This window comes from Somniosus microcephalus, unplaced genomic scaffold (genome assembly GCF_052327205.1).
Source record: "Somniosus microcephalus isolate GS21.2 unplaced genomic scaffold, FLI_Smic_1.0 unresolved_chr6, whole genome shotgun sequence".
Lineage (NCBI taxonomy): Eukaryota > Metazoa > Chordata > Chondrichthyes > Squaliformes > Somniosidae > Somniosus > Somniosus microcephalus.
Genome location: NW_028225184.1, coordinates 20,537,543 through 20,609,631, shown reverse-complemented (window position 1 = coordinate 20,609,631; position 72,089 = coordinate 20,537,543). Strand labels below are relative to the sequence as shown.

Below are 72,089 nucleotides of genomic sequence, written 5' to 3'. Positions count from 1 at the left end.
GTATCTATGTATCTATGACCTCACCGGACTTGCTGCGATTCAATTAGAAGGCCACCCGTCACATTCTGAATGGGAAGCTAGGGATGGACAGTAGTTGCCGGATATGCCAGCGACTATTCCAGCGGTAACGATAACAATAATATCGGGCCCACCAAAACAATTCAGTTATTTGAAATGTGTGACGGTCTCAGCCTCACTGAGGCTGGCGGAGGTTTCATACTTGAACTGGTAGCGCTCGCAGTGTGAGTATAATGGAGCCTTTTAATCTTTCTGATCGCATCTTCATCTGGGCTAAATTAGATGCACTGGGCATTTGAAAGCAACCTGTTACGTGTTCCGCTCGTATCCCAGAGTAAAATCTCTGGATTAAAACCGGGCATTGTACAGAGAACTGGAGCATATTTAGGTTATTTTGCTCCGCCATTCAATATCCTATGTTACAACAGCGGCTACAGTTCAAAAGTACTAAATTGGCTGTAACTTGCTTTGGGACGTCACAAGGTCATGAAAGGCACTATAGAAATGCAAGTCTTTCCTTCTGTGTAATCAAATTCCGAACTCCCCTTTTGTGGAATCTCTCTATCTGATATGAAACTGCGCTTCAAAACCACACATTCATCAGTGAGTTCCCAACCTTGCACTGCACATGAAAATCTGCAGATCCATTTCACATTGTACTTTCTATTTATTTTAGCACAGGTCCACTAACAATACCACTGATATTGCTTGATCAACCGACTGGGGCATATGTAGTAGGAGAGACGGTCACCATTACCTGCAACGTGACTGGAGATAGTCGTGATAATAACTTCTACTTTTACAAAGATGATCAATATCTGCAATCCGAACAATTTGTCACAAAGAACAACATTGGAACAATCCCGGTTACCAGTACAGACCAAGCAGGGCGGTACCAGTGCCAATGTAGGACCTCCGTCAATGGAAGGCAGTTTGACTCCCTACGAAGCACGTACGTGACGGTTATTGTAGCAGGTGAGTGACAGGGAGCAGAGATTTTTGATATGTTTTATCATCACTCGTGATATGTTTATTAATTTCTGCTTTAATCACTGTAACAGAATTAATGGTTTAATATTAGGAGAGAGGAATATAACAGAATTGGTTTTACGAATATAAGAACTTAAGAAATAGGAGCAGGAGTAGGCTATTTGGACCTTCAAGTCTGCTCCGCCATTCAATAAGACCATTGCTAATGTTCTACATCATCTGTACTTTCCTGCACTATCCCCATATCCCTTGATTCATTAAATATTAAAAAACATATCTACCTGTCTTGAATATACTAAACGACTGAGCCTTCACAACCCTCTGGGGTAGTGATTTACAAAGATTCTTGACCCTCACAGAGGAGAAATTTCTCCTCATCTCATTCCTAAATGGCCGACCCCTTAATCTGAGACTGCGCACCTTGGAGGTAGCCTCACATTTCTCCACATTATGTTCAAGTTGCCGTGTTCTTGCCCAATTACATAGCCTGTCTGTATCCCCTTGAAGCCTCATTGCATCCTGCTCACAACTTATGTTCCAACCCAGCTATGTATCATCAGAAAACATAGATATAATAAATTCGGTCCCCTCATCCAAATCATTGCTATAGATTGTGAATAGCTGAGGCCCAAGCACTGATCTTGCGGTATCCCACCAGTTACAGCCTGCCAACCCGCAAATGACCCGTTTATTCCTACTCTCTGCTTTCTGTCCGTTAACTGATCCTCTATACATGCTAGTATATTACCACCAATCGAATGAGCATTAATTTTGTTTAATAACCTATTGTGTGGCAACTTATACAATGCCTTCTGCAAATCCAAAAACACCATATCCACTGGTTCCCCCTTATCCATTCTGCTAGTTACAACCTCAAAAACCTCCAACAAATTTGGCAAACACGTTTACCATTTCATAAATCCATGTTGACTCTGCCAATCCTATTATTATTTTCGAAGTGCCCTTTTACTAAGTCCTTAATAATAGATTCTAGCTTTTTCTCGAATACTGATGTCAGGTCAACTGGTCTGTAGTTCACCATTTTCTCTCGCCCTCCTTTCTTAAATAGTAGGGTTACGTTTTGTTTTTATTGCTCAAATCTTGACAGGATCCCTGTAACACTGACCCTGCATTCAGACCCTATGAACCTATTAGCGGCAAGGGGCGTTACTGGAGATAATGGGATGAAAATCGTCACGGGCGGAAGCGCAAAACGAGCGAAAGCAAATCAGCCTCCCGTTTCACACCCCATGAATTCAGATTCCATTGTAGGCAATTGGAACGAAAGTCCGGTGATGTGTAAAACGGGCTGATGATGGGCTATCGCTTGTTTTAGGCTACTGTACAGGACTAATGATTACCTCATTGTGTCAGAATTTTGTTAATTCAACCCGGCCAAAGAATCATGACAGCGCAGCCCGTGGCCAAACTTGGAGAGTAACTGTAACCACATTCTCCAGGCGGGAAAGAGGCGGAGAGTGATCGGCCTCCCGTTTTATTCTCCGCCCAATTATAACCTGTATTGACTTGAATTGATTGTAATATCGTGCTAGTTTACAATTGCCCCTGTGACTGAGTACTGAGGGAATGCTGTGTGATGGAGCTGAGAGACCCGATAATTAGCGATGTGAAGACAAGCCATTCTGACAGGGGAACTGCAGGCTGGCTATTATAATTACACAATCAAAGTCCCTGATTTCAAATTTTACTCCCTAAATCTCTGGGACTACCACAGCGAAATGTTTAATGCCAAATGTCATCATCCTGATATTTTTTTATTCCACTGAATGTATGGTCAATTCACGAGACACCGCCAGATTGGCTGGCCATGTCAGATTACAGATTCTCAGTCAGAAAACCGGAACTGCAGAATGAGATTTTCAAAATCATCCTGATATGTGAAATATTTAACTTAAGCACATTGTAGCATTCCATATCACTCAATGGGTTGCATTTTGATGGCACTCCGCACACCCACGACCTCCATCATCAGAAAGGACGATGGCAACAGCTGCATGGGAACAGCATCATCTCCCAGTTCCACATCCAAGTCAGACACCATCCTGACTGGGAACTGTATCTGGCGTTCCTTCTGTGTCGCTCGCTCAAAGGCCTGAAAGTCCGTACCAAACAGCATTGTGGGAACACAAGTGGATTCAAGAAGTGGGCTGACAATCATCTCAAGGGCAACTGGGGTTGGGCAGTAAATGTCGGCCTTGCCAACGACGCCCACGTCCTAAATTCCAGCAAAAATGAATTCCTTCATATGAAATGCACATCCCCACGTTTCATGGGAGTTGTTCACTCTGATTAATCAGGTTATGTCTCCACAAAGTTAGTAGAAATGTGAATTTCAATCCAACCCTTCTCTTGGTATCAAAGAGGGACATTGCATCGATGAGCCCACGTTATTGAACTGGATCCCCAGCTGGTTTATTTTATGTCCCACTTCTGTTTGAAACCGTCAGTTCCCCTTTTATAGAATCTCAACCACTGATGCGGACCTTTCAATTTTTCACGTCACAATGGTAATTGAGTTACCAACATTTGACGGCACAAGAAAATGCAGCAATCCATTTCTGTTGTTCTTTTCATTTACTTTACCACAGATTCGCTAACAGCAGCAAATATATTAATGCAGAAGAGTGTGAGGTGATACATTTTGGCAAGAAGAATGAGGAGAGGCAATAAATGGTAAAATTCAAAATGAGTGCATGAACATAGACATCTGGGGTTATATGTCGACAGATCGTTGAAGGTGTCAGGGTAGGTAGAGAAAGCGGTTAAAAAATCATACAGGATCCTGAACTTCATAAATAGAAGCATAGAGTACAAAAGCAAGGAAGTTATGATGAAACTTTACAAAACACTGGTTCGGCCTCAAAGCGATTATGTCTAATTCTTGGCACCACAGTATAGAAACGATGTGAAGGCAGTAGAGAGGGTGCATAAAAGATTTACGAGAATGATTCAAAGGGTGAATGACATCAGTTACGTGGATTCAGCAGAGAAGTTGGAGTTGTTCAGCTGAGAGCAGTGATGGTTGAGAGGAGATTTACTTTAAATAGGATTACATAGGACTAAGTCGGATATACGACACAGAAACAGGCCATTCAGCCCAACCAGGCCATGCCAACGTTAATGCTCCACTCGGGATTCCTCCCGGTTTACCTCATCTAAATCTATCAGCATAAACCTCTCTTCCCTTTTCCCTCAAATGCTAATCTCGCCTCCCCTTAAATTCATCGATACTTTTCCCTTCAACCAATCCCTGTGATAACGAGTTCCACATCATCACCATTCTCTGGGTAAAGACGTTTCTTATGAATTCGCTATTGCATTTCTTGGTGACTATCTTATATTAATGGCCTCTATTTATGAACTTCCCCACAATTATAAACATTCTCTCTTTATCGAATCTATCAAAACCTTTCATAATTTTAAAGACCTCTTTCAGGTCACCCCTCCACCTCCTCTTTTCAAGAGAAAGGAGACCCAGCCTGTTCATCCTTTCCTGATATGCATACCCTCGCATTTCTGGCATCAGCCTTGGAAATATTCTCTGCACCATCTCCAGTTCCTCTATATTATTTTAAAAGATGGCGACCAGAACTGAGCGCAGTTAGTGTGGCCTATCCACGTTTCGATTCAAGTTTAGCAAAACTTCCCTACTTTTCAACTCTAAACCTCTAGAAATAAACCCTAATTCTTGGTTTGCTTTTTGATGGCTTTGCTAATCTGTGTCGCAACTTTTAGTGAATTGTGTAGTTGTACTACGAGATCACTTTGCTCTTCTACCCAAACTAGACTCGCACCATCCAATTAATATTTGACTTCCCTGTTCTTCCTACCAAAACGTAATACATCACATTTATATGTGTTTATGTTCATTTGCCAATTATATGCCCATTCTGCAAGTTTATTCATGTCAGCCTGTAATTTGTTGTAGTCCTCCTCAGGATTGACTATACCCCAACCAATTTGGTGTCATCCACAAATTTAAAAATTGTGTTTTTGATTTCAAATCTAATTCGAAAATATAAATTGTGAACATCAGTTGTCCCAGCACTGATCCTTGTGGAAAACCACTACACACTTCTGCCACTGTGATAAGCTACCCTTTACTCCCACTCAATGCTTTCTGTCTTGAAGCCAGCTAACTATCCATTCTGCTACTTGTTCCCTGACTGCACATTATCTGATATTGTATATCAGTCTATTATGGGTTACCTTATGGATGGCCTTTTGAAAATCTAGGAAAATTAAACCTACTGCATTATCATTGTCGACACTTTTTGTTAACTCTTCAAAAAATTCAATGATAATGGTCAAGCAAGACTTTCCCTTTTGAAATCCATGCTGACTAATCATTTCTATGTCTTTTGTTTCGGGATGTTCTTCTATTTTATCCTTTAGTAAGTGCTCCATTTTTTTCTACTATCGATGTTAAGCTGACTGGTCTATAATTCCCTGGACATGTTCTATGCCCCTTCTTAACTATAGGTATTACATTCACTATCCGCCAAATCTCTGGCACAACACTTTTTTAAACGAATTATTAAATGTTTGTTGTAATACCTCTGCTATCGCTTCGCTAGATTCTACTAAAATGTGTGGACGCAATCCATCCAGATCAGGGGTTTTATTCTCTTTGAGTTTGATTAGTTTAGTTAATAAATCCATTTTATTTTAAATGCACTTATCTCGTTACTAATCTCATCATCAAATGAGATGCCCACCTGTTCTATCTCCCTGGTAAATACTGAAGCAAAATAATTATTTAATGTTTCTGGCATCTCTCTATCGTAACCTGTGGTATAATCCTATCTACCCGTTAATGGCACTATTCCCATCCCAATTCTCTTACTTATTGAGGTGCCTGTAAAATATTTTACTGTTGTGTTTTAAAGATGGTTCTAGATGAAATGTAAAAGCCAATTGCTGAATTAAAGACAGCTGCCATGTGAGGGAAAGAAACCAATTGATACAGGCAGAGGTTATGATCTGAAATTGGTGAAGTCGATGTTGAGTCCAGACAGTTGTAATGTGATTAATCGAAGAGGAGGCAATGTTCCTCGAGCTTACGTTAAGCTTCACTGCAACAGTGTAAGAGGCCGAGGATGGAGATTTCAGAGTGGGAGTGAAGTGGAGAATTATAGTGACAGGTGACCGGGAGCTCAGGTCGCACTCACGGACTGAATGGGGGAGTTCCACAAAGCAGTCACACAATCTGCGTTTTGTATCCCCAATGTGGAGAAGACCACATTGTGAATACGAATAAAATATACTAATTTGCAAAAGATACAAGTAAATCGTTGTTTCAGCTGGAAGTAGTGTTTGGGGCTCTCGACAGTGGGAAGGGAGGAGGTAAAAGGGCAGTTGTTGCATCTCTTGCCCTTGCACGGGAAGGTGCTGGGCGAAGGGGGAGGGGTGTTGTGGGGCGGGGAGCTGTGGGCCAGGGTGTCGACGAGGGAGCAGTGCCTTTGGATTGCACAAAGCAGAGGTGAGAGGAAGATGTGTTTGGTTGATGAGATCACGCTGGTGATTTCGTAAATCCTGGAGGATGATCCATCGAAGGTGCAGGCTGGTGGGATGAAAGTTGAGGACAAGGCGAAACCTACTGTCGTTCTGGGAGGGTTGGGATGGAATGAAAGCAGAAGTGCGGGAACTGGAATGAACACAGCAGTGGGCCATGTGAACCATGGTAGAGGGGAATCCTCGGCTGAGGGAAACGAATTACAAATCAGAAGCACTAGTAGGGAAGGTGGCATCGTCAGAGCAAGTTTGAAGGAGACACCGGGAGAATGGAATAGTGGTTGCATTGGTTGTCATCTTCCAAAATTCTATAGGTTATGCAATAGTTCCTGTAGATTGGAGGGCGACAAATGTAATACCACTACTTAAAAAAGGAGGGAGTGTGAAAACCGGAAACTACAGGCTGGTTAGCCTAACATCAGTAGTATGGAAAATGCTAGAGTCAATTATAAAGGATGTGATATCAAGACACTTTGGGCTGTGCAGGGAGACAGAGGAAAGGGAAGCAATGATAGAAACAAAAGACAGAAAGGAGAAAAGCAAAAGTGCAAGGCAGAGAAATCAAGGCTATAAATCAAACCGGGCCATAGTAAATAAGAATTCTAAAAGTACTAAGAGTGATGAAAAATCAAGCCTGAAGGGTTTGTCTCTTAATGTGAGGAGCTTTCCTAATAAGGTGGATGTATTAGCTGTGCAAATAGATGTAAAGGGATATGATATAATTGGGATTACGGAGACATGGCTCCAGTGTGACGATGACTGGGAATTCGACATCCAGGGGTATTCAATATTCAGGAAGGACAGGAAAAAATGAAAATGAGGTGGGGTAGCAGTGCTGGTTAAAGATGAGACTAAAACAATAGTAAGGAAGTTTATTAGCTCTGATGATGTGGAATCTGTAGGTGCAGAGCTGAGAAATGCCAACGGGCAGGAAACGATAGTGGGAGTTGACTACAAACCCCCAAAGAGTAATGCGGAGGTTGGCGATGGAATTACACCGGGAATTAGAGATGCGTTCAATAAGGGCACAGCAGTTATTATGGGTGACTTTATTCTACATGTAGATTGGGCTAACCAAATTAGTAACAATACTGTGGAGGAGGAACTCCTAGAGTTTATACGGGATGGTTTCCTGGAGCAATATTCGAGGAACCAACTAGAGATCAGATCATCTTAGACTGGGTATTATTTAATGAGAAAGGATTAATTAGTAATCTTGTTGTGTGACGCCCCTTGTGGAGGAGCGATCATAATATGATAAAATTCTTCGGTAAAATGGAGAGTGAAGTAGTTGACTCAGAGACAAGGGTACTGAATTAAAAAACTGGAAACTACGATGGTATGAGGCAAGAGTTTGCTAGGATGGATTGGGGAACGTTACTTAAAGGGTTGACGGTGAATAGGCAATGTCAAATATTTAAAGATCGCATGTATGAACTATTGAATTTTTTCAGCCCTGCTTGCATAAAAATAAAACAAAATGTGACTCAACCGTAGCTAACAAGGGAAATTAGGGATTGCATAAGATCCAAGGAGAGGACATACAATTTGGCCAAAAAAGCAGCAACCCTGAGGATTCGGAGCCCTTAATATTCAGCAAAGGAAGAGAAAGGGATTAATTAAGAATAGGAAAATAGTTCATAAGTGTAAGCTTGTAGAGAACATAAAAACAGACTGTAAAAGCTTCTATACGTTAGTTAAGAGAAAGAGATTGGTGAAGTCAAGCGTCGGGTAACATAGGTCTAATGAGAGGGAGGAATTGAATGAAATCAGTATTTGTTGGGAAATGGTGTTAGGGAAATTGATGGGATTGAAGGCCGATAAATCCCCAGGGCCTGATAATCTACATCCAAGAGTAACGAAGGAAGTGGCCCTAGAAATAGTAGATACATTGCTGGTCATCTTCCAAAATTCTAAATATTCTGGAACAGTTCCCATGTTTGGAGGATAGCTAATGTAACCCCAAAATTTAAAAAGAGTGGTAGAGAGTAAACGGGGAATTAAGAAACGGTAAGCCTGACATCAGTAGTGAGGAAAATTCTAGAGTCCATTATAAAAGTTGTAATAGCAGAGTACTTGGAAAACAGTGACAGGATCGGACAAAGTCAACATGGATTTACAAAAGGTAAATCTTGTTCAGTAATCTACTGTAATTTTTTGAGGATGTAACTCGTAAAATAGATAAGGTATAACCAGTGGATGTGCTGTATTTGGACTTTCAGAATGCTTTCGATAAGGTCCCACGTAAGAGATTAGTGTGTAAAGTTAATGCACATTGGATTGGGGTAAGGTACTGTCTTGGGTAGTGAAGTGGTTGGCAGACAGGAAGCAAAGAGTTGGCATAAATGTGTCTTTTTCCGAGTGGCAGGCAGTGACGAGTGGGGTACAGCAGGGATCGGTGCTAGGACCCCAGCTATTGACAATATATATAAATGATCCAGAGGAGGGAACTAGATATAATATCTCCAAGTTTGCAGATGACACAAAGCTGGGTGGGCGTGTGTGCTGTGAGGAGGATGTAGAACAACATCAGTACGATTTGTATAGGATGGGTGATTGGGCAGATGCATGGCAAATGCAGCATAATGTGAATACATGCGAGATTATCTACGTCCCTGGCAAAAACAGGAAGGCAGATTATTACCTGAAAGGCAATAGATTGGGAAAAGGGGAAGTGCAAATAGACCTGGGTGTCCATGTGCACCAGTCGCTGAAGGTAAGCATGCAGGTGCAGCAGGCTTTTAAGAAGGCAAATGGTATGTTGCCCCTCTTAGCGAGAGGATTCGAGTACAGGGACAACGATGTCTTGCTGCAGTTGTACATTCCTTGATGAGACCACACCTTGAGTGTTGTGTGCAGTTTTGGTCGCCTTATCTGAGGAAGGATATTCTTGCCATAAGGAGAGATTCGGTCGATTTGGCTTACATTCGCTAGAGTTTAGAAGAATGAGTGGGGATCTCATTGAAACTTGTACTATTCTAACAGGACTAGACAGACTAGATGCAGGAAGGATGTTCCCCATGGCGGGGAGTTCAGAAGCAGGGTTCACAGTCTAAGGATAAAGGGTAAACCATTTAGGACAGAGATGAAGAGGAATTTCCTCACCCAGAGAGTGGTGAAACTGTGGAATTCTCTGCCACATAGGGCAGCTGAGGCCAAAATCATTAGATATATTCATGTAGGAGTTAGATATATTTCTTGAGGCTAAAGGGATCAAGTGATATGGGGAGAAAGCAGGACAGGTACTGCATTTGGATGATCAGCCATGATCTCATTAAATGGCGGAGTAGGCTGGAGGGGCCGAATGACCTACGCCTGCCCCCATCTTCTATCTTTCTATGGTTCTATACTGTTCTAGGAAACCATCCCAGATACACACTATGAACTCCTCCTCAAGGCTACCTTGGCGAATTTGATTTGTCCAATCAATAGACTACCGAATAAGGTCAGAGTATGCGGAGTCAGGAGATAAGTAGCAGAATAGGTTGCTAGCTGGCTTCAAGACAGAAAGCAGAGAGTGGGAGTAAAGGTTAGCTATTCACAGTGGCAGAAGGTGCGTTGTGGTGTTCCACAACGATCAGTGCTGAGATCACTGCTGTTCACAATTTTCATTAACGATTTAAACTATTCAATCAAAACACAATTTCTGAATTTGCAGATGATAACAAATTGGGGCAATAGTCAATAATCTGGAGGAGTGCAATCCATTATAGGGGGATGTTAATAAACTCGAAGAATGAGCAAATAATTGGCAAATTAAGTTCAACATAGATACATACGAGGTAATACCTTTAGGCAGGAAGAATATGGAGGTCACTTATCACTTGGTAGGTTCGAATCTAGGTGGGGTGGAGGAACAACATTTCCACTGATTTCAAATACATACATTCACTTAAATTTGCGACATAGGTTAGCAAGGCCACTTAGAAACAAATCAAGCACTAGGCTTTATTCTAGAAGGACACAACAGAAAAGTAGGGAAGTTATGCTGAGCCTGCATCGAACCTTTGTTGGACTGCATTTAGAGTACTGCATGCCATATGTTAAAAAGGATTTAGATTCAAGGGAGAAAGGGCAGATGAGATTTACAAGAATGATACAAAAATGTGATGGTATACATATAGAAAAGATAAAATTGCTGGGTCTCATTCCTCTTGAAAAAGGAAGGATGAGGAGTGAGCTTATAGGGGTCTTTAATATTATGAAAGGTTTTAATAGATTGGATACGGAGAGAATGTTTCCACTTGTGGGGAGGAGCATAACTGGAGGCCATCACTAGAAGAGTGACACCAAGAAATCCAATAGATAATTGAGAAGAAACTTATTTTCCCAAACAGTTGTGAGAATTTGGAACTCGCTTCCAAAGTGAGTGGTTGAACCGAATAGTATAGATGCATTTCAGGGAGGCAGGACATGAAGATGAGAGAGAAGGGAACAGAGTGTTACGCTGACAGATTTAGATTTAGACAGGAGGAGGCTCGAGTGTAGCATAAACGCCGGTATGGACTGATTGGGCCGAATGGCCTGTTTCTGTGCCGTATATCTGATGAAATCCTATGTAATCCTATCGAGTCATCATCTTCCAAAAGTCTCTCGATTGAAGAATTGAACGATTGGATTGGAAAATAGCAAGACACAGAGCATTATTTAAGAGGGAACGAGAGATCAACTAGGAAATTATGGGCTCATTAGACTGCTCTCAGTTGTGGGGAATATACAACAATCTATTATTAGGACAGAGTGACAGAGCATTCGGAAATAAATGAGCTGATCAGCGAGATCCAGCATGAATTTGTAAAGGTTAAGTCACCTCTGTCGAAGCTAGTTCATCGTTTTGAGGAGATACCTAAAGTGGTAGGGAAAGGACTGTCTATGGATGTTATTTAAATGGATTCTCAGAAGGCATTCGACTAGCTTGTGCATGGAATTGGAGGAAACTTATAGACTTCAAGGACAGGAAATTTACTATATTGCTGGAGACAGATAGTAGGAATAATGGCTCTGTAATCACACTGGCAGGATGTGATTAGTGGTGTCCACCGGGGATCTGAACTGAATCTCAGATTTTCAGTAAATTTAACAATGACTTGAAAGAAGGAATAGGGAGTCGTATATTTAAGTGTGCTGGTGAAATTAATTTAACTGACGCTGTAAATAATGCACTCTTGAGCAGAAAGTTGTAAAGGGACATTGATGGATTGGGTGAGTGGGAAAAATGTAGCAGATGGAATGTAAAGTGAAAAAGTGTGAGATCTTCCACTTTGGACGTAAAACAAGATTCCTGTATTTCCTATTTGGTGAAAAACTGGGGGAAATGGAGGATCAGATAGATTTAGGAATCAAAGTACAGAAATTAGTAAATTCTAGTGGAAAGGTAGGAACATAATTACAAAGACTAGTGGAATGTTAGCCTTTATCTCAAGATGTGGAGATGCCGGAGTTGGACTGGGGTGGACATGTGTAAGAAGTCACACATCAACAGGTTATAGTCCAACAGTTTTATTTGAAATCACAAGCTTTCGGAGCGCTGCTCCTTCGTCAGGTGAAGTGGAGAAATGCATAAAGACACAGCTTATATCTCAATATATAGTTTTATCTCAAGATATAGTTTTATCTCAAGATAGCTGGGATTCGAAGTGGAGGAAGAAAGTTGTAGCTGTACAGAGCACTTGATTACGGAGACATGGTTGCAGCGTGACCAAGACTGGGTGCTGAATATCCAGGGGTATTTGATATTCAGGAAGGAAAGTCAAGAAGGAAAAGGAGGTGGGGTGGCACTGTTAGTAAAGGATGACATCAGAGCAATAGTGAGCAAGGATATTTGCTCAGAAAATCAAGATGTAGAATCAGTTTGGGTGGAGCTAAGAAGCACCAAGGGGCAGACAACATTGGTGGGAGTTGTCTGTAGGCCTCCAAACAATAGTGGATCTGTAGGGGATGGCATCAAACCGAAAAATAGAGATGAGTGCAACAAGGGTTGTACAGTAATCATGGGTGGTTTTAATCTACAAATAGGCTGGCCAAACCAAATTAGCATTATTAGAGTGGAGGATGAATTACTGGAGCGTGCACAAGATTGTAATTTAGGCCAGTACGTTAAGGAGCCAACCAGGGAACATGCTATCCTAGATTGGGTATTGTGCAATGAGAAGGGGTTAATTCATAATTTAGTTGTTATGGATACTTTAGGAAGAGTTACCATAATATGATGCAATTCTTCATTACGATGGAAAGTGAACAATTCCAATCAACCAAATTTTTAACATTACTGTGGAGTACGAATTCCTGGAGTGTTTACAGGATGGTTTCCTGGACCAATATGTCGAGGAACCAAACAGAGATCAGGCCATATTAGAATGGGTATTTTGTAACGAGAAAGGATTAATTAGCAATAACAACAGAAAATGCTGGAAAAACTCAGCAAGTCAGGCAACATCCGTGGAGAGAAATTTGAGTTGACGTTTCGGGTTTGACCCTTCTTCAAAATTAGCAATCTTGTTGTACGAGGCCCCTTGAGTCAGACGATCATAATATGATCGAATTCATCATTCAGATGGAGAATGACGTTGTCGACTCACAGGCTTGGTACCTAAATTTAAATAAAGGAAACTACGACGGTCTGAGGCGCAAGTTGGGTAGGATTGCTTGGGGAATGTCACTCAAAGGGTTGATGGTGGATATGCAATGGCAAACATTCAAAGATCGCATGGATCAACTACAGTATTTGTTCATCCCAGTTTGGCATAAATATAAAACGAAAAACGTGACTCAACCGTGGCTACCAAGGGAAATTAGGGATAGCATAAGATCTAAGGAGAGGACATATAAATTGGCCAGAAAAAGCAGTAAACGTGAGGAGTGAGAACAGTTTAGGATTCAACAAAGCAGCACAAAGGGATTAATTAAGAAAGGGAATATAGAAATAAGAGTAAGCTTGTAGGGAACATAAAAACCGACTGTGAAAGCTGTTATAGATATGCGAAGAGAAAAACATAGGTGAAGTCAATCGTAGGTCCCTTGCAGTCAGAATCAGGGGAATTTATAATGGGGAACAAAGAAATGGCCGACCAATTAAATACATATTTTGGTTCTGTCTTCACAAAGGAGGACACAAATTACCTCCAAGAGATGTCGGGGAACATAGGGTCTGATGAAAGGGAGGAACTGGAAGAAATCAGTATTTGTACGGAAATGGTGTTAGGGAAATTGATGGGATTGAAGGCGGATAAATCCCCAGGGCCTGATAATCTACATCCTAGTGTACTTAAGGAAGTGGCCCTAGAAAAAGTAGATGCATTGCTGATCATCTTCCAAAATTCGATGGAATCTGGAACAGTAACCATGGTTTCGAGTGTAGCTAATATTACCCCACTATTGAAAAAAGGTGGTAGAGAGAAAATGTGGAATTACAGACGGGTAAGCCTGACATCGGTAATGGGGAAAATGCTAGAGTCCATTATAAATGATGTAATAGCAGAGCACTTGGGAAACAGTGACAGGATCGGACAAAATCAACATGGATTTACAAAATGTAAATCGTGCTTGACTAACCTACTGGAATTTTTTGAGGATGTAACTGGTAAAATAGATAAGGGAGAACCAGTGGTTGTGTTGTATTTGGACTTTCAGAAGGCTTTCGATAAGGTCCCGCTGAAGAGACTAGCGTGTTAATTTAACCAACATGGAATTGTGGGCAAGGTATTGAATTGGATAGAGAACTGATTGGCAGAGAGAAAGCAAAGAGTTGGAATAAGTGGGTCTTTTTCCGAGTGGCAGGCAGTGACTAGTGAGGTACCGCAGGGATCGGACCTTGGACCCCAGCTATTCACAATATATAATAATGATCTAGACAAGGCAACTAGATGTCATATCTCCAAATTTGCAGATGACACAAAGCTGGGTGGTCGTGTGTGCTGTGAGGAGGATGCTGAGAAACTCCAGGATGATTTGGACAGGTTGGCTCATTGGGCAAAAGCATAGAAGATGCAATATAATGTGGATATATTTGAGGTTATCCATTTTGGTGGCAAAAACAGGAAGGCAGATTATTATCTGAATGGCAATAGATTGGGAGAAGGGGAAGTGCAACCAGACCTGGGTGCCCTTGTGCGCCAGTCGCTGACGGTAAGCCTGCAGATGCAGCAGGCATTTAAGAAGGCAAATGGTATGTTGGCCTTCTAAGTGAGAGGGTTTGTGTTCAGGAAGAGTGATGTCTTGCTGCAGTTATACAGGGCCTTGGTGAGGCCACATCTTTAGTAGTGTGTGCAGTTTTGGTCGCCTTATCTGAGGAAGGATGTTCTTGCCATGGAAAGAGTTCAGCGAAGATTCACCAGGCTGATACTTGGGATGGCAGGAATGACGGGTGAGGAAAGATTGGGTCGATTGTGCTTGTACTCGCTGGAGTTTAGAAGAATGAAAGGGTATCTAATTGAAAGTTATAAAATTCTGACAGGTCTGGACAGACTAGATGCAGGGAGGATGTTCCCGATGGTCTGGGAGTCCAGAACCAGGGGTCACAGTCTAAGGATAAGGGGTAGGCTATTTACGACAGAAATTAGGAGGAATTTCTTCACCCAGAGAGTGGTGAACATGTGGAATTCTCTATCACAGAAGGCAGTAGAGGCCAATTCATTAAATATATTCAAGAAGGAGTTGGATATATTTCTTAAGGCTAAAGGGATCAAGGGGTATGGGGAGAAAGCAGGGGCCGGGTTCTGAATTTGGATGATCAGCCATGATCGCATTGGATGGCGGAGCAGGCTCGAGTGGCCGAATGGCCTACTCCTGCTCCTATCTACTATGTTTCTATGTTTCTAATCCGAAAGTAGGGTCCTTAATCTAAACAAAGGAAAGCACGAAATATGAGGAGGGAGTTGGATATAATAGATTTGGGAGCTTAATTTAATTGCATGACAGTGGATTGCAATGATTAACGTTTAAGGAACGAAAGCAAGAATTGCAAAAGTTATAAAATCCTTTCTGGTGCAAAAACCGAAAAGGAAAAGCGGCCCAACAATGGATAAGCAAATAAATTTAGGATTGAATTAGCTCCAAAGAGAATCCATATAGAGTTGCCAGAAGTAGCAAGCCTGAGGATTGGGAGCAGCTTAGTGTTCAGTAGAAAAGGACCAAGAGTTTGATAAAGAGGGGAAAATAGAGTATGAGAGTAAACTTGGAAGGAACATAAAAGCGAATTGCAAAAGCTTCCACAAGTATCTAAAAAGAAAACGATTAGTGTAGAAAAATGTAGGTCCCTTACAGCCAGAAACGGGCGAGTTTATAATGGGGAACAAGGAAATGGCTGGGCAATCAAACAATACTTTTTTCTGTCATCACGTAAGAGGGCATTAATAACATCCCAGAAATTGTAGGGTACCTGAGGTCTAGGCAGAACGAGGAATTAAATAATTTAGTATAAGTAAAAAAATAATGCTGGAGAAATTAAAGGGACTGAAAGCCGATAAATCCCTAGCATCTGATAATCTGCATCCCAGAGTACCATAATAGGTAGCCATGGAAATTGTGGATGCATCGGTTGTCATCTTCCATAATTCTATAGATTATAGAACAATTTCTGCAGATTGGAGGGTGGCAAATGTAACCCCACTATTTAAAAATAGAGGGAGAGAGAAAACCAGGAACTACAGACCGGTTAGCCTAACATCAGCAGTAGGTAAAATACTGGAGTCTATTATAAAGGATGTGGTAATCGGACACTTAGAAAATATGAACGGGATTAGAAAATGTCAACATGGATTTATGAAAGGGAAATTGTGTTTGACAAACCTACTGGAGTTTTTTAAGGATGTAATTGGTAGAATGGATAAGGGAAACCTAGTGGATGTGTCGCATTTGGCTTTTCTGGTGGCCTTTGATAAAGTCTCATATAACAGTTTTGTGTGCAAAAGTAAGTATATGTGATTGGGGGTAATATACTGGCATGGATTGTTAATTGGTTATACACAGGAAACAGAGAGTAGGAATAAATAGGTCCTTTTCGGGGTGGCAGGCAGAGACTATTGGGGTACCGCAGAGATCAGTGCTGCGGCCCCAACAATTCATAAAATATACCAATGATTTGGATGAGGGACAAAATGTATTATTGTGAAGTTTTCTGATGACACAAAGCCAGGTTGGATTGTGATTTGTCAGGAGAATGCAAAGAGGCTTCAAGGCGATTTAGAAAAGTTGAGTGAGTGGGCAAATATATGGCAGATGCAGTATAACGTGGATAAATGTGAAGTTATCCACTTAGGTATGAAAAACAGAACGGCAGAGTACTACTTTAAAGGTAATAGATTGGAAAATGTTGATGTACAAAGGGACCTGGGTGTCCTTGTACACCAGTCGCTGAAAGTAAACATGCAGGTCCAGCAACGGTTAGGAAGGAAAATGGCATGTTGGCCTTCATTGCAAGAGGTTTGAGCACAGGATCAAGGATGTCTTACTACAGTTATACGGGGCCGTGGTGTGACCTCACCTTGAGTACTGTGTGCAGTTTTTGTCTCCTTACCTAAGAAAGGATTTATTTGCCCTAGCGGGAGTGCAGCGAAGGTTCACCAGACAGATTCCTGTGATGGTAGAACTGCCGTATGAGGAGAGATTGGGTCGACTAGGCCTGTAGTCGCTAGAGTTTAGAAGAATGAGAGGGAATCTCACTGAAACGTATAACATTCTGACAGGGTTTGACTGGGTGCAGGGAGGATGTTTCCCCTGACTGTGGGGAATTGAACGAGGGGTCGCAGTCTGAGTATACGGGGTAGGACATTTAGAACTGAGATGAGGAAAAACTTCTTCATCAGAGGGTGTTGAACCTCTGGAAATCTCCACCAGAGAAGGCTGTGGAGGCCATAGCACATAATATATATAAGAAGGAGAGAGATAGATTTCTAGACACAAAAGGCACCAAGGGATATGACGAGAGAGTGGGAATATGGTATTGAGATAGAGGAACAGCCATGATCATATTGAATGGTGGAGCAGGCTCGATGGAACGAATGGCCTACTCCTGCTTATATTCTCTATGATAGACCCCGTCTGGTGGAACTGCATTCAGTTCTGGGCAGTGGACCATATGAATGATATGAAGGCCCAAAAATTGCGGTCAGTCTCGATGGAGCTGCAGAGAACTGAGACTTGCTCTTCGGCACTGCTCAGTTGTGGGCAGCATATGACATCACTAAGGCCAGGCGTGCAGCCGACAGCCAATGAGTAAGTGAAGACACGCCCACAAAAGCAGTGAAAACTAAGCCACGCCCACATTAACCTCTTTCAGTCTCTTCCATTTTAATTACATTTTAAAAAACTTTCCAAACGTCTAAGAACTTCTAAAAATATTTAACTAACTGGTGCTTGTACTTCTTTATATATCCGCCGTTTGTTTTATTTGTTTTCATCAAAACCACAATCTATTGGTCCCTCGCTATACAACGTCTTCTTTTGACACCCAGAAAAAGTCTAACAATGTTTTATATCTCCTACAGGTAATGCTGTTGAACTTCAGAAATACATTCCCAGCCATATTTTCAATGTTAATTTCCAGTTTCAAAATATATTTTTCAGACAGGGGGGAGGGCTTTAGTTTCCTGGATCACTGGGTCTGCTTCTGGGAAAGGTGGGACTTGTACAAGTCGGACAGTTTACACCTGAACCAGAGGGGAACAAATATCCTTGCGGGGAGGTTTGCTAGCACTGCTGGGGGGGGTTTAAACTAACTTGGCAGGGGGATGGGGTACAGAGTGGAGCTATAGTGGGGGGTGATTTACAGCCAAATACAGAGGAAAAAACAAGTCAGCTGGGAAGGCAGAGCAAATATGTGAAGGCAGAAGGGAATATGGCAGGGCTGGAAGGCATTTATTTTAATGCAAGGAGTCTTGCAAATAAGGTGGATGAACTGAAGTTGTTGTTGAACACATGGGAGTACGATATTGTTGCTATCACGGAGACATGGTTGAGGGAGGGTCAGGACTGGCAGCTCAGTATTCCGGGGTATAGAATCTTCAGGCGAGACAGAGGGGGGTGTAAAAGGGGAGGGGGTGTTGCAATATTAATTAAGGAGTCAATTACTGCTGTAAGGAGGGACGATATATTAGCGGGTTCCTCTAATGAGGCCATATGGGTAGCACTTAAAAACAAAAAGGGGGCAAGCACTTTGCTGGGAGTGTACTATAGGCCCCCAAACAGTCAGGGGGAGATAGAGGAACAGATATGTAGGCAAATCTCAGAGAAGTGCGAAAATAATAGGGTAATAATAGTGGGGGATTTCAACTTCCCCAATATAAATTGGGATAGTCAGAGTGTGAAAGGCTTAGAGGGTGCAGAATTCTTAAAGTGCATCCAGGAGAGCTTTTTGAGCCAACATGTAGAAAGTCCTACAAGAGAGGGGGCGGTGCTGGACCTAATCCTGGGGAATGTAGCAGGGCAAGTGGTGGAAGTATCAGTAGGAGAGCATTTTGGCGACAGTGACCATAATTCGGTGAGATTTAAGGTGGTCATGGAAAAAGACAAAGACGGCCCGGAAATAAGGGTTCTAAATTGGGGGAAGGCCGATTTTAATATGATAAGGCAGGATCTGGCCAAAGTGGACTGGGAGCAGCTACTTATAGGAATATCCACATCAAAACAGTGGGAGGCTTTCAGAAGGGAAATAGAGAGAGTACAGCGCCAACATGTTCCTGTAAAGGTCAAGGGTGGGACCAACAAGCAAAGGGAACCTTGGATCACAAGGGATATACAAAAATGCATTTGAAATAAAAGGGGGGCTTTTGGCAGTTACAAAAGACTAAAGACGGAAGAAGCCCTAGAGGAGTATAAAAAGTGCAGGGGCATGCTTAAAAAAGAAATGAGGAGGGCGAGGAGGGGCCATGAAATAACACTGGCGAGCAAAATAAAGGAAAATCCTAAGATGTTTTATAAGTATATTAAGGGCAAGAGGATAACCAGGGAAAGGGTAGGGCCCATTAGGGACCAAAGTGGCAATCTGTGTGTAGAGCCAGATGATGTAGGTGGGGATTTAAATGAATTTTTTGCATCTGTGTTCACTATGGAGAAAGACGATGCAGACATAGAAATCGGGCAAGGGGACTGTGACATACTTGAACATATCAGCATCGAGAGGGAGGAGGTGCTAGCGGTTTTAGCAGGCCAAAAAGTGGATAAATCCCCAGGCCCGGACGAGATGTATCCCAGGCTGCTGTGGGAGGCAAAGGAGGAGATTGCAGGGGCTCTGACACAAATTTTCAGAACCTCGCTGGCCACTGGGGATGTACCAGAGGACTGGAGAACAGCTAATGTAGTACCATCATTCAAGAAGGGTAGCAGGGATAAACAGGCCAGTGAGCCTAACATCTGTGGTAGGGAAATTATTGGAAAAAATTCTGAGGGACAAAATTAGTCTCCACTTGGAGAGGCAAGGATTAATCGGGGATAGTCAGCATGGCTTTGTCAAGGGTAAATCATGTCTGACAAATCTGATTGAATTTTTCGAGGGGGTGACTAGGTGTGTGGATGAGGGAAATGCTGTGAATGTGGTTTACATGGACTTCAGTAAAGCCTTTGACAAAGTCCCGCATAGGAGACTGGTCAAGAAGGTAAGAGCCCATGGGATCCAGGGTGCCTTGGCGCGTTGGATCCTAAACTGGCTGAGTGGCAGGAGGCAGAGGGTGATGGTCGAAGATTGCTTTTGTGACTGGAAGCCTGTGTCCAGTGGGGTACCTCAGGGATCGGTGCTGGGTCCCTTGTTGTTTGTGATCTACATAAATGATTTGGATGAGAATGTAAAAGGTATGATCAGCAAGTTCGCAGATGACACGAAAATTGGTGGGGTGGTCGATTGCGAGGAGGAAAGCCTCAGGCTACAGGACGATATAAACGGGTTGGTCAGATGGGCGGAAAATTGGCAAATGGAATTTAACCCTGAAAAGTGCGAGGTGATGCATTTTGGACGGACAAATAAGGCAAGGGAATACACAATGAGTGGTAGGACCCTAGTAAGTACAGAGGATCAGAGGGACCTTGGTGTACATGTACATGGATCCCTGAAGGCAGCGGAACAGGTAGATAAGGTGGTTAAAAAGGCATATGGGATACTTGCCTTCATTAGCCGAGGCATAGAATATAAGAGCAGGGAGGTTATGATGGAGCTGTACAAAACGCTGGTGAGGCCACAGCTGGAGTACTGTGTGCAGTTCTGGTCGCCTCACTATAGGAAGGATGTGATTGCTTTGGAGAGGGTGCAGAGAAGATTCACCAGGATGTTACCTGGGATGGAGCGCCTCAGCGATGAAAAAAGACTAAACAGGCTGGGGTTGTTTTCCTTGGAGCAAAGAAGGCTGAGGTGGGACCTGATTGAGGTATACAAAATGATGAGGGGCATAGATAGGGTAGACAAAGAGGAACTTTTCCCCTTAGTAGGGGGGTCAATAACAAGGGGGCATAGATTCAGGGTAAGGGGCAGGAGATTTAGAGGGGATTTGAGGAGGAACTTTTTCACCCAGAGGGTGGTTGGAATGTGGAACTCAATGCCCAAAAGGGTGGTAGAGGCAGGAACCCTCACAACATTCAAGAAGCATTTGGATGAGCACTTGGAATGCCAATGCATACAAGGCTATGGACCAAATGCTGGAAAATGGGATTAGACTGGACAGGGATGGATGGGCGGCGCAGACACGATGGGCCGAAGGGCCTCTTTCTGTGCTGTAAAACTCTATGACTCTATGACTCTATGAGACATCATTTAGACTGTTAATAAATAAATCTGCTCTCCACGTTATAGAGGGATTATGTTGTTTGTGATAGAAACATAGAAGATAGGAGCAGGCCATTCGGCCCTGCTCTGCCATTCAACGAGATCATGGCTGATTATCCAAACCCTAGCACCCGGTCCCTACAGCGACAGCCATCCCACACAAGCTCTATCCCCGTAACCCCGCATATTTAATGCCCCCTAACACTAAGGGCCACTTTTTTATCATGGTCAATCAACCTCACCCGCACATCTTTGGACTGTGGGAGGAAACCAGAGCACCCGGAGTAAAACCCACACAAACACAGGGAGAAAGTGCAAACTCCACACAGGCAGTCACCCAAGGCCGGATTTGAACCTGGGTCCCTGGCACTGTGAGGCAACAGTGCTAACCACTATGCCACCGTGCTTCCTTTATGTTGAAAGTACAGAATTGCTCACTGAAATCTGCTAGAAGTTAGAAGGAGTAAGGATACCGATCAGCAATGATCGAATTGAATGGCAGAAACAGGCTCGAGGGACTGAATGGCCTAGTTCGATTCCTATGTTCCTATATGCTAATTATGGTGTGGTTTGCTGAAGGGCTCACAGTATTCCAGGTGTAATATATATCTTGCTTAGGTCGAAATTGGTTGACCAAACAGCCCCCGACACTGAACTAAATTGCCCAGAGTTTTGCCCACTCATTAAGGTAGCAATGTCCCATTACAACGGTCTGCTGCTATCGCCAGAATATACAGCTTAGTGCCGTCAGTGGAGTTGGATATCTGGAACTTTATTCGTTCCTGTAACTCATAGATCAATGCAGTTAAAACACGAGGCCGCATTACAGAATCCTGGGGACACCACTTGTCACTTTTTGCCAGTTAGATTACAGACACATTATCGCTGCTCTATGATTCGTAACTGCTAATCAATTCAGTACCAATGTCACTAATTTGTCTTCAATTCCATGTGCTTTACCGGACAAATGCTCGACTTAATATTACGATAACTTATTTTGATCTAACCTGTGTATAATTTTGTTAACAACTCAAGTCCCTTTTTATCCAGCTTCCCTGGCATTCCACTCTCCTTAATTTGCATGAATGATTTATTGGTGAACAATCCACAGCGGCATTCTGTGCCTCTCCTGGCATTCTCTGAAAGGTCCATCGAGATTTCTGTCAATCTTTTCATACGAGCAGCAACGCCCACTCCCGCTCCTGCTCTGTTGTTGATCACGACACCCATCACTCTTGCTGAAGCCTAATCACACAATCAATTTATCCATCCCAGTCAAGTAATTCACCACTAACCCCTTGGGTTGTTCAATGTGTCAACCAGCACCGCTACCAATTTCCATCCGGATTAATTGTTCACTATTATTATAATATGTACAAAGTGTGAAGTGGAAGGATATACGTGGATCAACATATGTAAGTGAAATCAGGATAACACTTACTACGTAGAAACTAATTTCCGAAATGGGGTTTAAGAGCAGAGGAATCTGGGGGAACAGGGCACAAATCACTAAAATTTGAGACACAATTTAATTAACACATAACAAAACAAAGAACGCCCTGGGATTCATTTCTTAAGGCAGACCACATTGGAGCACTCTCAACAGTTCTGGTCTTAATATTATAAACTGGATATAGAGGCACTGGAGAAGGTGCAATGTATATTTACTACGATGATACCAGGCCTGAAATAATGTAACTATCAGAAGAGATTGAAAAGGCTCGGGCACTTTTCTCTAGGTATATAAAGACGAAGGGGTGATGTGAAAAAGCTCTTTAGGATTATGAACGGGTTTGATAGGGCAGTTGTAGAGAACATTTTTCCACTTCCGTGGGAGACCAGATCTAAGGTCCATCAACATAAGATCGTCATTGATGAATCTAATAGGGAATCCAGGAAAAACCTCTTTATCCAGAGAGTAGTTAGAATATGGAACTCGTTAGTTGAGGAGAAGGATATGTTGATGGGGTCAGAAGGAGAGGGTGGGAGGAGGGTCGTGTAGAGCATAACAGCAGACATGGAATTAATGGGTCGAATGACCTGTTTCTGTGCTGCCGTATAATGTAATGCAAACAAACAAGGCAGTTGCAATCCATGTGGGTGATTGCTGAATTGCTTTGATCTATTGGCTTTGCCTGAGACTTGACTCACAATGGCAACATCATGAACCTCGCTGAAGCCTCCCGACGTGCTTCCGCATTCTCGCACCTGTGGTAGCACAGTGGCCCTAATCACCAAATCTCAGCGCAGACTCTACTCTTGCTCATCTGTTACCTACACTTACATTCACCCCCTCAACATGATCCACGCTCCTGGTCTCTCCACAAGACATCGTTGCCTTAAAAACTCCAGTCCCATCCGAGTCTCTTACTAAGATATGCTTTCTCCCTTTCATCCCAGGACCTGTTCATTGAGCGACTCCTTATCCTCAGTGTTTTCAGTTCCCATGTCAGTTTCTCTCCCCACCCCGTGTGTTCGGAGCTTGGCTGTGTTCCTAAACATCTCCCTCCTCTAATACCCAAACCCACCATCACCTCCCCTAGAAATTTTCATCTCAGTACACTCCTCTATTCCTAAGGTCATCCACTCAGCTGCCTCTGATCCTTCAACTCCTTCCCTTGCCCTGCAAAAGAAACCATCCCCTTATCCCGCTCACCCTGCCCTGAACTTGAATTGCATTTTATTTCCTATTATCTCCCATCTCCCCATATGCCCTCTCTGAACTCGTTCTGAGCACGAACACCACCTCCTACTCCCTTGACACAAGAGAGCACAAGTACCTCCCTGCTCTGCAGAAAGTGCCAGGGAATATTTATCATTCACCTGTGAGGAAGGTAAGGATCTCGGGTTAAAGTTTCATCCAAGGTTTGGTATCTCCACAGTGCATCACTCCCTCAGAACTGCAGTGGGCGTGTCGGCCCAGATTATGAGCTCCAGTGTTTGGAAAGGGGCTCGAACCCACAATCATCTGACTCAGAGACGAGAGAGTGATAAACACTTACTGCACTGAACTTCGCACATCACAAAGACGGAGAATTCTAAGATGTTTCTCCACTCGCTTTGATGGGTTATCCCACCATTTGCTTGCAACTTTAGATGCCCTGAAAAGTGCATTAGCGCCTTCTGTCGGCGAACAACGCCATCACAAAAGCAGGTCACTAACATCAATCCCTTTCTATTTCGGTAGAGCATAAATTCATAGCATGATACCGTCTCTCAGGAACAGAAGTAGTCCACTGCACCCATCATGTCTGTGAAAGCTGTGTGAAAGAGCTGTACAATTGTGTCCCACACCCCAGGTTTTAAATTAAAGCTGGACATTAGCGCCCTTCAATACATGTCCAATTGAATCATAAGTGTTCCGGTGGAATCTGTATCCAGCACCTTTTCACTTATTGCTTTACCAATCTTAAAATCATCTGAGTGAAGAAATTCTCCGCCGATCCCTTCTTGTTCCTTTCTCAATTATTTTAAGTCACTGAGCTCTATTTATGGACCCAGTTTCCAGAGGATACAGATTCTCCCTATTTGCTCAAACTTACCCCTCTTAATTTAGAATACACCAATAAGGTTCTCCCTTAACCTTCTCTGCACAATCGCAGATTCTGCAATCTCTCCACGTAACTGAAGTCCCTCACCCCCGGATCATCCTGGTAAACCTTCACTTTACCCTACACAAGTCCTTGACATCGTTCTTAAAGTTTGGTGCCCAGAACACTACACTATACTCCAGCTGCCAGCAAGTCAATGCTTTATAAATGTTTAGCATGATTTTTACCGTAGAACTTCAGCTGAAACCTGAAATTACCCTGAATGAAGAATCTGGCGTGTATTTACCCGGAGAGAACATCACAATTACCTGCAATGGCGACATAAATTCCCCGGGTAGCGATTATACATTTTATAAAGATGGGGGCAAACTTCCATTTCCCACTACCAGCAGAGTGTCTTACATTACGTCAACCAGCAGATATCAGCAAGGAGATTACCAGTGCAAGTATGGATACCTTGTCAACGAGCAATGGACCTGGTCCTCACTTAGTGCCTCGGTGTGAGTAACAGTAACAGGTGAGTGAGACGGGCAGCGTTTTTGCAATATCACAACTGGTAAGTTTTTTATTTATCTGGAGAGACTAGATGAGATGGTTTTGTACCTTAAAGCTGAAAAGAATAAGGGGCGGCTCAATAGAGATGTTCAAAATTATAAGGGTTATCGACAGAGTAAATAAAATAGAAACTGAACCAAAGGCACAGATTTAAGATCATTGGCAAAAGATCCAGAGAGGAACTAAAGAGCACTGTGTTACACGGCGAGATGTTGTGATCTGGAATGCCAAGCCTGGAAGGGTGCTGGAGACATATTCAATAGCAACATTCAAGAGGGAATACATTTTTGATGCATAGTAATGACCTGGACTTGGTTATACAGATCATAAGTCTCAAAGTTGGCAGACGAGAGGAAACTCGGAAATATAGTGAGCAATGAGGAGGAAAGTAATAGACCTCCGGAGGACAATTACACAATCCCAAACCAGCGACCTCCACCAACCAGAAGACAAGAGCTTCAGGAGTATGGGAACACCATCACCACCAGGCACCCCTCCCACTCTCAGACCATCCTGACTTGGAAATATATTGTAATTCCTTCATTTTTCATTGCATTAAACCGTGGAACTCCCTGCGGGAGCACTGTGTGAGCACCTTCCCCACACAGATTGCGTCGGATCAAGAAGAATACCCACCCCCATCTTCTCAAGGCCAACTTGATATAGGGAACAAATGACGGCCTTACCATCAGCGGCCTCATCTGGAATGATACAAAAATATTTTGGGACCACCGAAATAACTCCATTATTTGAAATGCGAATCCGCAGAGTTAACGTGGAGGTTCAGTAATCTTACCACATGTTCATCTTCGCTAAATTAGCAGAAATAGCGATGCCCAATTAAGCATTTTCCTTGTTCCGCCTGTATTCCAGAGTAAATTTTCTGGCCTAATATCTGATTTTGGAAAGAGAATCGAAGCTGATTTATTTTCTTTGACTCTGCCATTTGATTTCCTACATTTCAGCTGTGACTTGAGCTCCAAAGTATTACATTGTCTGTGAAGCGATTTAGGAGTTGCTGAGTTCCTGAAAGGTGCTATATAAATGCAAGTTTTCTCTTGCTTTTAATCAGGTCCCGAACTCCACTTTTGTGGAATCTCAGTCCCCAATGAAAGGACTTCCCTCCAACGTAGCACAATCACTTTTGAGTGAACAAATGACATGAACAACCGCAGATCTATTTCTAATTGTGCTTTCCGTCAATTTTACCTCAGATCCGCTAACAAAGCCAGTGATGTCTCTTGAACAACTGAGTGGGGTGTATGTAGTAGGAGAGAGGATCACCATTACCTGCACTGTGACCGGAGATTATCGCAATAAAGCCTTCTACTTTGACAGAGATGGCCCAATGCTGTCCTCTAGCCCAATCGTAACAAAGGGCAACATTGCAACATTCCTGATTACACAGCGTAACCAAAGAGGGCGGTACCAATGCCAATATGGAATCTCCTTCAATGGAAGGCAATTATTTTCCCCGCTGAGTGAGGCTATTACGCTGACAATAGTAGGTGAGTAACAGGGGGCAGACTTTATTAATATGTCTATGCAACATGCTTGGTATTTTCAAAAATCCATGTGTTATTCACAATACCAAAATGAAATGTTTAACGTTAGGAGAAAGGAATAAAAGCGAATGGCCTTTGATCTCATTGCTCAAAGCTTGACAGGATCCGTGTAACAATGGCCCTGAATACACCGCTGTGCATCTACTGTTATTAACAGCAATACTGAGATATTGCACCTGAAATTTGTCTCGGGTGGAGGAGCAAAAAAGACGAAAGTGAATCGGCTGCACGTTTTTACGCTATCCGATTCCATTGTGTGTGATATTAAACCTACTCGCTCAGCAGAAAACTGGCCGGTGGTCATTTACATTGTCCTGGCTATATCCAGCTCACAGCTTACAGCTCATGGTGGGCAATTGTGAGCAAATCCACCAAGCGGGAAAGAGCTTGTTTCGGGCCGGTTTCACGATTTACACTCCGCCCGATTTTACCATTAATTTACTTCAGTACAACGTAAAATCGGGTCGGCTGATTGGGTCACAACCTTTCGGAAATTACTTTCATTTGTCTTCAAGGAGAGTATAATAGTCTGGGGTGAAAAGCGGATTGCAGAACCGTTCACGCCCGGCGGGATATTGATTTCTTGTTATCCTCACAGCTCATCCTCACAAACCATTAATATCACTTAACCTTCTGGATCAAATATTTGTGAGAGGGGAGATGGTCAGAGTTACCTGTAGAGCCCGATCTCCATATTCAGGGAGCATGTTCTATTTGTACAGAGGAGGGCAAAATAATCCAATCAAAATGGTCAAAGCCAATTCATGGGAATCCGCGATCATCTTTGACATCACGGACAGCATGGGGACTGAGTCAGAAGATTACTCCTGTGTGTATAAGGGAACAATGTCAGAGCAGCAGATAACCTCAGACCGAAGTGATACCGTGGAGGTAACGGTAATGGGTAGGAATCAATTTTTTCACTGTAATACAATCGGATATCACTGCTTGTCTCTCACATAATGACAATATAGGAGAATGAAACATATGGCCTGCAGTAGCATTACATGGGCGATAGCGATTTGCCGCTCATTTTATGACCCACCTCATTATGTTTTCCATTTAATTATGTGTACAAAATCAAATTGCGGCCGCCTGATTCAAGGATTCGCCTAAGAAAATGTTTATCACTAAAGGTTCGTACAATCAACGATTAGTGCCACAATGACAGCACGGCGCCAGGGATTTAACCCCACTGAGAGTACTGTCATCTCAAGAAGCTCTGCAAGCTGACAGGAGAATCTGCGTGATGAGATTTTCAATAAAATCTTGATATGCACGATATTTTAATCTAATTATCTCGTGGGTTTCCATCTCTCTCCCTGCATTGCATTTCGATAGTATTTCAATTCCACGGGACCTTCACCAGCCAGAACGACAAGGGCAGCAGACTCATGGGAGCAACATCCACTCCAAATTCACCTCCACATAAACACTGTGACTACTAGAGCTGGTCGGAGGCAGGGATTTCTGTGGCGAGTGTCTCACCTCCTGACTCCACAAAGCCTTTCCACCATCTCTTTGCACAAGTCAAGAGTGGGATTGAATACTCTCCACATCTCTGGATGAGAGCAGCTGCAACTCAGGAAGCGTGACACAATCCAAGACAAAGCAGGTCACTTGATTGGCAAATTATGCAGCACTTTAAACAGTCACTCTATCCACCACCGGCACAAAGTGGCTGCAGTGTTTACCATCTACAAGTTGCACTGCAGCAAGTCACCAAGACTTCTTCGGCAGCACCTCCCAAACCTGCAACCTCTCCCACCTAGAAGGATAAGTGCAGGAGGCGCATGGGAACACCACCACCTCCAAGTTCACCTCCAAGTCACAAATCAGCCTGACTTGGATATATATCATCATTGAGATCCCAACCTTGCGCTTTACATGAAAATCCCCAGATGCATTTCTAATTGTACTTTCTATTTATTTCACCACAGCTCCGCTAACAACACCAGTGATAACTCTTGATCAACCGAGTGGGGTGTATGTAGTAGGAGAGACGGTCACCATTTCCTGCACCTTGACTGAAGATTATCGAGATAAATTGTTCTACTTTTACAAAGATAATCAATATCTGCAATCCTATCAAAATATCAGAAAGGACAACATTGGAAAAATCCCAGTTACCAGTAAAGGCCAGGGAGGGCGGTACCAGTGCCACTATAAAACCTCTGTCAAGGGAAGACGGTTAGAATCTCATCGTAGCGAGTCTGTGACGGTCACTGTAGCAGGTGAGTGACAGGGATCAATGGATTTTGTATGATTTTATCAAGCTCTTGGAATTTTTATAAAATCAGGAAGCGTGACACATTCCAAGACAACGCAGCTCACTTGATTGGCAAATCATGCAGCACATTAAACATTCACTCTGTCCACCACCGGCGCAAAGTCGCTGCAGTGTTTCCCATCTACAATATGCACTGCAGCAAGTCACCAAGGCTTCTGCGGCTGCTCCTCCCAAACCAGCGTTCTATTCCTCCTAGAAGGACAAGGGCAGCAGGCACATGGGAACATCACCGCCTCAAAGTTCCCCTCCAAGTCACACACCATCCTGACTTGGACATATATTGCTGTTCCTTCATCGTTGGTACGTCCAACCATTACAATTCATTACATTGTTGTGCACTTTGACCACACTGGCCTCACTAAGGTTCAATTAGAAGGCCACCCACACCTTCTGGAGGGGAAACTAGGGATTGACAGTAGTTGCTGGACATGCCAGCGACAACCACAATGGTAATTATAAAAATAATTGTGTGCTCGCAAAAGCGGCTAAATTATTTCAAAAGTGTGACACTCAAAGCCTCGCTTAGATTGGTTGCTCACTGCCTTCTGTTGGCGGGGGTATCATACTTGCAGTGGTACCAGTCGCTGCTATGGGAATAATGAAGACTTTCACTCTCTCTAATCTCATCTTCACCTTGTTAAAGTAACAGCACTGGGCATTTCAAAGCAACCATTTCCTTGTTCCGCTCGCATCCCCGAGTAAAATCTCTGGCCTGAAACCGGACTTTGGACCGAGAACTTGAGCGGATTTTGGTTCTTTTGCACCACCATCTGATTTCCCACATAACAACAGCGAATACACTTCAAGATTACTAAATTGGCTGTAAACTGCTTTGGGACGTCCCATGGTTATGCATGGCGCTAGAGAAATGCAAGTCAATCTTTTTTTATAATCAATTCCCGAACTCCCCTATTGCGGAATCTCTGTATCCGATGGGAAACTGTGCTTCAACACCGCACAATCATCAATGAGTTCCCAACCTTGCACTGCACGTGGAAATCCGCAGATCCATTTCTAATTGTACTTTATATTTATTTTACCACAGATCCGCTAACTACACCAATGATATCACTTGATCAACCGAGTGGGGTGTATGTAGTAGGAGAGGCGATCACCATTACCTGCAATGTGACCGGAGATTATCGAGGCAAATCGCTCCACTCATACAAAGATAATCAATACCTGCAATCTGATCAAATGGTCAGAAAGGACAACATTTTAACAATCCCGGTTAACAGTACTGACCAAGGAGGGCGGTACCAGTGCAAATATGGGACCTTCGTCAATGGAAGGTGGTTAGAAACTCAGCGCAGTGAGTCTGTGATGGTCACTGTAGCAGGTGAGTGACAGGGAGCAGAGGATTTTAGTATTTTTCCAGCACTCTTGGTATGTTTATAAAATCATGCTTCTATCACTGTAACTGAATTAATGGTTTAATATTTGGAGAGAGGAATAAAACGATGTAGGTAAAAAGAGGGAGGAGGTCCTACAAGCTGAATTTAGGGAGTTAGGAGCTAAATTGAAAAGTAGGACCTCAAAGGTAGTAATCTCTGGATTGCTACCAGTGCCACGAGCTAATAAGTTTAGAGAGAGTAAGATAGATAAGCTAAATACGTGGCTTGAGCAGTGGTGCAAGGGAGAGGGATTTAAATTCCTGAGGCATTGGAACCAGTTCTTGGGGAGGAGTGACCTGTACCAAGGGGACGGTCTACACCTGAACTGTGAGGGAGCCGATGTCCTCGGGGTAATATTTTCTAGGGCGGTTCGGGAGGATTTAAACTAATTTGGCAGGGGGATGGGAACCTAGGTAGTGGAAAAGAGGGAAGTCATATGAAGTCAGAAATAGATGGTAGAAAGGTGAGAAGCAATAAGCAAAGGAGAGAAACACAAAGGGCCAAACTAATTCATAATGAGAGTGTGAAAAAAGCAAGCCTGAAGGCTTTGTATCTTAATGCTAGAAGCATTAGGAACAAGGTGGATGAATTAGTTGTAGAAATAGAGGTAAACAAGTATGATTTGATTGGGATTACAGAAACGTGGCTGCAGGGTGGGCAAGGCTGGGAACTTAACATCCAGGGATATACAATATTTAGGAAGGATCGGCAAAAAGGTAGGGGAGGTGGGGTAGCATTGCTGGTAAAGGAGGGGATTAATGCAATGGAAAGGAAGGATATTAACTCGGATGAAACGGAATCTGTATGGGTAGAAATGAGAAATAGCAAGGGGAGGAAAACGTTAGTGGGTGTGATATATAGGCCTCCAAATAGTAATATGGAGGTGAGGGAAGGCATAAAAAGGGAAATTAGAGAAGCGTGCGATAAGAGCACAGCTGTCATCATGGGTGACTTTAATTTACATATTGATTGGACTACCCAAATTAGTAAAAATTCTGAGGAGGAGGAATTCCTGGAATGTTTTCGGGACGGTTATCTGGACCAATATGTCGAGGAGCCGACTCGAGATCAGGCCATTTTAGACTGGGTATTGTGCAATGAGAAGGGACTTATCAGCAATCTTCTTGTACGAGGCCCCTTGGGTCAGAGCGATCATAATATGATCGAGCTCTCAGTCGAGATGGAGAGTGAGGAAATTGAATCAGAGACTAAGGTCCAGAACTTAAATAAAGGGAATTACGAGGGTATGAGACGGGAATTGGGTAAGATTGATTGGGTGGTGTTTCTGGGGGGATTGACAGTGGATAGACAATGGCAAGCATTCAAAGATAGAATGGAAGAATTCCAGAACATGTTTATACCGGTTTGGCATAAAAATAAACCTAAAAAGGTGACTCAACCGTGGATAACGAGGGAAATTAGGGACAGCATAAAATAAAAAAAAAGGGCATATCAACTGGCAAAAAAAAGCACCAGACCGGAAGATTGGGGGCAGTACAGGATACAGCAAAAGAGGACAAAGGGATTAATCAGGAAGGGGAAAATAGAATACGAAAGTAAACTTGCAGCAAACATAAAGACAGACTGCAAAAGCTTTTATCGGTATATCAGGAGGAAAAGACTGGTAAAATCCCAAGTCGGTCCCTTGCAGTCCGATTCGGGAGAATATATAATGGAGAATAAGGAAATGGCAGACCAATTAAACTCATACTTTGGTTCTGTATTCACAAAGGAGGACACAAATAACCTCCCAGGAATATCGGCAAACATAGGGACTAATGAGAGGGAGGAGCTGACAGAAATTAGTATCTCTAGGGATATGGTGTTGGGTAAGTTGAGGGGACTGAAGGCCGACAAATCCCCAGGGCCTGATAAACTACATCCTAGGGTACTTAAGGAGGTGGCCCTGGAGATAGCAGATGCTCTAAGGATCATCTTCCGGAACTCCATTGACTCGGGAACAGTACCCGTGGATTGGAGGGTAGCTAATGTTACCCCAATATTTAAAAAGGGGGGTAGAGAGAAAGCAGGGAATTATAGACCAGAAAGCCTTACATCGGTTGTGGGCAAAATGCTAGAGTCCATTATTAAGGATAAAATAGCGGAGCACTTGACAAATGGGGAAAGGATCGGACAGAGTCAACATGGATTTACAAAGGGTAAATCGTGTTTGACTAATCTGCTGGAATTTTTTGAGGAGGTAACTGGTAGAATAGATGGGGGAGAGCCAGTGGATGTGGTGTACCTTGACTTCCAGAAAGCCTTCGATAAGGTTCCACACAAAAGATTATCATGCAAAATTAAGGCTCATGGGATTGGGGGCAAAGTATTAACGTGGATAGAGAACTGGCTGGCGGATAGAAAACAGAGAGTTGGAATAAATGGCTCGTTTTCGGAGTGGCAGGCAGTGACCAGCGGGGTGCCGCAAGGATCTGTCCTGGGACCCCAGCTGTTCACAATATATATAAATGATCTGGATCAGGGAATTGGATGCAATATTTCCAAATTCGCTGACGACACTAAACTAGGAGGAGGGGTGGGCTCTGATGAGGATGTCAGGAGGCTACAGTGTGATTTGGACAGGTTGGGGGAATGGGCGGATACGTGGCAGATGCACTATAATGTGGATAAATGCGAGGTTATCCACTTTGGGGGTAAAAACAGGAGGGTAGATTATTATCTAAATGGCAATAGATTGGGAGATGGGGAAGTGCAGAGGGACCTGGGTGTTCTTGTGCACCAGTCACTGAAGGAGAGCATGCAGGTGCAACAGGCGATTAAGAAGGCAAATGGTATGTTGGCCTTCATATCAAGGGGGTTCGAGTATAGGAATAGGGATACCTTACTACAGCTGTACAAGGTGCTGGTGAGACCGCATCTGGAGTATTGTGTACAGTTTTGGTCGCCCCATCTGCGGAAGGATGTTCTTGCCATGGAAAGAGTGCAACGGCGATTCACCAGGCTGATACCTGGAATGGCGGGAATGACCTACGAAGAGAGATTAAATAGTTTGGGCTTGTACTCACTGGAGTTTAGAAGATTGAGAGGGGATCTCATCGAAACATATAAAATTATGGCAGGCCGGAACAGGCTGAATTCAGAGAGAATGTTTCCAATGGCCGGGGAGCACAGAACCAGGGGCCACAGTCTAAAAATAGCGGGCAAATCATTTAAAACAGAGATGAGGAAGAATTTATTCACTCAAAGAGTGGTGAGCCTGTGGAATTCCCTGCCACAGAGGGCTGTGAAGGCTAATTCAATAAATATTTTCAAGAGAGAATTGGATATATTTCTGAAGGCTAAGGGGATTAAGGGTTACGGAGAAAAGGCGGGGACGGGGTACTGAACTGGTAAGATCAGCTATGATCTCAGACGAAGATCAGCCATGATCTCATTGAATGGCGGAGCAGGCTCGAAGGGCCGAATGGCCTACTCCTGTTCCTATCTCTATGTATCTATGTAGAATTGGTTTTAAGAACATACGGATATAAGACACAGGAGCAGGAAAGGCCATTTGGCCCTTCAAGCTTGCTCTGCCATTCAGTAGGATCATTCGCAATCTTCTACAGCATCTCCACTGTCCTGCACTATCCACATATCCCTTGATTCCCTTAATATTCAAAAATCTATCTACCTCTGTCTTGAATATACTCAACGACTGAGCCTTCACAGCCCTATGGGGTACTGAATTCCAAAGATTTATCATCCAGTCAGTGTAAAAATTTCTCCTCATCTCATTCCTAAATGGCCGAAACCTTAACCTGAGACTGTGGACCTTGGATCTAGACTCACACTTCTCCACATTCTGTTCCATTTGCCCTGTCCCTGCCCACTCACTTTGCCTGTCTATATCACCTGGAAGCCTTCTTGCATTCTCCTCACACCTTAAGTTGCACCAACTCTGTATCATCAGCAAACTTGAATATATTACAATTGGTCCCCTAATCCAAATCATTGATGTAGATTGTGAAAAGCTGAGGCCCAAGCAAAGATCCTTACATAACCCCACTTGTTACAGCCTGCCAACCCGAAAATGAATCTTTTATTGCAACTCTCTGTTTTCTGTCCGTTAACCAATCCTCAATACATGCAAATATATTATCCCCAATCCCATGAGCCCTAATTCTGTTTAGTAACCTCGTGTTTGGCACCTTATCGAATGCCTTCTGAAAATTCAAATACACCACCTCCACTGATTCCCCCTTATCAATTCTGCCATTTACAACTTCAAAAAACTCCACCAGATTTGTCATACATGATTTCACTTTCATAAATCCGTGTTGACTCTGTCAATGCTATTTGTATTTTCTGAGTGACCTATTACCATTTCCTCAATAACAGATTCGAACTATTTCCCTACTACTGATGTCAGGCTAACCGGCCTGTAGTTCCTCGTTTCCTCTCTCCCTCCTTTCATACATAGTGGGGCTAGGTTTTAATCTGATTCCTCAACTCTTGACAGGATTCATGTAACAGGCCCTGCAATCACTCGCTGTGCACCTGCTCACCGCAAAGGGCATTACTGGAGATACTGTGACATTCCTCACGGGAATTAGCGTAAAACAGGCGAAAGCGAAACAGCCGCCCGATTCACACCCGACAGATTTCTGATTCCATTGCAGGCAATTGAAATGGAAATCCGGCGATGTGTAAAACGTGCTGATGTTGAGCTATCGCCTGCTTTAGGCTACTGTACAAGACGAATTTATACTCCATTGCGTCTGAATGTTGTGCATTCAATCCCGACGAAAAACATGAGCTCACAGTCCATGGCGACACTTGGAGGGTAACTTTAACCACATCCTCCAGGTGGAAAAGAGGCGGATAGGGATCGACCTTCCATTTTACTCTCCGCCCAATTATACCCTCCATTGACTTAAATGGAATCTAATATCGTGCTAGTTTACCATTGTCCCTGTGACTGAGTACTGAGGGAATGCTGTTTGATGGAGCTGAGAGATTGGATATTTAGCGATGTGAAGACAACACATTCTGACAGGGGGCGGCCGGCTATCTCTTAAAATCACGCAAAATCTGACCCTGATTTCCAATTTTACTCACTAAATGTCTGGAACTACCACAGTGGAATGTTTAACGTCAAATGGCTTCTTCCTGCCAAAGTTTTAACTCCACTGAATGTATGGTCACCTCACGAGGCACCGCCAGTGTGGGTGGCCTTGTCAGATTACAGATTCTCAGTCAGATAACCGAAACAGCGGAATGAGATTTACAAAAACATCCTGATACGCAAAATATTTTAACTTAAGTACATTTAAGGTTTCATATCACTCAATGGATTTCGTCAGCACCTTGAAATCCCTCGACTTCCATCATAAAAAAGGACGATGGCAATCGTAGCATCTGAACAGCATAATCTCCTAGTTCCACCTCCAAGTCACACACCATCCTGACTTGGAAATATATTTGGCGTTCCTTCATCGTCGCTCGCTCAAAATCTTGGAAGTCCATACTGAACAGCATTGTGGGAGCATAAATGGGTTAAAGAAGAAGACTGACCATCATCTTCTCAAGGGCTACTGGGTTCGGGCACTAAATGCCAGCCTTGCCAGCGAAGCCCACATCCTACAGCCCAGCAACTCTGCACTGCCTGATGTGAAATGTAAATCCACACAGTTTATGGGAGTTGTTCACTCTTTTTATTCAGGTTATGGCTCGACTAAGTTAGCAGAAATGTGAATTTCAAAGGAAAATATCTTCTCCTGGTATCAAAGATGGTAATTTCAGCGATAAGCCCAGATTTTGGAACAAGATCCCCAACTGATTTATTTTCTTTTTGAAACCATCAGTTCCCTTTTTGTCGAATCTCAATTGCCGATACGAACATTTCAATTAAACACGTCACAATCGTTATTGAGTTACCAGCCTTTCATGGCACAAGAACATGCAGAAATCCATTTCTGTTGTTCTTTACATTCATTTACCACAGATGCAGTAACAATACGAAATATATCAACGTGGAAGAGTGTGACATGATATATTTGGTACGAAGAACGAGGAGAGACAATAAAAACTAAAAGCTACAACGCTAAAGTGTATGTGTAACCAGAGAAACCTGGAGGTATTTGTGCACACATTGTTGAAGGTGGCAGGGCAGGTTGACAAAACAGTTATACAAGCATACGGGATCCTGAACTTCTTAAATAGCAGAATAAAGTACAAAAGCAAGGATGTCATAATAAACATTTATAAAACACTTGTTCGGCCTCAACTGGAGCATTGGGTCTAATTCTGGGCACCGCACTCTTGGAAGGGTTGGAAGGCCTTAGAGAAGGGCAGAGAAGATTTACGAGGACGATTCCAGGGAGGACAAACCTCAGTTACGTGGATAGAGTAGAGAAGCTGGGGTAGTTCTCCTTAGAGCAGAGAAGGTGGAGAGGAAGTTTGATTTGTACAATCAGACCTGCGTCCCCTGGTTACCTACCTTGCTGTCACTGGAAAAACGTTCTCCTTATTTAATCTATCTAAACGCTTCATGATTTTGATCACCTCTATTAAATCTCTACTCAACATTCTCTGCTCTGACGAGTCAATCACAGCTTCTCCAGTCTCTCAATATAACTGAAATCCCTCTTCCCTGGAACCATTCAGGTAAATCTCCTCTACACCATCTGTAAGGCATTGACATCCTTCCTAAAGTGTAGTGCCCTATTCTGGGACACAGTATTCCTACATGGCGTCTAACCAGTGATTCCTACAGCTTTAGCATATCTTCTTTGACTTTGTAGTCTAAGCCTCTGTTTGATACAGCTTTTCTTTAAATGTAACCTCAGCCTATCCCGCCACATTCAAAGACTTGTGCATGTGCACCCCAGGTCCCTCTGTTCCTGCACCACGTTTGAAATTGTACAATTTCGTTTAAACATTCCCTCTTAATTCTTTGTACGAAATTGTGTCACTTCACACTTATCTGCATTAGATTTCATCTGCCATGTTTCTCTCAATTTCACCAATCTCTCTATGTAATCCTGAAATAAAAACAGAACATGCTGTAAATACTCAGCAGGCCAGGCAGCCTCTGTAGAGAGAGAAACAGTGTTAACGTTTCACATCGATGATCTTTCCTCAGAACTGGAAAACTTAGAGTTATAAAACATTTTAAGCAAATGCAGAGGCAGTGAAATGGGGAAGGGAGGAAAGATCAAATGGGAAGGTCTGTGTTAGGTTGGAAGGCAGGAAAGATTAAATTACAGTAGGTCTGATTGTACAATGCAAAAGGAGATGGTATGGGACCAGTAAAGAAACAAAAGCTGGGTCTAGAGGAAGTGTAAATGGGAATAGCAGAATCATGTCCCCTTGATGTGTGTTGATATCATCCTCACTGCTCACTATATTTTCGACTGTCTTGTCTTCTCCAAACGTTTCAGTTATCCCCTGTGTACACAAGCCCAGCTCATTCATATTTTGGTTCTCAAGAATAAGTCTATATTGCATTTTGAATCGATGGTCACTACTTGTTCCTTTCGAATTACAGGTCTACCCAAACCAAATATATCAATGGATTCCAATGTTCTTGTGAAGGGTGGAGAAGTCACCTTTAACTGTACAAGCCCACGGGAGCTTCCTGGCATCACATTTTACTTATACAGACATGGAGAAACGAATCACTCGGATGTCCAGCATGCTGCTGCAGGGTGTAATTCTCTCACCTTCACCATCAGGAATATAGGTCATTCCGATGGAGGAAGTTACACCTGCCTGTACAAAGCGGATGTGAGCGGAAGGCGGCTAACATCGGCTCTGAGTGACCCTGTACATATAACTGTAGGAGGTGAGTGAGATTCACAGAGTCACTGTATTTATCGGACCCCAGCACAAGGGGTGCTTGCATCATAGTTAGTCTGCATCAGTTGTTCTGTTTAAGGATTAAAACTGGCATGTAAATGACATCAATATGTTAAAATTCTTATTGGATGTTGACTCATAGGCTGCCCACTTTACACCCCGTCATACAAGACTGAACAGGTGGGCGATGTGACATTGCCCACTTTTATGCCAGTGCTTGAATACCCTTTGACTCTTATTCCATTAAGTGTTTGCTACTTACTGCGTGACTGATGGCAGAACTAAAGCGCTAACCATTGGATGGTTTTACTTCTCCAACTCCGATTAAAAGTTTGATTCACTCGCTTTCTCCTGTAGTTCCTCATCGATTCTATAATAGTGCAATATTAACCCTAGGGAAGCTGAGAAAAAAAAATATTCACGTTACCGACTTTAACAAAAGGTCATTTTAACCTGGTAAGCAATAAGCAAAACAAACAATCTGCTGTTTGAAATATACAACAGTTCAGTCGGCATCTGTGGAGAGAGCAGGATGTTGTGACAAAGGTCCGCACCTAAAAAATTAGCTCAACTCATTCTCTCCTCGCATGCGCAGTTTTGACCCAATGACCAGAATGAAACTTACAGAATGAAACTGACTAATTTACGTGCAATCTGTTATATTTTTGCCGCCAGCTGGGAACAGTCGCTTTGTCCCAGAACACGGTTAATATCCAATGAAAGAATCAAAGAATGAACGAGGCAACTAATCAATCGAACAATGAGAATCAGCTTCGTGCTGCGTCATGTTCTCCCAATGCATTGTGACGTCAACTGCATGCCAAACCCCCGCCGACTTTATTACTGATTCGCTGATATTGCAGCACTGATTTATTGCGGGTCATTTATTATAAAAAACAGAGAGGAGGAGAGAACGACTTTGAACATCTGAGGCACGTTTTCGAAACAGTGAAAATCCAAGGCACCGCTAACATTAAGTATCGCGAGTGTTGGAAATGCTATGCCATTTTATGTGAAGAGAGAAGGGAATCTGAGGTCGTTCTCCTTAGAGCAGAGAATGTTAAGGGGAGATGTAATAGAATGGTTCAAAATTATGAGGGTTTACGATAGAGCAGATAAGGAGAAACTGATTCTACTGGCAGTAGGGTCGATAACCACAGGGCACAGATTAAAGATCACTGGCAAAACACAGAGGTGAGATAAAATTATTAAATAAACAAGCGAGTTGTTGTAATCTGGAATGCACTGCCTGAAAGTGAGGTGGAAGCAGATTAAATAGTAACATTCCAAAGGGAATCGGATATACACTTGAAAGTGATAACAAAATGCAGGGCTGTGGGGAATGAGCAGAGGTGTGATACTATTTGTATAGCTCTTTCACAGGCACGATGGGCCAAATTGACTCATTCTTTTCTGTGCAATTCTATGATATTATATCAACCTTTTAATTTCTTATGTATTTTTTCTGCTTTGGAATTCACTCCGGATCCACTGCCTATCGGTGGCTTCTGTTAAGCTGCAGATTATCTATTTTTTGTAGAAACTGTTGTTTAACTTGGTTACGCTGTGTCCCTTTACCTCACTTAGATAAATCCTTTGCGCTGGAGGCTGGTGTTCGCTCTGCTGTGGGTCTGATTCTCATCTTTGTTCTGTTGGGTGTGTGCTTCTGGAAGAAAGGTGGGTTAATCAACATGCATTATCCGTTCATTACAGACACGCAGACCATGCTTACTGCCGCCTCTCCATGAACACAGTACTGACAACCTCCTCCAACCATCTCCCACTTCACCCATAAGCTCGGACTGTAAATATTTGGAAATCGTAGACTGACAGGCGAAATAGCGAGGGTCGAAGCAGAAAGGGTCCTGGGTAGAAATGCGTCTTTGGTGGAAGCACATAACGGGAGTATTTTAAATAGCCGCCTGTTATTTGCTCCATCCGATATTTAGTATCATTGATTTCAATAGAATATAGATTTTAACGTAGAATGGGCGGCTCAACGCTACTGCTAATTTTGAGCAACTGTATTACTGGGGTACAAATGTGTCTTACTTGATCGTGCAAGATGGATGATATCGCATTTGCCACCTATAGTATTCCCCATGTATGGAACTGAATGTCCTGTGGGGTGCAGAACATGCAGAGTGAGCGATACCGCCCATTTTCCTTTACCAGTCAAGTGGAATTCCAACCCACAGTGTCACATTGTAACGAATGAATCGAAAAACTCGGTATTCTTAGTCTGGAAGGAAACGGCTGAGAGGTGATTTTGTGGAGGTGGTTAGGGTAGTACATGAGTATGGAGGAGGAAAATCTGCAACACAGCATGGAATGAAATTATAGTTTGGCGGAGCGGGAGATGGGTGCTGTGTACAATGGAAATCCTGCCTGAATTCGACCGTTTCCCACCGGTGGGTTGATTTAAAAGTACCCCCTTCGGGTTCCTTCATAAAACATTGGTTGGTTGTGTCGGGACAGTTATGGTGCTGGGGCACAGGTTTCTGTGTCCAAAAGACCTTTTCAGCTCATTGACTCTACTCTTATTCCTATTTTGTAAACCATTATTTGGCTCAGATTTCTAACACTTACATTTTCTTCTCAGGGAAGTGGAGAAGCAGCAGAGAAATGAGGTGAGATCATTGACTGTTGAATTGTCAATTACAACCACACCTGGCCAAGATAAAACTCAGATGTAGATGTTCAGGAATAATTGTACCCTGTATACTTCACTTCCTTTTCATATTAGAAAGAAACTCCCCCACTCACACTCACGCACACATTCCAACACGCAATTAGACGTATATACATACATACACTCACAAATACGTATATATATACACAGACTGGTATACATAATCACACACATTCACACACAAGAACACATATATTTTCTCATACGTTCAGTGAAAGACACAGATACACGCTCATAATAAAGCAAACACTCAAACTCAAGCACACACATATTAAAACACACATACACACACTCAAACACACAATCATAATAAAACACACACACACTCAAACACACACACAATCACACACACTCAACCACACACACAATCACACAAACTCAACCATTTTCAAACACTAATCCAGGCAGTTTTCACTTACTTCAGTAATTTTGTTTGCATCTGCACTGCATCCCTTTAAATGTGTTTTTGTTCATTATCTCATTAAACTATAGCCTTTCTCATCTGGGGATCCCATATTAACGACAGCTCAATGAGAGATGAAATCCCTCTTTGTGCTCACTGAATCGATATCGCGAATCGGTTTGTGATGATTTCATCAAATTCTTATATTTAGCCCAATGGAAATTCTGCTCGCCAAAAAGATTGTCCAACGGGAGGAAATATTCACAAACTATGTAATGGTGCCGCTCCACATGGTGAGAGCAGGAGATAGGTCCTCATTAATCACCCTAGACGTCAAACTAATCATTAGTTCCAGGGTAACAAGGAATAACCTGGCCTGGGAACAGTTGGATAAACACATGTTCCAGGACGTGGGCAGAGAGATACTTCTACATATAACATGGGATCCATGTCTGAAATCCAATCAATACCTGTATCAAGAATTTAATGATCTGTGCCATCGAAAATAAAATGATTAATTGACGATATATGTTGTTTTAAGGAACACAGCGCCTCCTGGTGACCAAAGCAGTGAGACCCTAACATGGAAGTTCAGTTTTGTATTCGTACATCCAAAATTCTCCTTTGCATTTAGATTTTCTTGCAGTTAACGAAAAGGAATGAACACAATATTATTGTTACATTTCTAGTAACCGTTTGTAGACATTTTATTGTATTAGCAAGCCAACTGTGAATCACATATACTGTCAATCATTCTGAATCATTTAGTGAATCTGACCAAGAATCAAAATAAACTCTGAATATATATTTTCATCATTCAATGAAAGTGATTTTTCAGACAGGGAGTGATGAGGGAGTGTAGTCAACAGATGCAGAGAGGATAGTCGGAAAGAGGTCGCTGGACCCGGCACATAGATGTAAAACAAACCCCTTTTTTATTCCGACCCACTGTGCTAATTTGTTTCAAATAGGAAATCTGATCATGCATTGTTTTAAATATTTATATATTTACAGTACAGTAGTGTAATAGATGGCAATTGCTGAAGCAAGTGGAGTCGGTAATAGCATCACAGGTTTTTGCAAACATGCTGAGAAGCTGCACCACGCCACCACTGGTGGATAGATGTAATTACAGTATGCCAAATTCCTGTCGCAGATTTTGATTCTACAAGTGAATCAAGCAGAGGAATTTATCATGAGCAATGTGAAGCAACTAATTACAATCGGAAGTGCGATTTATAAAGAGCACAAAAGATTTGTATGGTATTGCTCATCGAATTCGCAGTGCAATAGGCATGTGGAGTCCGGGCTAAGTAGAGTCTTCAAGTGCAGCATTGCTGGGTCATCTTCTTAGGGTGTCAGTCGGAACCGAGGATGACTTGCTTCCACACTAAAAATTAGTTCTCAGGTGACTACACGCTCTGTCAAAGGTGGGGCAGACGGTGGTTGAAGGGGTGGGTTGGTGGGCTGCATGGGTTGACGTGCGCTCCTTCCACTTTTTGCTCTTGTAGGGTAGTGGATTACTGGACCGGGGTACACAGATGTAATTAAATTCCAATGTTGGCCGTCTTTCCCTTTTGTACAATACTTCACGTTTTATTGTTATTTAATGTTAAATAGCAAAACCCTTTCAAAGATGTGAAGCTAAAACATTGGGTTAGGAGGAGCATCGAACTTCTTCTCCAGCAACGTTTAATGCGTTGTAGTGCCACCCGTGATTAGATGGTGTAACAACAGTGTGAGACATTTACATATAAAGTTTCCAGAATAAAGGATCACATAGGTTATTATAATGAGAAAAGATTGAACAAAAAGGATGACAACATTTTTACAACAGCAAGTAAGATTTTGTAGAGAGGTAGCAACATGCCTGTATGATGTAACTATTTCGGAATCAAGTGTTTCCTTATTCAAATAGCTAATGTTATTATCATGGATAAAAATGCATTAATATTCAACAATCGAGAGTTTAGCACTCATTGAGATCACAGGACAACTCTAGATTAGGCAAGCTATCGCTGCATCAGCGATAATCCGAGAAACATCAAGTCATACAGTGAAAATCTACTGCCCATGTCGAGAGAAACCTCAGCCAACCCATCCACTTCCTGGAGAAACCGAGGAATTGAGAAGGGAAGCTCAGCATAGGAGGTGCATTCACTTCCTAGTGGATAGTCAAATACCCATTGGTAGTTGTCAATGGCCAGCTAGTTCCCACTATTGAGTGTGGAGATGGTGTCCCATCCATATGATGCTAAACAAAACCTCCATAGGAATAAAACTCTTTAATAAAAGAGGGAAATGCTCTAAGTATTTAAACATCAATCCATTTGTTATTGTGTTTTGTTTTGTTTAGATGCTGTTCTTAACCTGCAAACATTGCCGAGAGTAAACGCTGTAAGTTAAAAATGCACTGGGATTTTATTTTTCCATTGATGTGGACTTTTATCTCGCTCATTCCATCTCCTGGAAGGATGTGTCCAAATATTTGTTGCCTTCTCCAACAGAGTTCTTCTTCTTTTGAAATATCACAATTGCCTTGTCCAGTAATTAATATACACGAGGACAAAAATGTTTTTGATCACACTTCAATATGTCTTTAAACGGCGACAGAATGATGTCCAATGCAGAATAATGAACGGATCTCTATTTTTCTAAGCGGATTGAACAAATGTATTTGCAATAGAACAATAATATTTGAGGGGTGAGGTGTAGATTTGGGCCCGCTATAGGAACTGAAGGGAAATTACAGAGTTCAATTACCACGAATGCAGCTGCAAACACACTCCTGTACAAGCGAATCTAGGCAGTGTACAGCATTTACAGTTTAACAATTGGTTAATGTCTGGAATATGCAGAGCATTTTGACATAAACAAGACCATTTTCTATTTCACCCACTGAACCAAAATGCGGTTTCCACGTCTTACACACAACATCCTAGTATCCCACCTGGAAAGTTAAGTTGTCCCTTCATTTTCCGATGCTGTCAGAGATAGGCGCTGGAACTTTTGGCTTAGAGTGGGCCTAAAACAGTGATCTGGATTCAGCCGCCCATTTAACACTTTACTGATGTCCCTTTCCATCGATGTCAAAGTGATCGGTGGCCGAACCCTTATCGTCCCTTCAGCACCTCTGATCAAGTAGAAAATTCCTCCCGCTCTCTGTTTCCATCATGTCCTGTTGCCCTGCTGCTGCTCGAGAGTCCCTTCTTGTTTTAAACAAACAGCATTACCTGAGGTGAAAACTTCATCTGCAAATGTAACCGTTAGCAGACAGTTAATACCCTTTAGAGCAGTGCAATATTCCCCGTTTAATACTGCTCACTCCAACAACGCTGCTTTTGACATTTTTCGGCTTCTGCCTTGGAGCATCAGCTGATAGAATTTCGCTGAACTGTTACCAGAGTGTAGTTGTTCGATTGCATTTCTGACCATTTGCACCATTCCTTTCAGAGTCAGCGAGACACCGTCCAAAACCTCGGTGAGGACTCCGTCCTCTATGCAGCAGTGAAACTCTAGAAGACCAGGCACATCCATCTCAACAGTACCGGACAATGCCATGGTCATCAGCATTTCACCCATTAAAATATTATTCAGCGAGACTTTGTGTTTGCAAGAAGCCATCTTTAGAAATGTAATCTGTGAGAAATGTCTGACCCCACTCCAGGTAATTAGTTTACTTTGTGCGTAATTTAAACAAACATTTTAGAACATGGTAACCAGGAGCCGGCCATTCAGCCCCTCGAGCCTTCTCTATGGAATGAGATCATGGTTGGTCTGAACCTCAACTCGGTTTACGCGGTTTGTGCCTAATCATTTGATACGCTGACCTAACAAAACTTTTCAATCCCTTTCTCGAAAATTCCTATTGTCCCCCAGCACAGAGCCTTTCTGCGGGTAAACTTCTAAATTTCTACAAAACTTCGCGTGAAGATGTGCTTCCTGAATTTGCTTCTGAGCGGCCTACCTCTAATTTTATAATTACCTTGTTATAGATTTCATTACCAGAAGAAATAGATTACCTATAGCCAACCTATCAGATAGTGTAAACATTTTAAGAACCTTGATTAATTTACACAATAATCTCCTGTACTCAAGGGAGAACAATCCAAGTCAATGCAACCTATCCTCAGAATGTAACTCTCTAAGCCCCGGTAACATTCTGGTGAATCTGCGCTGCACCCCTTCCAAGGCCAATAGATCCTTCCTGAAGAGCGATGCCCAGAAATGACCGCAGTATTCCAGACCGGGTCTGACCAAGGATTTGTACAACTCAAGTTTAAATTCCATCCTTTTTGCCATGTTCCTTGAGATAATTGTGACTGAATCGCTGTTTCTGTGTAGCCGGGCACAAAATGCAAACTTGGCCCCCAGTCCATGAATTTGAATAATCGATTAACCACCGGATTGGGGGCTATCAATTTCGCCAATACTCTCGGCACCACCTTGCAGCAGGAGGGTAGAAGCGGTGTTTTAGTAAAGTAAAACTTCTTACTAAGCTTGCACATTACAGAACAGACCTCACTTTGGGGAAATTAGAATAGATCAGGAAACTTCATGAACATCTTTGCCCTCTCCGCTACTGCTGGAGTTTCCTCCAGGAAGTCAATTCTGCTCTAAATAATTTGGTGTAAAATATGTTTTTGCTTTTACTGCCTGGGTGCTAAGTTTCACCATAGCAGAGCGCCGAATGTTAAATCTGGCACAGAGTATCGCGCGCACCTTGAGGAATGGGATTGACTTTCCTTTCACTGATAAAAACGGGGTTTATTATGTTAAAACTGTGCGATTCCCCTCTGCCCTGCCAGAGTTTCCTCTCTGCGCTCTGCCCGGGTGATGCTTTGTTGCAGGAAATAATTATAACTGTTAATGGCATGGAAGATGATTTAATAGCTTTATAATAGCATATGCATTTGAGCGTACAGCAATGTCATGTGTTCAATATCTGAATAAAGGCATTACAATTTCGCAGAAGTCTAATTACACAGTAGTGGTGTTTGTTTATTTACTACAAGGTCCCATGAGGTTTGAAAGTCCAATAAAAACAATTTGCATTTATATCCTTTCCTTAAACGGTCCAACGTGTTTCACAGGAAGGTAATCAGAAAAAAATTGAGATCGAGGTATCTGAGAAGATATATATTCCTTGGCTCACCTAGAGTGCAAAAATCAATCTGTCTCAGCCTTGAATATGCTCAACGAATCAGCATCCACAGCCCTCTGGGGTAGAGAAGTCCAATGATTCATAACCCTCTGAATGAAGTTAGTCCTCCTGATCTCAAGAATGAATCTGTTGAACCTTCGTTGCACCACTCCTAAGGCATGTATATCCTTGCTCTGATAAGGAGATAAAAATGGCTGAGACGTTAAACCGAGTCCCCGCTTACTTTCTCAAGTAGACATAAAGTATCCAATGGCACTATTCGATAATGCGCAGGGGCGTTCTCCCCTGTGTTCTGGACAATGTTTGTCTCTCAACCAACATCACTAAAACAAATCATCTCCACCTCATAACAATAGAAAATGCTGGAAAAACTCAGCAGTTCAGGCAACATCCGTGGAGAGAAATTTGAGTTGACGTTTCGGGTCGGAACCATTTTTCAAAATTGAAAAGAAAATAAAATCGATCGAAGGCAGGACTGCGATCGACAAAAGAAGTAAAAGAGACAATAAAAGGTATTCGAAAGCAAACGAGATGGTTATAGGCCGGTGGAGACAAAAGACAGCTGAGATTAGGTGTGAAGTGAACTAGCAGGTAAGAGACAGCTGCCAGGTGAGAGGGAGAAACAGAAGGAAATGCGGGTGGGAAGGAAGACCCAAAACAAACGGGTGGAAAAAATTATAAGTAAAAAAGTAATAGGGGACGAGGTTATGATCTGAAATTGCTGAACTCGATATTGAGTCCGGAAGGCTGCAAAGTGCCTAATCGGAAGATGAGGTACTGTTCCTCGCATTGCACTTCGTGGGACATTGCTGTGCACAAATTGGATGCCGCATTTCTGACATTGCAACAGTGATTGCTCCTCAAACGTACTTCATTTGCTCTACAGTGTTTCCTGAGTTCGTGAAATGGAAGACTTTATTTTTTCTTTCGACTTTAACAGGGTGGAAATACCTTGCCCTTACTAAAGCCCCCACAAAACATACTTTCCGCCCTCTTTCACGTCCACACATCTCCACTAACGTGTGGGTAAACCTGTATCGCTCATGATACACTAGCTCCCAAAGATAAAATTACAAACGTTGTGTGGACCAGCGGTCAGTGATTTGTAAAAGTGAGAACTGAAGATTGGGCTGAAATCTGAACTGTGATTCAGAAAGTGGGAGGACCAATCATCGGCAGCCAATGAGGAACAAGAGGGGCTGCTCGCTCACCGTGGACACCATCACATATTCAAGCACTACCCATTGAACTGAGCTGTTTCTGGTAGCCTGAGATTAACTCCTGCTCCGATATAATTAAATGTTTGGAGGTGATGAGTCTGTGGGAGAGGCGCTCAAAGAAGCAAACAGCAGCCCTTGGACAGCAGCGCTCCTCTCTGTCCAAGGTTTGCGTGCTTAGCTGTCAGTGTGGATGTAGCTCAGTGGTAGAGCGCATGCTTTGAATGTATCAAGGTCACGTGTTATAATTTTTAGTCTCTCCAAGCACATTATGACTGTAATTATGAAAATATAATCTCTATTTTCTCTGACAGAGAGCCAGCTGCCCAGCGATACTGATGGCTCACAGCTTTTAAATACTTTTCTGTTCTCAAGGTTTCTGCTCCTCTTTGAACATTTCAAAAACAGGTCTGTGGCATAAATGCAATGACCAAGGTTTAGTTTCCAAGCTGACATCCGATCTTTGAATCAGCAAGTGAGATGGAAGAACCACAGAGCGTCAAACAGGAACTAGAGCTGTGGCTGCTCGCTCAGCATTGTGACGTCACACAATCTGGCCAGTCTGTGACTGTGGGTGAAGAGCAGCTCCGGCCCACTGTATGTTTCTGGAGCCTCAGCTGTTGTAACCTGCTGCCCTCATAAAGCAACATTCAGCAGCTGTGGTTAAAGAAAATGCTTGGAGATGCAACTTAGGCTCGCATACCCCTGAGCTTCATGTCCGGGGCACCAAGCTAATGACATCAAGGATAGAAGGACTGAGTTCCTTACTTTCTCAATACCAACATTCATTTGCTGGACTTAAAATAAGCTCCTTTTTTGCTCCAAGTATGTACTGAATATGTGCACCAAATACAACTGTGGGTGAAGAGAAGAAACCAGGGCTCAGCACAGAAGTGTGAAAGGGGCATTGAGCAGGAAGACATGGGGACTCCTTGGGCTCCTCCCTCAGGGAAAAAGGAGACTAAGAGGAGACCTCAGAGAGGCCTTTATCATTATGAAGAGATAACAACATATAACCATAGAATCTTACATCACAACAGGGGCATTTGGCTCCGTTGTGAGAGTGCCGTCTCTTTGAAAGAACAATCCAATTTAATCCCACAGCCCACTATTTGTCCCATAACTATCCTTCTAAGAACATAAAGGAAATAGGAGCAGGAGTAGGCCATTTGGATCCTCGAGCCTGCTCCTCCATTGAAAAAGATCATGGTTCATCTTCTACCCCAACTCCACTTTCCTGCACTATCCCAATTCCATCAATTCCTTTAATATCCAAAATTCTATCGATCTCTGTCTTGAATTTACTCAAGGATTGAGCATCCACAGTCCCCTGGGGTGATTAATTGCAAAGATACACCACCGTCTGAGTGAAGAAATTTCTCCTCTTCCCAGTCTTAAATGGCCGTCCCCTTATTCTCAAACTGTGACCGCTGGTTCTATACACTGCAGCCAAATGAAACATTCTCGCTGCATCTAGCCTGTCGAGCCCTGTAAGAATTGTATATGTTTCGAGAGAATATAGGCCTAGTCTACTCAACATATATTAATAGTACAATCCCCCTATCCCAGCAATCAGTCTGGTGAACCTGTGTTTGCACTCCCTCTAAGGCACGTGTATTTTCCCTTAGGTAAGGAGAACAAAAGTTTTCACTGACAGTCTGAATGCTTATCCTCACATATAGCATGTACATTGCACTTGTTGACTAGGATCAGTTTCTGAGGATCCTCGTTCTCTATCTCACATCAGTTCCCTTTAGTCAGTCCACTATCAATCAGACTAATCCCGTTGTAACCCTGTAGCTCCCTACGAGGTGTTACCGAGATCTGGAGCAAACTGTTCAGATGCTGCTGCCGACTTCCTTTCGTTAAGTTTCTGCTCATCTCCCCTGTAAACATTAAAAGAAACTGCAGCAAAGCAGCAATTGTGAAGGTTTTGTGACCAGACCAAAATCCGATGTCCGAAACAGAAAGTGAGGTGGAAGAACGACAGGGAGTCAAACAGGAACAAGAGCTGTGACTGCTCGCTCTGCATTGTGAATACACACGATCCCGTCAGCCAGCGGCTGCTGTGAGCTGAGATGTTGAGGGGTCCGGGTTGATGAAGAGCAGCTCCGGGCCAATTCAATGCTGGTGGAGCCTCAGATGTTGGAACAACTTGCTGCCCTCATGAAAAGTGGATGATTAAACTAGTGGATGGGGTGCCGAGCAAGTGCACTGTAATCAAGGGAAAAATTAACGGGCACTTGGGAGCTTTAAATTAGTGAAGTAGAGCCACCACGAATTTGTAAAAGGCAGATCGTGTTTGACTAATTCAATTCAAATTTCTGCTAAAGTAACAGGGCGGATTGATGAAGGGAATGCAATGGATGTTGTCTACATGGATTTTAGGAAGGCATTTGACAAATTACCACATAGAAGGCTGGGTACCAACATTGTGCCACATGGAATAGGCAAGTTAGATATGGAATTGGCTTAAGGACAGAAAACATCGTGTTGTGGTAAATGGTTGCCTTGCAGACTGGAGAATCGTAGACAGTGGTGTTTCGCAAGTGTCTGTGTTGGGGCCACTGCTTTTTTGAAATGTTTAAATGACCTGCATATTTGTATACAGAGTAGAATTTCTAAAATTGCTGATGACACCAAACTTGGGGGTGGGTGACAAACAGTGGGGATGATACCAATAGACTGCAACAGGACATAGATAGGCTGCAAAATGGGAAGACAAGTGGCAGATGGAATTTAATACAGAGAAGTATGAGGTGATGCATTTTGGCAGAAATAACAGGAAGGGGCAATATACACTTCTTGGCACAGTTTTAAAGAGTGTGCAGGGAGAGAGGGACCTGGGAATTAATGTGCATACGTCGCTGAAGGTGGCAGGACATATTAGGAGTGTGGTTAGCAAAGCATATGGGATATTGGGCTTCATAAATAAAGGTATTGAGTACAAAAGTACTGAAGTTATGATGAACGTTTATAAAGCACTGGTTATGCCATAACGGGAGTATTGCGTTCAGTTGTGGTCACCACATTTAAAAGAGGAGATTAACACAATAGCAAGGATGGATATTAGCACTAATTATGTGGTACCCGTAGGGTTAGAGCTGACACTTACCTAGGGGCAGAAAAAGATAGTGGGAGTTGTATACAAACACCCAAAAAGTAATACTGAGTTTGGGGCTGACATTAAACGGGAAATTAGAGAAGCGTGCAATAAGGGCACAGCAGTTATCATGGGTGACTTTAATCTACACTTAGATTGGGCTAACCAAATTAGTAACAATACTATGGACGAGGAAATAGTAGACTGTATACGGGATGGTTTCCTGGACCAATTTGTCGAGGAAACAACTAGAGATCAGACCATCTTAGACTGGGTATTACGTAATGAGAACGGATTAATTAGCAATGGTGTTGTGTCCGGCCCCCTGGGGAGGAGCGATCATAATATGATAGAATTCTTCATTAAGGTGGAGAGTGAAATAGTTGAATCAGAGACTAGAGTCCTGAATTTAAATAAAGGAAACTACGATGTTATGAGGCAGACAAAGGGATTAATTAATAGGGGGAAAATATAATATGAGAGTAAGCTTCCAGGGAACATCAAAACGTACTGGAAAATTCTTTATAGATATGTGAAGGGCAAAAGATTGGTGAAGTCAAGCGTAGGTCCCTTGCACTCAGAATCAGTGGAATTTATACTGGGGAACAAAGAAATGGCAAAACAATTAAATACATACTTTGGTTCTGTCTTCACAAAGGAGGACACAAATAACCTTCCAGAGATGTCGGGGAACATAGGTTTGAATGAGAGGGTGGAATTCAATGAAATCAGTATTTTTAGGGAAATTGTGTTAGGGAAATTGACGGCATTGAAGGCCGATAAATCCCCAGGGCTGGATAATCTACATCCTAGGCTACTTACAGAGTGGCCCTAGAAATAGTAGATGCATTGCTGGTCATCTTCCAAAATTCTATAGACACTGGAATAGTCCCCATAGATTGGATGGCAGCTAAATTAACCCCACTATAAGAAAGGTGGTTGCGGGAAAACGGGGAATTATAGATCGGTAAGCCTGACATCGGTATTGGGGAAAATGCTAGAGTCCATTATAAAAGATGTAATAGCAGAGCACTTGTAAAATAGTGACAGGATCAGACAAAGTCAACATGGGTTTACAAAAGGTTAATCATGCTTGAATAATCTACTGGAATTTTTTGAGGATGTATCTAGTAGAATATATAAGGGAGAACCAGTGGATGTGGTGCATTTGGACGAACAGAAGGCTTTCGATAAGGTCCCGCATAAGAGATCAGCTTGCTAATTTAAAGCACATGGCATTGGGGGGAATGTATTGAATTGAATAGAGAACCGGTTGACAGACAGGAAGCAAAGAGTTGGAATAAACGGGTTTTTTCCCAGTGGCAGGCAGTGATTAGTCGGGTACCACAGGGATCGGTGCTAGGACCACAGCTGTTCACAATATACATTAATGATCTAGCCGAGGGAACTAGCTGTAATATCTGCACGTTTGCAGACGACACAAAGCTGGGTGGGGGAGTGTGCTTTGAGGAGGATGCAGAGAAACTCCAGTATGATATGGACAGGTTGGGTGATTGGGCAGATGCATGGCAGATGCAGTACAATGTGGGTAAATGTGAGGTTATCAACATTGGTGACAAGAACAGGAAGACAGATTATTATCTGAAAGGCAACAGATTCGGAAAAGGGGAAGTACAAGGAGACCTGGGTGTCCTTGTGCACCAGTCGCTGAAGGTAAGCATGCAGGTGCAGCAGGCGGTTAAGAAGGCAACTGGTATGTTGGCCTTCACAGCGAGAGGATTCGAGTAAAGGAGTAAGGATGTCTTGCTGCAGTTGTACAGGGTCTTGGTGAGACCACACCTTGAGTAATGTGTGCAGTTTCCGTCGCCTTATCTGAGGAAGGATGTTCTTGCCATGGAGGGAGTGCAGCAAAGATTCACCAGACTGATACCTGGGATGGCAGGAATGACGTATGAATAGAGATTGGGTCAATGAGGCTTATATTCGCTGGAGTTTCGAATAATAAGGGGGGATCCATTGAAACTTATAGAATTCTAACAGGACTAGACAGACGAGATGCAGGAAGGTTGTTCCCGTTGGTGCAGGAGTCCAGAACCAGGGTTTACAGTCTAAGGATAAGGGGTAAGCCATTTAGGACTGAGATGAGGAGGAATTTCTTCACCCAGAGAGTGGTAAACCTGTGGAATTCTCTACCAGAGAAGGCAGATGTGGCCAAATTATTAAATATATTCAAGAAGGAGCTAGATATATTTCTTAAGGCTAAAGGGATCAAGGGATATCACAAAAAGCAGGGACCAGGTTCTGAATTTGGATGATCAGCCATGATCTCATTAAATGGTGGGACAGGCTCGAGGGGCCGTATGTCCTACTCCTGCTCCTATCTTCTATGTTTCTTTGTTTGTATGTTTCTCAGAAGGATGTGAAGGCACTTGAGAGGGTGCAGAGGAGATTTAACGGTGATGGGGGATCTTAGTTACAAGGACAGGTTGGAGAAGCTGGATTTTTATCATTACAGCAAAGGAGGTTGAGGTGTGACTTGATAGAGGTGATTATGACAGGTTTGCCTTGGCTACACGGGGAAAGGCTCTTCCCAACAGCTGATGATACAATGACTAGGGGACACAGATTTAACCTTTTGGGCAAAAGATACAGGTGGGATGTGCGGAAAAACGTTTTGATTGAGCGAGTGGTGATGATCTGGAAGTCGCTGCCGTTAGAAGAGGCTGGAAGTGGAGACACTCAAATTTTTCTAACGGAGACTGGATAGGCACTTGAGGGAATTAAAGTTGCAGTGCTACGGGGTAAGAGCGGGGGAATAGCACTGACTGGATTTCTCTATAGACAGCCGGCAAGGACGCAATGGGCCGAATGACCTCCATCTGTGCCGTTATGATTCTATGACTATGTTTGAAATGATTGCTTTAAGGATTCAATGCCGCATGCCCCCGAACGGAGATAATCGGCCACAGAAATGTTCTTATGACTGTGTAGGTATGAGGTTAATTTAGAACAAATTGTTTATACAATTAAGTTCATTCACATCTAAAAACAGGCTGTGCAGTGCGATTTTGAACTGAGTGCGTTTTAAACAGAGTAGTGCGAGTTGAGTGAATCAGGGAGTTAGGTGAGGAGTGGGAGGAGGAGTTCCCTTGCTTCGCCTTTGCTTTTCCTAACTTTTCACCCTGTAGGAATTGGTTCTTACTTTACACCAAGTAAAGAGTTCGAGAGCAGGAGCAGTCAAACAACAACTGCGAAACCACTAAAATGACCTCACAACCATGGAAGGAGCTGATTGCTAAGTAGGACCTGGTGACTATATGTACATTCCAGTCGTTAAAGTAAAAGTAAGGTCTATAGATTAGAATAAGTAGTGTTTAAATAATATAAGGTCCCTAGTGTAATTAATGGCCCAGAAATTAGGGTCGGGGGCTTCCCGCGGGTGCAAGCCCCCGACCTACACTTACCTAGCATGCCGACATTTCAGACCTCGGCCTGTGTGGAAGCGTCTGTGGCCCGGTCCAGGTCCCGGCGCACTGTGCTAGCGTGATCCAGCGACGTAGTTAGTTCGATGAGCCAGCTGGGATCACGTGAGTACTGGGCAACTAATCGGAGGTTGTAAAAGTTCATTCATGAGTTTGATAGTAAGAACTGTCAAACTCATGAAAACTCCGGGCGCCCAAAACAGTACTTAAACTTAAAATAAAAGTTAAAAAAATCCCACTAATTAAATGAACTATTAATAACATTAAAAAACTATTAAAAAAATTATTCAAATTTCGGAAAACATTTTTTTTCACGAAATCGGGTCCAAAAATACACTTACCTTACTGTAAATTCTACTAAAATAATAAACCTGTGGAAAAAAAATTCTAACTTTAATTATTGGACCACTTACCTTTTAAAATGCAGTCCTTATGCCCGATTTTTACATTTCTAAAATCTAAAGACTTACCCTCACGGAAAAATCTGTAAAAAAAAAACGTAAGTGCAAAGCGCATGCAGAGACTCCCTTGCACACACGTTCGTTCAGAGGTCCGGAAATGCCGGTTTCCCACGCATGCGCTATGCATGAAAGAAACTGGCACTTCCATCGGGTCCACCCGTGGTACTCCGTCCATACTCACGTGTTGGGACCCGAATTACTGGGCCATTATTCTTTAATTTAAAGAAAGTAAAGGGAGTAAATTAAGAGTAGGGCATGGCAGGGCAGCTCGGCAGTGTGGAGTGCTCCTCCTGCGCTATGTGGGAAGTCAGGGACACTTTCTGTGTCCAGGGCGAACATGTGTGCAGGAAGTGTCTCCAGCTGCAGCTAGTCGAAATCCGTCTTTCGGATCTGGAGCTGTGGCTGCGGTCACTGCGGAGCATCCGCAAAGCTGAGATCTTCGTGGATAACATGGTCAACGAGGTGGTCACACCGCAGATAAACAGTGCACAGGCAGACAGGGAATGGGTGACCGCCAGACAGAGTAAAAGAACTAGGAAGGTAGTGCAGGAGTCCCTTGGGTCCATCTCCCTCACCAACATATTTTCTGCTTTGGATACTGATGGGGGAGATTGTTCTTCGGGAATGCAGCAAGAGCCAAGTCCGTGGCACTAGCAGTGGCTCAGCTGCACAGATGGGGAGGAAAAAGACTTGGTGAGCAATACTGATAGGTCATTCGAACGTATGGGGAACAGATAAACATTTCTGTGGCTGCAGACGTGACTCCGGGATGGTATTTTGCCTCCCTGCTGCCAGGGTCAATGATATCACTGAACGGCTGTAGGGCATTCTTGAGGGGGAGGGTGAAAATCGGAAGCCATGGTTCACATTGGTACCAAGGACATGGGTAGAAAGAGGGATGAGGTACTGTAATAAGAATTTAGGGAGCTAGGTAGCAGATTAAAAGCAGGATCTCAAAGTTTGTAATCTCTGGATTTCTCCTGGTGCCAAGTGCTAGTGAGTATAGGAATAGGAGGATAGAGCTGATGAATGTGTGGCTAAAGAGTTGGTGCAGGAGGGAGGGCTTAAGTTTCCTTGATCACTGGGTCTGCTTCTGCGGAAGGTGGGACCTGAACAAGTCGGAAGGGATGCTCCTGAACCGGAACGGGACCAAAATCCTTGTGGGGAAGTTTGCTAGTACTGTTGGGGGGGTGGTTTAAAATAACTTGACAGAAGGATGGGATACGGAGTGCAGCTATAGAAGGGGTTGCTGCACAGCCAAATATAGAGGAAAAAACAAGTCATCCTGTAAGGCAGAGCAAATATGTAATGGCACAAGGGTGTATGTCAAGGCTGGGTGTCATTTGTATTAAGGCGAGGAGTCTTGTGAGTAAGGCAGCTAAATTGAAGGTGTTGGTGCAACCATGGGGGTAGGAAATTGTTGCTATCACAGAGACATGGTTGAGGGAGGGGCAGGACTGGCAGCTCAATATTCCGGGGTATAGAATTTTCTGGCGAGACAGAGGGGTGTGTAAAAGAGGAGGGCTTGTCACACTATTAATCAAGGAGTCAATTACTGCTGTATGGAGGGATGATATCTTAGCAGGTTCCTCTAATGTGGCCATATGGGTAGAACTTACAAAAGAGAATGGTGCCAGCACTTTGCTGGGAGTGTACTATAGGCCCCCAAACAATCAGGGGGAGATAGAGGAACAGATATGTAGGCAAATATCAGAGAAGTGTAGAAATATTAGGGCAATAATAGTAGGGGATTTCAGCTTACCCAATATTAACTGGGATAGACCGACTGTGAAAGGCTTAGAGGGGCGGAATTCTTAATGTGCATCCAGGAGAGCTTTTTCAGCCAGCATGTAGAAAGTCCACCAAGAGAGGGGGCGTTAACTGGACCTAAATCTAGGGAATGTAGCCGGGCAAGTGGTAGAAGTGTTAGTAGGAGAGCATTTTGGTGACAGTTTCCATAATTCGGTGAGATTCAAGGTAGTCATGGAAAAGCAGAAACATGGACCGGAAATAAAGATTATAAATTGGGGGAAGGCCGATTTTTATATGAAAAGGCAGGATCTGGCCAAAGTGGACTGATATCAGCTACTTGTAGGACAATCCACATCAGAGGAATGGGAGTCTTTCAGAAAGGAATTAAGGAGAGTACAACGCCAACGTGTTCCCGTAAAGGTCAAGGGTGGGTTCAAAAAACCAAATGAATCCTGGCTGTCAAGCGATATATAAGAATGGATTAGGAATTAAGGGGGGCTTTTGGTGGGTACAAAGGACTAATAACAGTGGAAGCTCTAGAGGAGTATAGAAAAGACAGGGGCCTACTTAAAAAAGAAATAAGGAGAGCAAAGAGGGGGCATGAAAAAACAGTGTTGGGCAAAATAAAGGAAAATCCCAAGGTGTTTTTATAAGTATATTAAATGGAAGAGGATAACTAGGTTTAGAGTAGGGCCCATTAGGGACCAAAGTGGCAATCTGTGTAGAGAGCCGGAAGATGTAGTTGTGGTTTTAAATGAATATTTTGCATCTGTGTTCACTATGGAGAAGGGTGATGTAGGCATAGAAATTAGGCAGGGGGATTGTGATATACTTGAACAAATGAGTATTCAGAGGGAGGAGGTGCTAGCCATTTAAGCAGACATAAAAGTGGATAAATCCCCAGGCCCTGACGCGATGTATTCCAGGCTGCTGTGTGAGTAAAGGGAGGAGATTGCAAGGGGTCTGATAGAAATGGTCAGAACCTCTCTGGCCACAGGGGAGGTGCCAGAGGACTGGAGAACAGCTGACGTAGAACCATTGTTCAAGAAAGTTAGTATGGATAAACCAGGGAATTACAGGCCAGTGAGCCCAACATCAGTGGTCGGGTAATTACTGGAATAAATTCTGAGGGACAGAATTATTCTCCAATTGGAGAGGTAAGGGTTAATCAAGGATAGTCAGCATTGCTTTGTCAGGGGGAGATCATGTCTAACAATTTGATTGCATTTATCGAGGGTGTGACTAGGTGTGTGAATGAGGGTAGTGTAGTTGATGTAGTCTACATGAACTTCAGCAAGCTTTTGAAAATGTCCCACATGGGAGAATGCTCAAGAAGATAAGAGACCATGGGATCCAGGGTGATTTGGCACATTGCATCCAAAATTGGATTAGTGGCAGGAGACAGTCGATGATGGTCTAAGGTTGTTTTTGCGACTGGAAGCCTGTATCCAGTGGTGCACTGCAGGGATCGGTGCTGGGTACTTTGCTATTTGTTGTGTACATTAATGATTAAGATATGAAGGTAGGAGGTATGATCATTAAGTTCGCAAATGAAACGAAAATTGGTGGAGTTGTAAATAGTGAGGAGGGAAGCCTCAGGCTACAGGACGATATAGGCGGGTTGGTTAGATGGGCAGAACAGTGGCAAATGGAATTTATCGCTGAAACGTGTGAGGTGATGCATTTTGAGAATAATAATAAGGCATGGGAATACACAATGAATGGTAGGACCCTCGGAAGAACAGAGGATGAGATGGACCTTGGTGTGCATGTACATGGTGCATCCCTGAAGGCAGCAGGACAGGTAGATAAGGTTTTTAAAATGGCATATGGGTTACTTGCCTTCATTAGCCAAGGCATAGACTATAAGAGCAGGGAGGTTATGAAGGAGCTTTACGCTGGTTCGGCCACAGCTGGAATACTATGTGCAGTTCTGGTCACCAGACTATAGGAAGGATGTGACTGCATTGGAGAGGTTGCAGAGGAGATTCACCAGGATGTTACCTCGACTGGAGAGCTTCAGCTATGAAGAGACATTGGACAGGCTGGCATTGTTTTCGTTAGAGCAGAGAAGGCTGAGGGGGACATGTTGATGTGTACAAAATTATGAGGGGCATAGATAGGGTAGATATAAAACAACGTTCCCCCTTATTAGAGTGGTCGTTAACCAGCATGCATAGATTTAGGGTAAGTGGCAGGAGGTTCAGAGGGGATTTGAGGAAAAATATTTTCACCCACTGGTTGGTTGAAATCTGGAAATCACTGCCTGAAAGGCTGGTAGATGCAGGAACTCTAAACATTCAAGAAACGTTTAGATGAGCACGTGAAACGCCATAGCATACAAGGCTATGGACCAGGTGCTGGAAAATGGGATTATTATAGACAGGGCTGAATGACCGGCACGGACATGATGGGCTGAAGGGCTTCTTTCTGTGCTGTGTAACTCTATGTATTACTCTATTAATGCCATTACAACGACATCTGACCCTCAACCAGAAAACAGTGACATTGCAGCTGATATACATTCCTTTCTGGTGCAAAAGCACAAAAGGAAAAGAGGCACAGCCATGGCTTACAAAAGAAATGAAGGATTCTATTAAATCCAAAGTGAAGTCATATAAAGTTGCCAGAAAATCTAGCAAGCCTGAGGATTGGAAGCAGTTTAGAGTTCAGCAAAAATGTGTCAAGAGATTGATTAAGAGGGGAAAAATATAGTATGAGAGTAAACTTGCAACGAACATAAAGGTGGATTGTAAAACTTCTGCAAGTCTGTAAAAAGAGAAAGATTAGTGAAGACAAATGTACGTCACTTACATTCAGAAATGGGAGTAATTATAATGGAGAACAAGGAAATGGCAGTGCAATTAAACAAATACTTTGGTTCTGTCTTCATGGAAGAGGACACAGTTAACTTTCCAGAAATGCGAGGGAACCAAGTGTCTAGTGAGAAGGAGGAATTAAAGGAACTTAGTAATAGTAAAAATAATAGAGCTGGAGAAATTAGTGGGAATGTAAGCTGATAACTCCCCAGTGCGACAATTATTCCTGTTTAACTTTCCTCTACCTCTCTCAGTTTCTGTCTCCATTTGTACAACAATTTCTCGCAGCTTTCTCTTGCTCACAAACTCCTATCTTTCTCTTAAGTTGTGCTGAATGTGTGCTGCTTTCTTAATTTATATACATGTGCCTTTACTGTTTATGGCTTTCGTCCATGTAATTTCCCTCATTATATTGTTTTCTTTCTATTTTCCTCCATCTTATCTTTTGCCGGTTTCTCTTTCTGCCTTCTCAGTGTGTCTGCCCAATAATTTCTCCCTCTCTCGCTCTGTCTCTCTATTCTTCTTTCTCTCTTGTTTCACTATCCATTTCAGCACCTACATCACTTACTCTTTGCATCTTTACCTATATTGATTCGTCTCTTGCAGTGTTTACTTTCTTTACCGTGTTACCTCTGCCTCTCTACGCGCTGCAATCAGTTGAACAAAGACCCAGAAATGGAAAATCGGAGGAAATCCATCGTTTTGCTCTTCAGTATATCTGGCTGTTATATATTATTATGGACGCCCATTGTTGTTTATTTTCTATCTCTCCGTATGCCAGCCCTCTCTTCTTCCTCATCCTCCTGCTTCCCATTGAAACTTTCATTCCCAAATATGTGATCAGCTTTTACATGTACGTTGACGAAACCAGTTTTAATCCTGTGTCCCCTCTATCGCCACCCACTCCCCCCCCCCTTTGATGTCGGACTACATTTCCAATATCCTGTTTTGGATGAGCCATAATTTTCTCTAAACAAACATTGGCATGGCTAAATGCATCATCTTTAGTCGCAGCCACAAATATTGTATCCTAATCACCAATATCAATCCCTACATTGGGCGTTAGCTGCCAATGACCCTCAGCACCTCTCTGATCATAGGTTCTGCGTTATACACAATAGTCACTCTATAACAAAGTTCACCTAATTCCGCGTCAGTAGCATCGCCGCATCCATCTTGCCACACAGAGTTCAGGCCCAATCTACTCAACTCTCCCCTTAGTACATTCCTCCCATCGCATGGATCAATCTATTAAACCGCCATTGCACTGCCTTGAAGGCAAGTATACCCTTTCTGTATGAAATAGACCAACCCCGTGCGCAGTACTCCAGGTGAGGTCTCACAAAAGCCCTGTAGTACAATTGTAGTAAGAATTCCTTACTCTTGTACTCGACCCCATTGCACTAAAGGCAAACATGCCATTTACCTTTCTAATTGTTTGCTGTACCTGAATGTACAACTGAATAGTCGTTCAAATTACACTTAAAAATGCTTGCAACTCAAAGTTGCTGTTTTACTTGAGGGAGCCAAATGCCTCAAAATTCAGTTTTCTGTTTACAGGCTTAATCAGATCCAGTCGAACCATATGCATTTGTTCAAAACTATCACGCTTATAACTTTTTCGCTTACCATTATTGAGGATGAGATAACGGGGCACTTAGAAAATCATAATATGTTTAGGCAGAGTCAACATGGTTTTTTGAAAGGGAAATCGTGTTAAGGAAATTTATTGGAGTATATTGAGATGCAACTGGAAGGGTAGATGAAGAGGAAGCAGGTTATCTGGATGTAGATTTTTGGATTTCCAAAAAGCATTCCACAAGGTGCCACTTACAAATGGTTATGGAAGATAAAGGCTTATTAGGTTGGTGCAAAACACTGGCATGGTTAGAGGATTGGATAACGGGCAGAAAACAGAGAGAAGGGAAAAACGGGTCATTTTGCGGTTGGCAGGCTCTTATTAGTGGGGTGCCGCAAGGGTTAGTACTTGGACCACAAATATATACAATCATAAATAATGATTTACATGAAGGAACCTATTGTAAAGTATTCAACTTGATGCCGATGCAAAGCTAGGTGGGAAAGTAAGTTGTGAGGGGGATACACAGATCCTGCAAAGGGATATATACAGTTTGCGTGTTTGTACAATAAACTGTCAGATGTACTAAAATGTGAGCAAATGTGAGGTTATTCACTTTGGTATAAAGAATAAAAAAACAGAATACATTTAACTGGTGACAAAATATTAAATGTTGAATTTCAGAGAGAATTAGGTGTTATCGTACAGGAATATTAGTTGGTGGGTGAGTAGTTACAGCAGAACCCATGGGGGTTGAGATTAATTTTTCCTTGTCTTTGCTTGTAGGCTAGTTCCCATGTTAGAATAAAGTTGCTCGAGTGAAACTGATCCAAAACCATACACAATCCAACTGTGGTTTCATACCGCTTTCATTGATTGGGTGAAATCATATATTGGTAAGGGAATATCTGTCACAAGAGCCTTCAACTGCGTCTTAGAGTGTTCAGATCTTAGGACAATAAGCATTGCTGCTGAATGAAATGTCTAAGATATTGTGGAACGCCGTATCACAGTAAATTTCAGATATTGTTTGATGCAGTGAGAGGAAAGTGGCTCCAATTGTCAATCATGCTATTTACACGGCACTCTTACGTGCCATACTTGTGTCCAGTTTATTTGGCTGGCCTGGTAAGGTCTGTAAAATTATTCCCGCATGAACAACTTGCAGGAAATAGCAATCACTAGCAAGGTCACCCTCTGTGGAGCTGGGTCATGACATTCTTGGACCTCCTTACATTGGAGAGAAAATGGAAAATGGGCGATACGTTTCCAGATTGCCGCGAGCAACCCATGAATTTAATATTATTTAAATTTATGTTTCGATGCCCGCAGTAGCCCTAACTACAGAAATGAATTGGTTATCTTGGCTCTTTCAGCTGTCGCAGCATCAGCGATGTCACCCACAGACGAGTACTGCTGAGGGGGTGCGAATACGTCCGGTCTCAATATTTAATGAAGGTTTTCTGAGGAGAAGCAGGCTGGTTACTGGGGGAGTGATGCTGAGTGGTTGTGAAGGATTTTCAGGTCCATTTAGGCAGTACATCAGCCGTTGAGGTAAATTGAGCTGAGAAGAGACAATCTGGGTATTTTCCGTTGATTGAAAGTTACATTTATATTGTGTTAGTTACAGATGATTCAGGTGATGATGTGCGACGGTTCCCTTCTGATGGGAACAGTTGCTCCAATGATACACGATGCTGCATCATCCTTCCAACTGGCCCTAAATCCACCCAATCAATCATCCTGTGTAACATTAATAATCAGCTGGGCATGTTCAGTCAGCATGTAATTTAATTTTCACAGTTAATAACAGGAAAACATTTAATATTATAATCATACATGTGACGTTACATAACACAGTTTGTTAAGGAGAATATATTACAGTAACCTTCGATTTGCAACTTTGCTTAAAATGTTGTACCAATATCAGTTGATCCATTAAAAAGGTTTTGATCTTTATTGCAATGGCCGATAAACATTGTATGGATAGACATCAGCTATTTCTATTATTTAAATAATTTTGCAATTAAATGCATTGGATAGTTTACCCCATTCTTTAGCTCCTCTCTGAATTTAACCTGGGTCAGCACATAAATAAATGTGTTTGTGCAGCAATTGAGAACCTGAAGCATGAATCCCACCGATTCAATGTAATTAACATCATCATACTGAATGACGGTTGTACGGAGAGATAGAGAATAAACAACAATGGTCGTCCATAGCAAAATAAAACTGCCCGATATACTGAACAGCAAAACGATGGATTTCCTTCGGTTCTCCATCTCTGGATCCTTGTGATTCTTTCCATTGCTGAGGCCCCGGAGTTCCCTGCGGACTCGACTGGACATTAAAATGTGTCTAGCGGTGAGAACATTGAGCAACAAAATCAGAACGAATGGGACACAAGGGATTAAAGTAAGAATAAAGACGTCAAATGCTGCCCAGGTGGGTGAAGTCAAAAAGGTCGGTTTCCAGACACAACCCCAGGGTACGTTCTCCATTATATATTCAGGGTCAAATACAAAGTACCACGGAATGTTTATTAAACAACCCAGTGCACTCACCACCCCGATAACAACAGCCGCAGTTTTCTCGGTGCAATATTTTGTTTTCAGCTTCGGACAACAAATGGCCACAAATCGATCGAAGGTGAAAACCACTGTGAACCAGACAGATGTCGCCGTGGCTGCACAAAGCAAGACCATATTGAGACAGCACACGGGGGTAATTGTCAAGAATGAAACTGGGAAATAAATTTCAACAATGCAGCTTAATATTACATCCGTACAAACTACCAGGAGATCGGCCGTTGCCATGGCGACCAGGTAGCGAGTGATACATTTGGAGAGACCGCACTTTCCTCGGGACAGGATCACAATCGCCGCCAAGTTAACTGCAAGAGATACACAGATCAGTGAGATTTGTTTCCACTCAGACACACTTTATATCCATCGTTATTACAGTTATTTTGAGTGAAGTTTCAGGTTGCTATTGCACTGATGAATGGGATATCATGTGTGCTCTGTTGCTTCCAATCTGCTCCATCGCTGAACTCGCATCTTTCTCCAATTTCTCTCCTAGCTCCCCTCATGCCCTCTACGAGCTCAACTTGGCTGTGGGACCCACCTGCTGCTCACTTGCTCCTATTCCCACCAAACTGCTGACCACCCAACTTCACTTCCTGGCCCGCATGTTAGCTGATATTGTTAATGGTTCTCTCTCCTCACATACTCTCCCCTCCCCTTCAAACATGCTGTCATGAACAACTGCTCAAAAACTATCATTGAAGCCTGTGTCCTTGCCAAGTACCACCCTATCTCCAACATCCCTTTCATTACCATGTCCTTGTTCGTGCTGTCTCCTCTCAAGTCCGTGCCCATCTTTCACAGAATTCCATTTTGGACCACGTCATATCAGCTATCGCCCCCTGCCCGACTTCTAAATCGCCCTTACCAAAGTCAGAATTTGTATTCTATGTAACTGTGTCTGTGGTAAGCTATTCCCTCTCTTCCTTTCCGACCTGTCTCATGCCTTTGTCTGGACAAACCACCTCCAACGCCTCTCCAGCGTCATCCAGCTGGGTGGGACTGCAAACGCCTGGCTCTATTCTTATCTATTTAACCATAGCCTGCAACGGCTTCTGTGCTCGCTCCAACACTGTTACCTCTGGCCCCATCTTATCATCATCTACATGCTACTCATCAGCGATATCATCTGTAAACACAACGTCTTGTTCAAAGGCACGCCGGGGACACCCAGTTCCATCTCACCACCACCTCTCCCAACACGGCACTTGTCCCCATTTTGTCACACCGCTTGTCAGATTGGATGAGGAAAAATTTCCTGCAACATATTATCGGGAAGACCGAAGTCATTGTATTCGTCCCTGCTTTAAACTCCATTCCCAGCCAAAGACTACATCCCGCCCTGGCAAATTTATGAGGCTGGACCAGACCGTGCACAACCTTGGCATTGTAATTGACCCCGAGTTGAGCTTCCGACCGCATATCTTCTCCATCACAAAGACTGCCTACTTCCACCTCCGTAACATCACCCGACTCAGCCACTGCCTCAGCTCAACTGCTGCTGAACCACTCATACATGCTGCGGTGGCCTCTAGGATTGATTACTCCAAATCTCTCCTGGCAACCCTATCATCTTCCAACCTCCTTAAGCTTGAGCTCATCCAAAACTCTGCTGCCTGTATCCCAACTCGCAGCAAGGCCCGTTCACCCAGCACCCCCTGAGGTCGCTGATCTACCATTGCTCCCGGTTCATCAAAGTCTAAATTTTAATATTCTCATTCTTGCTTTCAAATCTCACCCTGGCCTCGCCCCTCCCTATTTCTGTAACTTCTTCCAGCCCTACAATCATCTGAGGTTTCTGCCCTCCTCCAATTCTGGCCTCTTGGGAATCCTGGATTTCAATCGATCCACCATTGGCGACCGTGCCTTCCACTACAAAAGCAATATGGACTGGGCGGGGTGAAGGTGTAATAGGGACTGGGCAGGCTGAAGGTGCAATGGAAGTGGGCTGGGCGAATTTGCAAATTAAACTGGGCGGGATGAAGGTGCCATAGGGACTGCGCAGTGTAAATATTCAGTGGAAGTGGCCATGGTGAATATCCAATGGATGATGTGCAGTGGAGCTGCAATGGAGAACAGTCTAGATGAAGGTGCAATGGAAACTGGGCGATGTGAAGTTGCAAGAGAGTCCGGGCAGGGTGAATGTTCAATGGACGTGGGCGTGTTGGAGGTGCAATGGGGAAGGGGCTAGGTGAACGTGCAGTGGGGCACGGACTAGGCAAAGGTGCAATGGGGATCGGGCTGGGAGAAGGTGCAATAGGGACTCGACAGTCTGATTTTTCACTGAAAGTGGACAGGGTGAAGGTGCAATGCGGTACAGGCTGGGTGAACGTGCAATCGAGAATGGACTGCGTGAAGGTGCAATGGTGACTGGGCGGGTTGAAGGTGCAATAGGGACTGGGCAGGCTGAACGTTCAATGGAAGTCGGTGGGATGAATGTGCAATGGGGAACAGGCTGGGTGAAGATGCAATGGGGAACTGGCTGGGTGAAGGTGCAACGTTGACTGAGCAGAGTGATGGTGAAATTGGGACTGTGGGGTGAAAGTCAAGTGCCAATACAAAGTGAGCCCGGCTGATTAAAGAGAAAAAAATAACTAAAGGTATACATTGAGTACATTACAGAGACAATAATGGAGAGGAAGGCAAATGCGAACACGATGTTCGGAAATAAGCCAATATACAATTAGGAAATCAATGTCGAATTACAAAATTAAATTATCAATCAATATAAAAATAAATATTTCAGAATTCTATAAGCATAGGAATAGTTAAATAGGGATATGGCCACTTAGGAATGGACAGGATAAACTCTAAAATAAAAGCAGTGAAATGAAATAAATTGAACAGTTCTTATACCTCAGTTTTTACCAGGGCCACAAACATGGTGGGCGTGAAATTATCCGAGGAATTCAAAATGCATACCAAGGCTTCTAAGATAGACAGGAGCGAGGTCTTTGATTAGAAGTGCATGTAACATGGGCAATACTGCAATCATGGTGGACTTTAATGTACATATAGACTGGACAAATCAAAAACCACTAATGGTGTGAAGGACGAATTCTTGGAATGCATGCAAGATGGTTTCCTCGATCAGTATTTGGAGGAACCAACCAGGGAACAGACTCTGCTGGATCTGGAATTGTTAATGAGAAAGGGCTAATCAATAATCTTGTGTTAAAGTGTCCTTTACTGACAAATGGTCATAATATGATTGAATTGGAATACGTTTGAGAGTGATGTAGTCCAATCTGAAACTAAATTCTTCAGTCTCAACAACGGAAACTACAAGGGAATGTGGGACAAGTTGAGCATGGTAGATTGGGAGAATATACTAAAAGGTATGAAGGTGGAAATACAATCGCTAACATTCAAGGTAATAATGCATATTTTGAAAAAAAACATATATTTCTCTATGGCATAAAAACCCAAAAGGAGGAGTGATCCAACCAAGGCAAACAAAATAAAATGAACTAGTATTGAGTCAAAGGTGGAAGCTTAAAAAGTTGCCAGAAAAAGGGGTCAGCCTGAGAATTGGGATTTTTTAGAAATCTGCAATGGGTGACCAAAATTTGATAAAGAAAATGAAACTGTAATATGAGCACAAACTAGCCAAAAATGTAAAACCGGATTGTAAATGCTTCTCTATGTATGTAAAAAGGCAAAGTCTGGCGAAAGTAAATGTAGGTCTTTTACAGTCAGAGACGGGAGAATTTATAATGGGGAATGAGGAATTGGGAGAGAAATTAAATAAATACTTTGTTTCTGTCTTCACGAAGTAAGACACAACAAATCTCCCATAAATACGAGAAAACGAAAGCTGTGGCGAGAATAAGGATTTTTAAGAAATTATTTTTAGTAAAAAAAAACAGTAGTAGCAAAATTAATGGGACTAAAATTCGATAAATCTCAAGGAATGGGTGACCTGCATCCCAGGGTTTTGCAAGAGGTGGCCATTGGGATAGTGGACGCATTGCTTTTCATCTTCCAAAATTTTATAGATTCAGGAACGGTTCCTGCAGGTTTGAGGATAGCAAATGTATCCCCTCTATTTAAGAAAGTGCGGAGAGCGAATACTGGGAACTACAGACCTGTTAGCCTCACATCAGTCGTTGGGAAAATGCTGGAATATATTATAAAGGATGCAATAACTGGGCACTTAGAAACGAATAGTAAGATTGGGCAGAGTCAACATGGATTTATGAAAGGGAAATACTGTTTAACAAACTTATTGGAGTTCTTTTAGGATGGAACTAATGCAGCAGGCAAAGGAGAATTGGTTGATGTGTTGTATTTGGATTTTCAGAAGGCTTCGATAAGGTCACACACAAGAGGTTGGTGACCAAAATTTGGACACATGGAATTGGGGGAAATATACTAGCCTTGATTAAGAATTGGTTAACAGACAGAAAACAAAGAGTAGGGAAAAACGTGTATTTTTCAGGATGGCAGGCTGTGCCTAGAGTGGTACCGCAAGGACAGTGCTTAGGCCCCAGCTATTCACGTTCTATGTCAATGTTTTAAATGAGGGGACTAAATGTCACATTTCCAGATTTTACTGATGTCACAAAGCTAGGTGGCAGTGTCTGTTGCGAAGAGGATGTGAAGAGGCTTCAAGGGGCTCTCGACAGGTTCAGTGAGAGGGCGAGAACAGGGCAGATGGATTAAATGTGGATAAATTTGAAGGTAGAAAAATCAGACAGGCAGAGTATTTCCTAAGTGGTGAAAGATTGGGGAATGTAGATGCTCAAAGGGACTTGGGTATCCTTGTACATGTGTCACTGAAATGAATGTGCAGTTGCAGCAAGCTATTAGGAAGGCAAATGGTATGCTGGCCTTCGTTATAAAACGATTTGCGTACAGGAGTAAAGACGCCTTACTCCAATTATATAGGGCATTAGTGAGACCGCACCTGGAGTATTGTGTACAATTTTGTTCTGCTTACCTAAGGGAGGATATAATTGCCATACAGGGAGTGCAAGGAAGGTTAACGAGATTGATTCCTGGGATGGCAGGACGGTCGCATGAGAAGATATTGAGTAAACTAGGCCTGTGTTTGCTTGAATTTAGAAAAATGAGAAGGCATCTCATTGAAGCATACAAAATGATTTCAGGGCTTGATAGGGTGGATGCTGGGAGAATGTATCCCTTGGCTGGGGAGTCTAGGACCTGGGGCACAGCCTCAGGGTAAAGGGAAGGCCATTCAGGACTGAGATGAGAGGACATTTCGTCACACAGAGGGTGGAGAATCTTTGGAATTGTCTGCCCTAGAGGGAAGTGGAGGCTCAGTCACTGGGCGTATTAAAAACAGGAGTCGATAGATTTCAGACTAGTAAGGCCATCAAGCGATATGACGATAAGGCCGATGCATGGAATTGAGGAAGAAGATCAGCCATGAACTCAGTGAATGTTGGAGCAGGCTCGAGGGGCCTAATGGCCTAGTCCTGCAACTTTTTCTTATGTTCTTATGATAAACTAAACATATGTATAGAGGATAAATCCCGTGTCTGGAAGGACTATTTCCACTCACAGTCAAAGCTAAGGAAGAGACAGCAGAGGCACTGTATATAAATATATGTAAACATTCTTAGAACTTTCATCCAATGCGCTTAACAAGGGTGAGAGGAAAGGTATAGTAATCTTCGCTCAAACATAAAAAAGAAATTTCTCTTGAAACCGAAACATAATAAAGTCTAGTTAGCACGGATTTCAAACGGGAAGCTCCTACTTGACCAACCGTACTGCGTTATTTGAAAAACTAGCAGAGTAGATAATGGTAAGGTAGTGAATATAATATAAATAGACATTTATAAGAGCTTCCACCGCCATAGTAGACTCGTGACTAAGGTACGAGCCTGTAGACTCAGTGGAAAAGTGGCCGAATGGATAGAAAACTGGCTGCTCAATAGAAAACAGAGAGTAGATGTTAAAGGTAGTTGCTCAGACTGGGGAAATGTGGGAAGTGGTGTTCCACAGGGGTCACTATTGGTTACAATTTACAGTAGTGGGTAGGACTTGGGAATCAGAAATATAATATCAACATTTGTGGATGACACCAAATTATGGGGTATAGTTAACACTGCGGATGTTTGCGACAAAATTCAGGAAGTTATTAACAAAATGGAATCATGGAGAGAAAATGATAACTGATTTTCAGTAAATATAATGTGAGGTTGTGTATTTTGGTAGGTGGAATAAGTAGGGCACATGAGACTTGGAAAATAAGAGTCCAAATGGTGGGATAAAATAAGGAATTTAGGGCTACAAATTCACAAAGAGATGAAAGAAGCCATTAAGCGTACAGTCAAAGCAACGGAGTTCATATCTAGAGGAATGGAAAGCAATAACAGAGGAGATGTGTTAAACTTATATTGAACCTTGGAGAGACCACACTTAGAGTGCTGTGAACAGTTATGATCTGCTTAGCCCAATAAGAGGATAGAAGCACTGGAGAAAGTGCATAAAATATTAGAAAGTGGAACGCGTTAAAATTCATTAAGGCTATGACTGATCTGATCTTGGCCTCGAATCCAATTCCCTGCCCGCTCCCCATAACCCTTGATTCCCCTGTAATTCAAAATTCTGTCTATCTCCACCTTGAATATATTCAATGACCCAACATCCACAGCTGTCTGACGGAGAGAATTCCAAAGGTTCACGACCCGCTGAGAGAAGAAATGCCTCCTCATCTCCAATTTGAAACTATGCCACCCTTGTTCTAGATTCCCCCACGCGAGGAAACATTATCTGTGCATCTACCCTGTCAAGCCCACTTAGAATATTGGCCCAGAAATTCGGTTCGGTGGCTTCCCGCGGGTGCAAGCCTCTGACGTGCACTTACCTAGCATGCCGGCCGTTGAGATGTGGGCCTGCGTGGTATTCCGATCCTGTGCCTCCTCCAACTGCCGGCGCGCAGAGCTTGTGTATCCCAGGGGCGCTGTTAGTTCGAGTCACCCCCTGGGATCACGTGGGCCATGGAGAGCCAATGGTAGCAGGGTATGCTTCATTCATAAGTTTGACAGGAAGAGCTGTCAATCCTATAAATACTATAAGCCCCAAAACGTAACTAAAATTTCAAATAAATTAAAAAAAAACATTGCATTTTTAAAATAACTATAAATTACATGAAACAACTATTTTAAACAATAATTTAAATTTTTGAAAAAATTAATTACATTTTCTAACGGGGCTAAAAATAAGCTTACCTTTCTTTGAAGTATTTAAAAATAATAAACCTGTGGAAAAAATGTTATAACATTGATTAATGCACCACTTACCTTTTTAAAAGCAGGCCTGAGGACTGCACTTTACGTGTCTAATTTCTGGAGACTTACCTTCCCGGAGAAACCTGGAAAAAATAGTAAGTTAAATGTGCACGCGCTGCCTCTCCCACGCACGCGTTCCACCTGTTAACCCCATCTTTCAGGGGAATGGAAGTTCTGCTTTCCCGCGCATGTGCTGTGCACACACGAAAACGGCACTTCGATTGGGCCCACGGGCGAGTACCCCGTGCGTACTCAACCGTGGAGTCCCGAATTTCTGGGTCATTATAAGTTTCAATAAGATCATTTCTCAATATTCTAAACTCCAATGAGTATCGGCCCAACCTGCTCAAATGTTCTTCATAAGACAACCCCCGATGGGAATGGGAATGACTGACTTGCTCTACAGAGAACTGGCACGCACTCGATGAGCCGACTGGCCTCCTCTGTTGCCGTTATGACTCTATGACTCTATGCCATGCAGTATTTGCAGAACTTTGCATAGATGCATGTAAGTGGCAGTTGGATAACTATAGGAGTCAAAAATGAATAGAATGATGTGTTAGTGGAGTGAGATGAGGAAATGCGGGAGATGGCTCGTGTGGAATATAAATCTGTTGGGCAGAATGGCCTGTTTCTATGCTGTAAAATTGTAAGTTATCCTATTCTATGTAAGGGGAACCTGCGGGGTGTAGGTACAATGGAAACAGGGCAGGAGGAAGGTACATGGGGTATGGGTAGGTGAAATTGCAATGGGGACTCGGCATGGTGATGGTGCAATGAGTACTGCACCTGGGGAAGGAGAATTGGGGACCGGAAGGTGTAAAGCTGCAATGGGGACGTGGCAGGAAGAAGGTACAATTGGAACACGTGTTTCCTCCAGTTTAAAATCGGGCTTGCTGTACGGTAGATAAGTGAGAAAGAAGTAATGAGTTGTTGATAGTGCTGAATCATTGTGATATAGTTAGAGTTGGACCCAATAAGAGTAAGGATGCAGCAAGAGGACATGAATAGCGACCACTGGAGGGAAGCCAGGAGCAGATATTGGGCACGGATACGAGGATAGGCGTGTTTTCATACATAGAAGCCGAGAAACCTTTTACATTCACCTGTGGGGAGGATCTGAATATGGTGCTGGGCCTAGGCTCCGCACTGCTGTCTGTCT

General features: G+C 42.9%; 1 protein-coding gene and 1 long non-coding RNA gene across 2 annotated transcripts; both read left to right on the top strand.

Moving 5' to 3' along the window:
* The first annotated feature begins 25,198 nt into the window (after window positions 1-25,198).
* On the top strand, window positions 25,199-40,463 carry LOC147087101 (Fc receptor-like protein 5). Its single transcript, XM_085978046.1, has 6 exons — window positions 25,199-25,340; window positions 26,610-26,903; window positions 28,901-29,194; window positions 30,296-30,589; window positions 38,137-38,433; window positions 40,035-40,463. Exons 1-6 carry the CDS (start codon window positions 25,199-25,201, stop codon window positions 40,193-40,195), a joined length of 1,482 nt encoding a protein of 493 aa, XP_085834172.1. The 3' UTR covers window positions 40,196-40,463.
* Window positions 40,464-42,933: 2,470 nt separating this feature from the next.
* Window positions 42,934-46,525, top strand: LOC147087100 (uncharacterized). The gene is made up of 2 exons (XR_015075589.1): window positions 42,934-43,939; window positions 44,996-46,525. It is a non-coding gene; the product is annotated as an uncharacterized LOC147087100 (long non-coding RNA).
* The last annotated feature ends 25,564 nt before the right edge of the window (window positions 46,526-72,089 follow it).

What these genes read in the sequence shown, in the direction of transcription:
- LOC147087101 (XM_085978046.1), top strand. Translation starts at nt 25,199, where the DNA reads ATGGGGGCAAACTTCCATTTCCCACTACCAGCAGAGTGTCTTACATTA. An exon ending in TCCTCACTTAGTGCCTCGGT is followed by an intron (nt 25,341 to 26,609) that starts GTGAGTAACAGT and finishes ATTTTACCTCAG; the next exon opens with ATCCGCTAACAAAGCCAGTG. An exon ending in TGTGACGGTCACTGTAGCAG is followed by an intron (nt 29,195 to 30,295) that starts GTGAGTGACAGG and finishes ATTTTACCACAG; the next exon opens with ATCCGCTAACTACACCAATG.